Consider the following 72089-nt stretch of genomic DNA (forward strand, 5'->3'; position numbering starts at 1 on the left):
TATATCAGTCACAAAGACTGGAGAAAGAAATTGCAAGTGAACATGTGAGGAAATTGTATACTTAACTCACTAATATGTCAATTGTAGCATAAACCACTTGCCAGACAATAGGTAGACTAGTTCCTACATTTAAGAAATCAACTACAGCATATTAAGCTGGGCTACTACTGTCCACATAGACTGTAAAGATACTAAAAAAGTAACATTCAAATGTTACATTTCAATGTGGAAAATTTAGAAAGTCTGAGAACAAAAAAGCTAAGAAAAGTGGACAATTTTTTGCCAGTATGTAGCCCATAATGTGGAACATATGTGAAAGTCAGTTGAGAGACGATACTTACAGGCATTGCAAATGTTTATAAAAGGAAATCCTGAAGCAAATAAGCTTTAGGAAAATTCTAGGAAGTAGTCCAACCTAAAGGACAGCAAAGGAGGCCAAATGTTAGTCAAGACCTGTATAGGGTTCAATCTTTTAATTCTACGTTAAGTTACAAACCCAGACAGCAACCCAAGATGCCTAGAAACAGATTGTTCCCTAACAGCTTGTTTATAAATAAATAAATACATCAACAAATAAAGCCAAAACTAATAAGCAGTAACAGACAGAGGAAAATAAAGAACAATGCCTTAAAGACCATTTCACTGCTCTTTGTCACTGCATAAATTTCTAAAAAGTTTTTTATGGAGTGGGAGAAGAAAGAAATCTTTATTTTTGCCTCATTTCCTAAGGAGAGGAACACTATGTGGTCATGCTGTCTATCCAGGGGATTCAGTGCACCTTTAGCAAATTTGCTGATGACACCAGACTGTAGTGTGGTCAACATGCTGGAGGGAAGGAATGTCATCCAGAGGGACAGGCTTCAGGGGTGAGCCTGTGTGAACCTCATGAATTTCAACCAGGCCAGGTGAAAGTTTATACACATGGGTTGGGGCAATCTCAAGAACAAATACAGGCTGGGTGGGGAATGGATTGAGATCAGTCACAGGGAGAAGGATTTAGGAGCACTGGTGGACAAAAAGTTCAACATGTCCCAGCAATGTACCTTTGCAGCCCATAAAGCCAACCAAACCCTGGGCTGCATCAAAAGAAACATGGCCAGCAGGTCAAAGGAGGTCATTGTCCTCTGCTCTGCTCTTGTGAGACCCCACCTGGAGTCCTGATTTCAGCTCTGGGGGCCCCAACAGAAAGACATTGACCTATTGCAGTGAGTCCAAAAGAAGGGCACAAAGATGATCAGAGGGCTGGAGCTCCTCTCCTGTGAAGACAGGCTGAGTTGTGGTTGTTCAGCCTGGAGAAGCGAAGGCTCTGGAGAGACTTACAGAGGCCTTCCAGTACCTACAGGGGGCCTACCAAAAAGCTGGGGAGGGACTTTTTTCAAGAACATGTAGTGATAGGAGAAAAAGTAATGGCTTTAAATTGAAAGGGGGTAGATTTAAATTACCTATAAGGAAGAAATTCTTCACTGTGCGGATAGTGAGACACTGGAACATGTTGCCCAGAGAAGCTGTGGATGCCCCATCCCTGGCAATGTTCAAGGCCAAGTTGGATGGGGCTTTGAGCAACCTGGTCTAGTAGAAGGTGTCCCTGCCCATGTTAGCAAGGATTGGAGCTAGCTGATCTTTGCAGCTCCCTTCCTACTCAAACTGTTCTATGACTCTGTGATTCTATAGACCCTTCAGTAACTTGTCGGTTCATTTACCCATTTTGAACACACTTCATAAGGCCTTAGAAATAATTGAATTTCTGCACATTTTTTGATTATAGAAAGAGGAACCTAAATGGGTGGGTCACTGAAGGGAGGTCAGGTAGAACCCAGCCTTTATACCTTTCTGTTTAGTGAAGCTGGCCACTGAGCATATTTGCAACTGCGAACTTTCCAGTAGACTTTGGTCTCTTTTAGATAGTATTTCCTCAGGAACTAGTGAGGAAGAATAAGAAACTCTCTGATGGCATGATGTACTGAGAAATAGTCATAAGGCCATAGAAAACCAGACTTTATGAGATAGCCAGTTGTAACTTTTGGGTGTTTTTTTTTGTTTGTTTGTTTTTTGGTGTTTTGTTTAAGTTTTTTTTTAATGACAGAAATAACAATGTTATGCTGTTTTTTTAATCAAGACTTAGATAATGCATGTTCATGCTTCGAAAGTATGGGAAAAAATGGAAGAGGGAGAGCAGTGCCTGGGAACCTGTCACTGAGGCTGAGCAGTAGATAACTTTATGCATGAATATTATGACTTGAAGAGTATCTGATACTCAGTCCTAAAAAGAAACAGTCTGAATCAGCCAAAAGCTAGTGAATGTAGTCATACATTTTATCTTAAAGTGAGGTGAGCCAAACCATGGGTATGTTAACTATAAGCTCATAAAACCCATATCTGAGGTATTTATCTAAGACTCACAGATATGCTCAGAAAGTTTATTAGACATCACTTTCAAAGGACTGAACTGTACAGTAGATTTTGCTTCATCTTGCATATCATGAATTTGTATTAATAACACAGTTTGGTAGATTTGTCCAATTTTAAATTTTACTTGAAATTTTCCATTTAAATCAATGCATTTATCAGGATGTCTGTTTATATTAACAGAATGAACAATGTTTCAGATGAGTGAAAACCAGAAGAGAGGATTGATGGGATAAATAATAGCATTGTAGTCAGAATACACTACAACATTAACAGGATAAAACCTATGAAAGATACAATATGTTTCTACATAGGTTTTCTGAATATAGAGGAAGACAGGCATCTTGGAGGTTCACAAATAATAATTAATGTGGAAAGAATATAGGTATCCTCCCCATAAAACTAGTTACTATCATTGTGAATAACTAACAAATTCATCAAAAGCATAAGACTTGCAAGAGATTGTAACTAATCATTCCTGAGGGATCTCTGAATGTAGCAAACGCAGATACTTGACCCAGTAAATTCTTTGAATGACTGACTTAGTAATAAGATGTTTCTGATTTTTTTTTTAATATACAGAACATTAAAAGCAATTAGAAAAAAGAAATTCTATTTGTGAACACTTAAATGAAAAAAAGATACATCAACAGAATGAACATGAAATAAGATCTTCTATGATATTCAAAAAATTAAGAAATTTGAACATCAGAATGAAAAAATAATAATAACCTGAGTTGATGGTTTTACAGAGCACCAGAGAATTGCAGGGAAGCAAAATACTTTAATAGAAGAAAAAACACATATATTCCTCAGAAATAATTAATAAGATACCTGTTGATTAAATAATGAACTCTTTATTGGTCTGAAAAAGAACAAGGAAATATATACAAAGCAGAAACAAAAGGAACAGTGCAGATAACGAGGGAGAAAAACAACAAAAAATTCAAAACATAAAACAAAATGCAAGTAATATTAAAGAGATAAAAAGTAGCTTTTTGTAAATATAGCATTATTAACCGAAAGATGAATTGCTGTTATATTTTCTTTTCAATAGACAAAAGACACAAGTGTTTAATTTCCATTTTCCATCAGTCTTCATTAGAACAGCTTAATGTATTGCAGATGGCTAACACAATTCAAATCACTAGGAGGTTATGATCTTAGAAGCTAGAGTTTGCTGAAAAGAAAGGGAAGTTTTACAATTGGCTGTTACTCCTAAGTTTGATTGTTGCCATTCTTAAATATGTTTAAAACAATCTTTTCTTCATGAAAAATGGTCAAGACATCTTGGAAAAAGGCAAACACAATTACAATCTTCAAAATGTAAGACATTAAGAACAAATAATTATAAATCAGTAATCTTCAATATTACCAATAATCAAAAGCTAAGCTATTTGTGAACCTCAAAAACAATGGGCAGTGTAGCAAATGCAATTTCCTAAAAGAAAAAACAATGTTAAACTATCATATTTTTATTTGACAGCAGATAGCAGGCCTTTTCAGTGAAGAAAAAAGTAACAGGCCCATCATGTCTTTTATAACATCTTACACAATATTTCCATGGCAAGGCTGGGAGGGAACAGTAACATAATACTGATGGAACTCTTTTGACGTGGATAAAAACCTGTCTGGTCATTGTTTCTAACTACTGTCTTGGAATCCTTTCATAGAATTGTTTATGTTGGAAAAGACCCTTAAGATCATCAAGTCTAACTGTCTCAATACAGTTTGCTACCAAACTGGAAGAATGGCACAAAAAGGAGATCTACAAGTAGTTTCTCCTGAGTGATGGTACAGTAAATAACTTTATTGAACTTACAGATGGTATACAGCTAATACAGAGCTAAGAGGGACTAAGAATGTATTCCAGGGGTGGATTTAATCTCAGAATGATCTTGATAAAATAGAGGAATGACTTAGACTACAAAAAAAATAAAAAAGGTGATGGTCAGAATAAACAAGCACACTTTGTGAGTACACTACAATTTTGAATGCAATATGGGGAACAACTCATTAGGAAGTGGTTTTGTAGAAAAGAAACAAATGGCCAACAGTATGAGCAGGAACAAGGGAATAATGTTGTTAGAAAAGCAAATTATGTGGGAGGAAAACATGGGAAGCTGTTTACAAAAGATAAAAAAAAATTGCTTTAATATTTTGTAGATACATCAAAAAAGATAAATTTTGGACAGACTAGAGAAGAATGATTAGAGGGTTTGAAAACAATCAGAAAATCGAAAGTAAACATATGGTTTAACATAAAAAAAAGAAAATGAGAGAAGGCTATCAAGCACGGTTTAGGTATGTAAAACACTATTGAAAGAAGAAAGGAGATAATTAGTTCTTTATTGCGTATTGGACAGGGCAAGTAGTAGTTAACTTAAATTAATTAAGGGATTGAGTTTGACTCCAGAAAAGAAAAAAAACCAAAACTTTAGGGATAGTGAAACACTAAGGTAAATTGCCTGTGGAGGCTGTAGTATTTCCATAACTGAACTCTTCAAAAGTGATTTCGAAAAATTTGTCTTGGATGACACGATACAGTTGGTCCTGTCCTAGGTCAGTGAATGGACTAGACAACATACCAGGCCCTTCCAACCCTATATTCTTAAAAGTCTAAAAGACCAGCTTGTTCTTTTTAAGGTAATTTTAGTTATATACCTCTGCCCTACTTCACAGAACCAAAGGATAGCTTAACACATCAGTCTAACAGTGAAGTACACACCTGCACAATTAGAAACATTTGTATGTTAATATAATAAAATTCTTCATGAACAGCATTTGATATTGATTATTTGTGTACTGTATGTTGTCTTTCTAAAAACTGTTAAGCCTCGCCTCCTTGTTCAAAGCTCCTCTAAAAAACTTTTTTTGGGGTGTATTTTATCTAATTATATAATAAATTAATACAAGGGATCTCATTAAATTCAGAGCAAGGAAGAAGGAAAAGGTGTTGCTAGAACTTAATTAGCAAGATACAAAGATACCAATTAACACCTATGGCTCAAGAAAAGGGAAAACTTTTTCATGCACTATACTAAAAAAATACATTCACAGCTGGTTACACATACTTAGGTGGCATGCAACTAAATTTTATGCTAGTGTTGATACTAAGTAAAAAAGATCTTGTAAAGGAAAAAACAACTTCCCCAGGGTAGCAAGCAAGATTCCTTTTTGTTGGTATGAGCACCATTTCTTTAGTTATTGAGATTAATGACAGATTAATTAGGAAAAAATTGTGCTACAGAAATGGCTAAGAATGATATCATCTTTTTTCTACCAGATGTACCACACTAATGCATGCCAATAATAATTTAAATATACAGTTTCCAATTAACACCTCTGACAAGCTAGAAAACAATTATTTTCTTTTTAAGATAGTAAAATAACTGCTAAGAGTAAGATCCTTCTTAAATACAGATTCTTCTTTCACTCTTGCTTTGAATGATGTTATCATGAGATCTAAAGGTCACAATTTTAAGTAACACAGGGAACCATCTAGCTCTATATTCAAAATGAGCATGAAGAAGAGCAATAACCTGTAGAGGGAATGGTGCTTTTTTTCCACAGGCTTTCCAATCTGTTAGAGTTTATTCTTCCTAAAATGAATAAAGAGATTTAAGTGTCTCCAAATTATAGTTCACTAAACTAGGAAAACTTCAGGATGTACAAGTACCTGCAAATAGACAGTCATCAAGAAATAATGTCTTCAGGGTGCATATGAAATGCAGGATTTGTACTCAGCTGAGGCATGGAGGCCTGCAGGGCATTTTATTATATCCATGAAGGATTTAGAACAAGCCCATTTCTGAAGGAATAAGGAATCAACACTTTTTTTGAGGACTGCAAAAGGCTTGTTCCAGGTGGGGCAACACGCACACATTTCAACAATAGTGTTTGTCTATGGAAGAAGAAGGGCAATCTATATCCCTTCTGTTCAAATGGAATCCAAAATACTCTCAAACTTAAAATCCATAAAGTGTAGGAAAGAACACACAAGAAGAATCAACATTACCTGAACTAATAACTGTCTCACTTATTTAGGAACTAGAAGTTTAGTATGCTTTGCTATTCAAGGACTATCTGAATAAAGCGCAAGAGCAAAGACCATGTTTCAAAGTGTCTAAGCACTGGGATATACAAAGTACAGAGGTTAAGAGGACATATTTACTTGCTCATTTGTGGACTTGCACAGGGGATGCATTAGTTTTAGTGTGCTGCAGGGTTTGTTTGAAGGGTTTCTTTTCAGTGTAAAATTAGTTTGTACTTGAAATCTTAGAATACACACTGAGCAGGCTGTTTTCCTCCTGGTGGAATAAAATTTGAAGATGTCCAACAGGGAACCATCTGTAGATCTCTCCTTGCAAATTGAATGCAAGTTCCACCAACACTTAGCACTCTATACATGTGCAATTTATGCCTAGAACCCGCAGCTGTCATTAGCTTTGTTGCCTGTGAAAACACACTGTGGATGTGCTCTCCTAGAACCACAAAGAAGCATGCAAAATTAAGTTGTGGTCTCTGTGCAGTGTTAGCCCATGATGTAGATGCATCTGACACCACATTGGCTCTGATATATTAAGAAATAAGTAGCTCTGGGTATGTACTACCAGATAAGATTTTCATGAATATGACTCCAAAAATTATTTTTTAACTACAAATTTAACATATTTCATCTTTCTATTTAGCCAACTACCTCATCAACCATTTCTAATCATGCAGTCCTTCTCCAGTTTATTACACCTAGTGAAGCCCAGGTGTAGGATTCATACGTCTGATTGTAGGCATCTGATGATATTTCTGACTGTGCAGTATCATGCTGGCACTCTAATTGCTGCTACAGAAGAGCATGAGCATTGTGTCACATTAGCCAGCCCTGCCAGCCTAGAACACCTACGCTGATATCAGGTGCAGCAGTTCAAGCATCTTAATCTCTTCTAAGTGTTCTTCCTTTCTTAAAGAGGGATGAGAAGGGAGGCTTGACCAAATTAAAAGTTTTATAGCAGGTTTATTCACAAGGACTAGAATAGAACAGAAGAAAAGGAGGACTTTATCTTAAAGTAGCAGTCTGGTGTTTAAAATACTATAAAGACCAGAGAATTCAAAATTCACATCTGCCACCTCTCAGGAGAGTGTTGTTTGCATCGAGCATCTAAGCCATGTTCTTGTCTGCTTTTTCTGGTTCTCACCCCACCTTTTCCCAAGCAAACAGTTTTAGGGTTGTTATAAAGTTGCAAAGCAGAGGGGGTTGAAAGCATCTTTCTCCTTGTGTAGCTGAGAATTGGACGAAAAGGACAGCTAAACCTTCACAAAATATGATATTTTGCACAATCCTGAATTGTTATAATTTAGTAGTATTTTGAGGAATAATTTTCAGACTAATTAAGCAAACAGCAAATGATAATTCTGATGATATAAATAAAAGCTGGGTTTCCTTCTCTGCTTAAAGTGTCACTGTTTATTTGAATTTCCCTGAAAGTTAGTGTGTCCAAAGAGGTAACTAGGAAGGAGAGTATTCAAAATGTATATGACTTTGGAACCAATCAAGCAATTACAACTCTTTTGGATAGTCAGCATATGTAATTCTCTCACAGTGGATAATCTTTCAGCTTTAGGTCATGGTAGACAGTTCCATCACTGAACGACTCTTGATTTTTCAAAATCAGCTGAGTTAATTGCAAATCAGTTGCCTTTCCAAAACTACAAAAGACAGGATGCATCTTTTTTGGGAGGGTGGTGACGTCAACCTTCTGCCTTAGGTAATAGTTGAAAGACCAACAACTGGCAAATATCTTTTATTAATATGACCCAATCAACACCTTCTTTCCACACATGCATTTTTAATGGCAATTACTTCAGCAGTTCTCAACATTATTTCAATAGAAAGTCTGAAAAAAATAGAAGAACTAATATAAATTCCTAACTTGACCTAAAGGCTTTGAATGATATTCAAAGTATTCATTCTGAATACTCTATTTTTAGCAAATAAATGAATCTTTGAAAGACCTAAAGCAAATTTAAGACATTTTCATCACAACAGGATTCTCTACCCATTATCATCCCTTCTTTTTACTTTTTACAATTACACAAATATGATTATACAAAACCAAAATCCCCCTACAACCTACCTTCTTAGGCAGACTGTAGCACAGTGGCTTCCTTATCTTATTCCTCTGTCTTCTCCCCCAACTTTTTCAAGGGGTTTGGGATTTAATGTACAGCTGACTTCAAATTTATCTCAACAATGTCAATTTTTATGGCTACTGCATGCTTTCTTACATAAAGGAACATGAAGTTTAGTAACCTGTAGACATTTTGACCACTCCCTCTGCAGCACAAGCAATTCATGTAGTAAGTATTACATTCATGCCTATCCTCAGAGCCAAGTTTTGTTTGTTGAATGGTAGCTTTAAGTTTTCTTCTCTCAAGGCATCAAGGTGCTCTATCCACTAGCTAAAAAAATAAAGATCAACTGATAGCTTACTAAAAATTATTATCTTTTTGTATGATTTTTCTGGCAGTTGTGTTTATTGATTCATAAGTACAAATATAAATAACGTAAAAGGTTTTAGAAGCTTTATGCTATGGGCATGAATTTCATCTTTTTAGGTAGATTAGGAAATCTGCATAGTTTTCCAAATAGTGTAAAAATAATGAAGAGACATTTGTTCACCTTCATAAAGACTCCAACCCTAAATGAGTTTTCACAGTGTGTATTCCTTAAATTCCTCCAATCACTATATTTCATTTAGCATTAATTTCAATAAACTGCAGATATAAAATGTTTTTTGATCACATTCTTTATTAAGATCAGACAGGAATTTCAGTTCTCCATATCTCTCTATCTTTATTTTTGCTCTATAGTCATACATTTTAAAATTAAATTGATTGGGTTTTTACCTTGAATCATATCCTTAAATATGAAGAAAACTTTAAAAATAACTTTTAAAAAAAACCACTACAGATAAAGAATACTCTGTCACAGTAGGTGAAAGTATTGAAAACTTAACAAAAAGCAATTAAAAACACTAGTATGTTTCTTCAGGCAGGAATTTCTGATGTCTTGCTTGTCTTACTCATATAAGAACAGCCTTCCTCTGAATTGCTGTGAACCTTGGCATGATTTTGTCCAACTGATTGATTTTTTTCTGATTTTGACAGCCTCCGTAATCCTTTCTCTGGTTTTGAGGTGGGTTTTTTTGTGTGTGTATAAAGCTGTTTTCAGCCCCAAAACAACAGGCTTCACAATATACTGTTTGCTTATTCCTCAGACATTATATGACACATAGGCAAACAGGGAAATTCTGTACCCCAAAAGAATATTTTAAATAAATAAATTATTGGCAGACTTTATTTCACTAAGACACATGGAAGACTTTAATAAAATATAAATTACTTTGGCTACCAGTGCCAAGCACCTTAAGTAGTTGTCAGGGATTATTTCTTCTAGACTGGTTAACTGGAAAACTGAAGAATTTTCCAGCACTCATGGTCTAGACAATATTTTCTTTTACAAAGATGTGGCCATGACTTGAGAACAGACACCAGAGCCAGGAGACCCAAGGTCAAGTTCTGACATTAGTCAAAATTTCGATTCTATTATTGGAACAATTTTTTTTTGTCAATGTACTGTTAATGTCCATAAGCCGTTGTTGGTTGTTTTGTTTTTTCTATCACCATTATAGGATTGCTGCTAACCATAAGATGATGAAACTATTTTACTTGTTATAGTCATTCAAATTCAGTTAAAAGAAGAACAATTATACTCTCAAAGGACTTTCTAATAAATGGTTATTACAGGCTTTAATATTTATCACCAAAACAGGGGTATTAGCAATATATTCTGACACAAATTATGTAAACAATACACAAATGTTTAATATTAATAGCAATAATAGTAATATAGTAATAGTAATAATGATAATGTGGATCAATTTTATTGTCTTTTGAAACAACCTAAAACAAATGATAAAGCTAATTAGTAATTTTTTTAATGGATTCTTTTTGTTTCTTTTTTGTTGTTGTTTCTTCTCCCTCTCCAACCAGAAATTCAGGAATGCAGCATTATTACCACCAAACTTTGTGAAATTAAACACTGGACAGAGATTCAGCCCTGTAATATAGTTTGTCATAGTTATTTATTAATTTCTTTATTTCAGTGCACAAATCTAAAACCACACTTTTTCTTTTAATCTTTCAGGACTTATTTAACTGGTTACATGTCCTAAAATGTATCATGTCTCCTAAATTTATTTAAAACATGCAAAGGAAAATGCATATGTTTTAAGTAAAAAATGCAAATGCTTTTCTCTTATCAGCAAACAGAAACCCAGTGGCTTCTTCTAACTAGCTGCATTCACTCTTAGTTTCCAGATGCCTTGTTTCCTTAGCATTGCAGCAAGAACGCACACTGCACTATAGGTTCTCAAAATTTCTTATCCCTGTCATAATCAGCTGCTTCCATACAGCCAAAAATAAATCCAGCATATATTTATAATATTATCTGCCTTTGGGTTTCTGTTGGCTCAACTCACACTCTACAAGTATAGGGATGTTCATCCCTGCTGGACCACAGTAATGCCTTTTAGCTCCAAGAGAACTGCTGAACAGACTATTAGGACATGGTTGTCTTTGAAGTAGCATTGAGTTCTGTTTCTAATTCTCCCAGTCTTACTGTATATGAGGCACAAATTATTCAGATCACATTTCCTTCCTACTGCATCCTCATTTTGGAAGGGGGTTATAGTTAGTATATCTTTTATTAAATAAACAAAGTAAAAAGTACTACAAAAATGATAATTTTCTTCTCCCTAGCTTTCTTCTCCCTGAAGTAATATGGCAAAGGCTTGTTTTCCTCGAACCTTATAAGACAGATAGAAACAAAGCAAAAAATAAAAAATAATAATAAAATAAATTAAGAGATTGTAAGCTTCTCTTCATTGAATCTTGATTTTTTTAAAATTATAATTTGAGATGCTTGCAAAACACTGCTCCTAAAAACTAACTAGCTTGGCTGATCTGTTAAGAAAACTCATTTCAACTCTATTTATATATATCATTGCCATTGAAATGAAGCCAAAAAGTGATAGTGGTTACTTAACTGCTCAAAATAAATTGCTTAAAATCTAGCTAAAAATTTTCAACTTTATGTATCTTAGCTTAATGTGACAGGAAATACAGCAACTGGTATCTGTCAATATCTAAATGATTTTTGTAGACAAAGGGAGAATATTTGATTTTAATGCTACAATATATTTAATTTAATAATGTTGCCTGACATACTCTGCACTATGACCAAGTACTGAAGACTGACTTTTATCATATTGGACCATATCTATAAGAGATACAGAAAACTCTTGGGTGGTCTACTGCTATAAAAAGCTCAGTGGATATAATCTCTGTACTTACAAGACTGTAGTGAAGAATTTATGTGTTAACAAAAAAAATTCTCCTGATTTGCAGATTAGCAGAGGTCACGAAGTCTGGGGCTCATGTGAGTGGTAGCCTCACAAGGAGAACCTGAGGGAGTAGGGCTTGTCCAGCCTGGGGCAGATATGGCCTAGGGGGCGTATCACAGCCACCCTAGTTCCTATGGGGACATCACTAGGAGATGGAGTCAGACTCTTAAAAGAAACAAGGTGAGAGGATAAAAAATGAGCATAAATTGAAACAAGAAAAGTTTCTATTGGATATAAGCAGAAATGAGGACAGTAAAGAAGTGGAAACGGGTTGCCCAGAGAGGCTGGTCAGGCTTCATCATTGTAGCCAACTTTTCAACACCCAACTGGACAATATCTTGTGAAACCTGCTGTGATTCCATAGTTGACCCAGCTTTAAGTAGAAGGTTGGACTAGAGAGACCTTCTGAAGTCCCTTCCAGCCTGAATTACTCCATAATCATAATGGCTACTGCACACAGGATTTAATTCTGTCAAATGAAGGCCTATTTTCTGAGTTGTCAAATATTGATAAACTGGAACACAGAACATGCCAGAAAGCTGAAGGAGGAATAAGGGAAAGTAGAATTTTTGTGGAAGATAGCATGAAGCAGACATCTTGAAATGTGTGTGTTAAAGGAAAGAAAACCAAGCTTCAAATAAATATCTTGGTGCAATAAAGATACTATTGCAAGTAATTTACTAGTGAGAGACATCTTAAATCCACATTAATTTATACTAAGAAAAACTATTTTATAAAAAGAATATTTAAGGAAATATCTGGTGTAGATCACCTCCAGATCAGTAACCCAATTTGCACAGTTGTCACAGTCTTCTTTTTAGAGAGCAAAGTACATAATTCATAGAATCATAGAATCATTTATGTTGGAAAAGACCTTTGAGATCATCAAGCCCAGCTGTTAATCCAGCATTGTCAAGTCTACCACTAAACCGTGTCTCTAACTGCCTCATTAACTCCAGGGATAGGGACTCATCCACTCCCATAGGCAATCTGTTCCAATGCTTGACGATCCTTTTGGTAAAGACATTTTTCCTAATATCCAATCTAAACCTTCCCTGACACAACTAGAGGTCATTTGCTTTTATCCTATCAAATGCTACTTGGGAGAAGACTGACACCCACCTGATACAATGTCCTTTCAGGCAGTTGTAGAGAGTAGTAAGATACCCCCACCTCAGCCTCCTTTTCTCCAGGCTAAACAACCCCAGTTCCCTCAGCCGCTCCTCAGAAGACTTGTGTTCTAGATCCTTCACCACCTCTGTTGCCCTTCTTTGGACACACTGCAGCACTTCTATGTCCCTCTGGAAGAGAGGGGACAACCCTGAACACAATATTTGATGTGTGGCCTCACCAGTGCCAAGTACAGGGGGAGGATCACTTCTCTAGTCCTCACCATGCAATTTCAGACACAAGCCAGGATGCTGTTGGCGTTCTTGGCCACCTGGGCACACTGCTGGCTCACGTTCAGGAAACTGTCAACCAGCATCCCCCAGCCAGTCCCTTTCCACCAATATTCATGGGATATTTTCATAGAATTCCTTCTTTATTCACAGTCTTTCTCATGAGAAATACAAAGTCAGTCAATATTCCTTTTACAATTTTGAAATATATTCAGCAGAATGTCATAGTTCTAGGCAGTGACAGCTGCTACAATAGCTGTAGAGCAGAAAAAGAAAAAAAATCAGTCTTACTATATGGATTGGTTAGTGTTGCTTAACAGATATCATACCAGTAAAAAAATGTTTATCATCCACATTTGCACATCAACTAATTATTTTTAATGTTTGTGTTTATTCTCTGCAATATATTATTGCCTCTTTCTTTCTCCTCATCCATATAATCCATGCTAGTCTTGCTTTTTTCATTAGAGAAGATCATTAATTGCTGAAGGATTATCATTCTTAATAGAAAATTTAATTGAGACCAAATGAAACACATCAATTCCTCGTCTAGTAGCTGGTGGACTTTCTTGTCCAAAGGTTAAATCTGTTCAGGGACAAAATCAAAAAGGTGGTGACTTGAAGTCAGCAAACATTATTCAAAACAAGTTTTTCTGGTCTTGAATGATTAAATTATCATGTCCTAGATTTAGTAACAATGTTACTGTGCTCTAACACCACTTTGGTTTCTAAAGACTTCAGAATAATTTGTTTTCTCTAAACCAATTTGCCTCTTGTCAAACTGAGATTACAGTTTTACCGCCACCTGGGGAATAAGTGAACCCATTCCATAAATAACAGAGTGATCTGCATAATATGTACTAAGATGTCCCTGTAGACTTTAGAGATATTATATATGAATTGAAAGATATAGACTCAGTTAAGAGATTTATGCAAGAAAGACTTCAGTTGATATGTCTGATATTTTCTAACACAAATGTTTTTACATCACCATACAGACAAATCTGTGTAAGTAGTTTCAGTAGCTGGAGTATTGCAGATATAAAGATAGACAAATAAAAAAAAACCAAACAAACAAACAAATTGAAATGGATATTTAAGTAATGGAAAACTCTTCTTCTTGAAATCAAAATGTCCAAAGTTAGGAATATGAAAACATATTGTGATGGCAAGAGGCATCATAGCTATAGGAATAACGTGAATTTACTGAGAAAATACTCGCGGTACATATGTATGTTTATTTTCTGATCCTGGTTCCATTCAAAAATATATTACTTTTTCATACACACAAGATACATTAATACATTAGCCTCTTAACTAATTAAAAGAGTGGATGGGAAAGATTATTGAGCCTACTGTAGCATAAGGATAAGGTAGAAGATCGGAGGTACTTTTTAGCTTCATCAGTGTGGGGAAACATGCCTCCTATTTTCTGGATAAATGTAAAAAGAGAGTTCTGGTTTTCTCTCTGTGTCCTTGGAGTTTTTAGAGTTTAATATGTAGAATATGTTTTTCAGTTTCTCAAACCTCTCATGATGATGCTTCACTCCATCAAATCTGACAGAATGGTATCTGGGAAGAAATCAGCAGTAATGCTAGCTTCCTTCCCTAAACAGGACAAAGTGATCTCCAAAAGCCAATACACAGAGTAGCAGTGGAGCTAAGAAAATGAGCACCAGAAAAAAACCCAGTTTATCCCCTTCCTCTGTTATCCTTTCAGGAGCTCTGCAGGAGCAGAGAAAAGAGTGTGAATAGTTTACTTGAAGATTAAATGTGCTGATTTAAGTACAATATGATCTGTGTAAAGATTTGCCTATTGGCAGATATCACCTAATGGGCTAACTTAAGATTTTCCATCTGTTTATGGCTGAGAATTATCTGTGGATGGAGAGAAACACATAAAGTTGGAATAGACTTTAAAACCTCATCTTGTGAAAATTTTGGAGGAAAAAGACCTCAGCCCAAAAACTACTGAGTTTTGGATCAAGCGCAAAATCAATATGACCTCATCCTTTTTACAAATAACCCTACTACTTCTAAAAAATGAACTGAAAGTTCATACAACTGTAATGAAAAGCAGTAGACTGTCAGATGGACAGCAGGCTTCAGAAGCAGTAAGTTTATAACTTGAGCAAACAGATTGAGCAAACTATGAAGTGGCAAACTTAATGGTCAAGGTGAGAAATGGCATCATCTTTTAATTGTCAGGCAGTTGTTAGGAGTATCATAAGGTTATGATTGTCTGTATAACTGCCAAAAAGCATTAAATCCCAATATTCTTAGTTGTAACTCTTCCACGAAAAAAAAAATATCCAGATTTGGTCCTTTAATTCTCTTAAAGGAGTATGGAATCTGTGATTTTGTTGTTTTGATGTTAAACCATGCCAGACATAGCTGGGGACAGAGTAGAGGATAATAAGGAAGTATGACACATGGTGTATTTGCATCAGTTAGAAACCCCAAATTAAATCTGTTGAAGTTAATGAGAGATTCTTCAAATGTAGCAGTGAGTTCAGCCTATGACAAATCAACTGTTGCAATACCCTTGGAGTTAGGCTAGATTAACTAATCATTCTGATCTCATGTAAAGTCCTCCCTTACAGTTGCCTGAAAGAAAGAGAACAGGAAATGAGCAAAAATCTTTAAGCAAAGGACTGTAAAATAGAATTCTTTTAACTAGTCATTTAGGTAATAGGTAAATACAAACCATTTGAAATAATTTCAAAAAGACTATGACAAAGAGACTTAATAAAGATTCCAAAAAGTCATGGGATAAGAGAACAGTATGAGAGATGGAAGGGACAGAGAAGTGTAAGAGCATTCAGAATATTTTTGTCAGAAAAAAGGAAATAGTCTGGGGAAAAGAATTTACTGAAATGGTTTTTAAATACAGTAAGTTTTCTTTTTTCTCCCAAGGAAGGAAAAAGGAGCTTCACACTGACCCTGGTGGGTTTGGAGTATTTTAGTTTTCATTTCATTCTTAAGTAGAGCCAGAATACATCTGGATTTCCTCAGACATGTCCTCCTTTTTCTGCCGAGAAATTTTCTTCATCTGGGAAATGGAGAAATTTATGCCCCCAGCTGGATTGTCCAAAATTTCCAGACATGTTCACTATGCATGTACAGATTAACTTTGCAGCATAGGCATAGCAAGTCTGCTGTTTCTGGGAAACATCAGTGCACTGTGCATATGTGATACAGTTGGTCTGCACACACGCAGCAAGCCTGGTGTGCTCCAAACGCATTGTATTTATGGCACACCCTGTGACAAGCACATGAGTTTCTATCCAGGATTTCCAAGACAGAAATAGTTTTGAATAGCTTGTGGATTATTCTCCTGCTTCCTGGAAAAAGCCAATCATACTGTAAGTATGCGGCACTGAAAAAAGCTGAAGGAAGAAATCACAAAAGTTGAAGAGATGAGATCACAATAACCCTACTGAATGCAAACTGCAGGGACAAGCATCAAATACAGCTCACTGTGATCTATGGAAACAGTTCTAATCAAATGCTGAAGTGAGAGTAAAAGATCTTCAGTGTCTATGGTATCACTATACTGCTAATAAGGACAGTCAGCGTAAATAGATGAATGAGATTTTATTTTGCTGAGATTTGTGACCTCCAGAGAAGCAATATGAGTTTCTGAGGAGGAACTCTTGCATCTGCCTTAAGTCAATGAGTACATTCTGGTTCCTGAGTGAGTAGCATGTTACAGTAGACAGTTGTGCTGAAGATCTGAAGAGACAATGTTACTTTCCTTTAGTTGATGAAGATACTTCCCTCATAAAAATATATTTCAACTTCTTTTACCATCAGTACTTAAACAATACAGGAAAAAATTGTCACCTTATGTTTTCAGGTAAGAGTGCTTGACCTGAACTGGGTGCAGTTACATACATAGACTTAATGCATAGATCTGGCCCACAATTTTTTATGAACAAAATGTATTGGTCAAAGTCAGCTTTTATATGTATTGCAAAGGAAGTCAAAAACTGAATTGAAAAACAAAGATACCAGTACTTCAGAGAGAATTCTTCATCTGAAATTGCATAACTTCGTATTGGAAATATGCCAATTCCTACTGGTTTATATCCATTTAAAGTCTCTGGGTAAAGTGAACAAGTCATATTTCTCTGATAACATTGTGCCTGCAGGATGCTAGTGATAAGTGGCAGAATTTTCATTAACATAATATGACAATGCCAAATTAATTGCAATTAGTGTGATCAACAAGCATTTAAATGAAAATGAAGACATTAAAAGTAACTAATTACTGAAAAGGCTACTTCTGAGAATAAAATACAAAAGTTTTTTTTAAAAAGTTCAAAACAATGGGCCTGAACTGTCTAATGTCTTGCAAGTTTGTTTATTTAGATTAACTTGCTTGAAAAGCAGTATGATTTTGTTTTGCAAAAAGCTATGAAGTATCATTCTGCTAATTATTTATTTTAGCATATTGCATAAAACATGGACACTATTAACAAAAAACCTTCTTCATTATCTGTAACTTCTCAGGCATAAACAAAATTTACAGTTCATAATGCAGCTTATGTTCAAATTACATTTCATAATGAATTTGTAAGGAAAAGATGAAAATAAAACACAATAGAAACTCACTAATAGTGAACTATGAAACATACACTTCATGCAAAGCTTTAAGCCCTCATTGTTCAGTAAAATCTCACAAGGAAAATATATTACAATATATATGATGAAAAATATTTTAAAGCAATTTATTTTGTAATTATCAAAGAAATCAAAATACAAGTTACTTAAGTGCATTGTTATATTATTTTTATGTCAGTGTCTGATCATGTTAGCTTATGTATTAATCTCCAATGTCTATTTCTTCAAAAACTGGAAGCTATCAGTAAAAAACAAATGATCTTTCTCTAACAACAAAACCAAAAAGAAACAAAGAAAAAACCAAACCAAAACAACAAAAAAATAGTTCATCTCTGGGATTCCTTTTCCTTCTATACTAGTAAAAAATTTAAAATAAGTGCCTTATTTAGTGTTGGAGGGTGAAGTTCTAGCAAATGAGTACACTGCATACTCTCCCCACTGGCAGGCATTAACCGTGACTTTCAAAATAAAATTAACTTGGCTCACAGCAGCCAGCCTGTTTGGTGTGTTCATGCGCCTTGTTTTCAGCCCTGGGTTTTTCACATTGCAACCTGATTCAGAAACATACTGCCAAAAAAAGGCTAACAAGAATTAGTCTCACAATTGTTGCAGAGACAGTTAAAGGAGTTGCATTCAATTATTAGCAATGTTGATTGTCCGCTCACACTTTATACAGTTTGCTGAATCGGAAAGGAGATAGAAAATCCCAGGTTAGTTTTGTCATGTTTTAATTATGGTGGGTGGTTTATTTTGATTCCCCACTGCCACCCCCACCCAAAAAAAAAGAAAAAAATGTTTTGCTTAAACTGCTGGAACCTCTTTTCTGGCTAGGTCAGGTGCCTCGGCCAGAATCAGCTGCATCCCACACCTGCTGTTGAAAATACAGCTCTAGTGTCTGAGAATTCAGAAGGTACTCACAGAAAGAAATTGAAGGACACACTGTATTAGTGCAACTTTGTTGAAATGCTTCTGCACTCTTGTAAATACCAATATAGAGTTCATAGGAAAGCTGTGTGATGTTTTGCTCTGATTCTGTCAGCTTACCATGGAGGCTTGAGACTTACAATACCCTCTGAAGGAAACAGGACTAGATCCAGTCCAAGAGATTTAGATGGCCACTGTTGTATGGCATCATGTTATAGCTCCTGAGCCTCCAAAACCTCAATCTCAAAATGAGTGTCTGAACTTCTTCAGTAATCCAAAGGGAAAGCCATGCACCTTTGAAAAGCAATCAAAAAGCTCTTCTCCAAGAACATATCTTGGCAAGAGGAAATATCAAGCACAAGACCAAAGGGAAGCAGCATTCTGTCCAAGCTGAGGAACCTGAACAAGGACTACAGGCACGAATTTACTCCAAATCTAAGACCAGGGATCATCTCCTGAGAAAAGGCATCCACAGTTGCTCTGTTTTCCTGTAAAAAGTAAGTTAAAACATGAATGAGAACAACTTTTCCATTTGACTAACCACCTCAACACAGCTATCAGCTATAACTAGAGCTGTAAGCTCTGCCTCTCTCCTAGGACTTTAGCTACCCATGTATCAAGACCAGCTCTGGTCTGTATAAACTGTTCTCAGAGTGCTGAGAAAGGGCTATGAGAAATGCTGTACAGAGATGAGAAAGGCCAGAATTAGAAATTATATTGCTTAGGTGGGATCATCAGTAGCTCAAGTAGTCAGGAGGGAAAATATCAGCATGGAACAGTGTGAAACTTAGCAGGCAAAACCAAGGGAGTCAGGGTGATGAGGTCTCAGCCACTAGATGTTGATGCTGTCAATGAGGCTGTAGCTGGAGGCCTGAGGCAGTTCTCTGGCACCGTGGATCCTCTGGGGAAGCCACAAGGTTGACAGCTCTTTGGATGCCTCATCCATTTGAGTGGTGAGCACACAAGTGTTTAGCCTAATGTTTGGTAATTTCTAGCAATTTTCTGTAGGTGCTAGCCAGTGAGTAACTGTTTTATATCTTTTGGTTGTGTATATCATACTTGCTGAGTCACTTAGGGTCTGCCTAAAGACACACAAACATACTAACCTAAAAACAGGCATAACATAGATGGTTAGCAGGAATCATGGGTTCATTTTTCCACTGCTGCAAGCAATGATTCAGCCACTTTTCTTTCATATTGTAGTTATAACTTCAGTGCAAAAAACTCTATGGCCTAAGAGAAATCTGAACATGAGTCTCCCTAACTTCCCGTAACATGGCAATCAATATACCACTAAAAGCTGTGCTGAAACAACTAGCCGGCTGGAGAAGTATAATTCCACATAATAGGGTGAGATTTCCAATGCCTTTCTATTCTTCTCACATGTTGATTTTTTTTTTAGTTTGGGGTTGGGTGTGGGGTTTTTTTCTTATTTCAGTTTCTCTCCCATTGAGATTGAGCCTCCCATCAGGGTTTTGGTTGACTTCTGGTTAGTCTAGGTGGTATTAGGAAGCATTTATAGAGTTCTGTTTAAGAGTTCTTAGAAGTCTAAATGTCTAATAGGGAGTCCTAGATCTCATTTTAGAAACCCAGCATCTAAAAATTCAAATTACCAAATGCTTAAGTCCTTGACAGAAGCCATGCACCAGCCTTGAGACCTTCAGAAATTTCTTGAGAATAACTGTGAATTTATAAAGAGTATTCAAATTGCCTCTTAAATACAAAATAAAGTGTCATACACGGAACCACTTTATCCATATAAAATATGGCAATATCACCATACAACACATTACTATATACTCTGTAAGTTCATCGCTGCAGTATTAAACTTTTAGATCTTTTGCTACAAATGGAATTTTTAGCAAGGTAGAATTATGTAGCTAACAATGAGATTTGGTAAAGACAGCACTCATTGAGGGAGCTGCCTCAACTAACCAAAGAAAATATCAAGAGACAGCCACATTCAGTTTTTCTTTATACTGTCAAGATGCCTGAATTTGCCTTTATTACTGATCATGCACTTGTGAAAAAAACTATACACTGGTATGTGGAAAACTGCTACTAGCTTCAACCTTTCACTTCAATGTCAGAGTATTACACAACTAAAGGTACCTTTTATTCAAATACAAGTGAAATGAATTAAGAATTCATACCTGGGAAAAAAGAAAAATTAAATTTAGGAGATGTCTTGTCTTTCAGTAGAAATACCAATTGCAATATTGTTAAAATCTCCAACAAAAAAAGGTGGTAGTTCAGTATTTCAGCATTTCTCAGGAAATTGCATAGAAGGATTACAGAGAGACAGGCCAACTGGCATTCAAGTTTTGAAATCGTTACCTGCAAAAAGGTAATGCTGTCTTTGCAGACCAAAAGGTGGGGGAGAGATGGGACCCCAGCTAGAACTTCATCTGGCTACTGGCATAAAAGACAGTTAAAAAGTTTCTATACATTTATCAGCAACAAAAGGATGGCTAAGGAGAATCTCCATTCTTTGTTGAAGGGAGAAACATAGTGACAAAGGACAAGGAAAAGTCTGATATACTTAATGCTTTCTTTGCCTCAGTCTTTCATAGTATGACCCGTTTTCCTCTGGGCACCCAACACCATGAGCTGGAAGACAGGGATGGGGAGCAGAATGAAGCCCCTTTAATCCAAGGGGAAATGGTCACTAGCCTGCTACACTGAGACACACACAAGTCCATGGGGCAAAATGGCACCAACCCAAGGGTACTGAGGGAGCTGGTGGAAGTGCCTACTGAGCCACTTGAAACCATTTATTAGCAGTCCTGGCTAACTGGGGAGGTCCCAGAAGACCAGAAGTTAGCAAAAGCAATAATCAACTACAAGAAGGCCCAGAAGAAGGATCTGGGGAGCTACAGGCCTGTCAGTTTGAACCTGGTGCTGGAGAAGTTTATGGAGGTCATCTTGAGTGCCATCACACAGCACATACAGGACAACCAGGTGATCAGGCCCCAGTTAGCATGGGTTTATAAAAGGCAGATCCTTTTCCAACCTAAATGATTCTACGATTCTATGATTCCTCTCACTAACAGCTTTGAGATTAGTTTTAGTTAAGCCTTTACCACCTGACTGTTAGGGTTAAACTTGTACTTTTGAAAAGTAGTTGGATATACTAGAACAGGTAGGAAATGTGGGCATCTCTTAGAAAAATCAAATCTGCAAAGGTTCATTTGAACTGCATTTCAGCATGGCAGCATTTTTATCAGGTTAATAGAGAAGTCAGCTGTCAATAATGTGAAAAAATTGCTTTTACATTGTTGCAGAATCAAATCATCTTCCCAGCTTAGAACATCAGGAAGGAAAATACACAATCTGCATAAAACCCAAGATCATTAATGTTACACTTTTTTTACAAATAGTACACTTTACATTTCACTACAGATTTGATATCATAATCACTACAGAAAATGATATCAATCAGATAATGAACTTTCTGAGTACTAACCACATGATAGAAGTTATAAAGCATTAGTATAAAATAACACACAACTTATGATCAGATATTTTCATTGCACAGCTGTAATCACTGGAGAGTAGAAAGTCAAGCAAGGCTGCTTGTCACAGGTCACTGCATACATGAAAAGGAAGTCATTCTATCTATACCATTATGGAAATCAGTTGTAAGCAGAAGGTTTTTGCTTACTTGTTTTTGCATTTCACAGCTGAAAAATCATCTCAACTATCTCAGATTCCTCAGAAATTTATTTCCAATCTTCCTTACTTCACTAGAATCATTAATTTTCTTTGTCAAGCTCTAATGAACTGTCTCAGATCATGTAATCCTGTAGGACTATTGAGAGAAAGTTGATCAATTTAATATACTTGCATGGTTGATAAGGAAATCTGTCTTTCTGCCTCTGTCTCTGGATTCACCAACCATATCCACATACATACATCAGTTACAGAACTAGTGGCACACCTAGTTTATGTTACCTAAGAATTTACTTTTTGCAAGGCTGATTTTAACTCCACCTACCTTTTCAAAATTTACTCCTGGTCTTAAAAGTCCCTTGGTATGGTCCTTGGCAAGTGATAACTTTCTCTGGAAGCCCAAGAAACAGCAATTAAACAGCAAGACTCATTGCGTAAGAGGCATGTGGGCAGTGGCTGGAGAGCCAGATGACAATACATATTCTTGAATGGCCTGTACACAATCTGCCTTCTTTCCCCATTTGTACCCAGGTTTGCAGATAAAGAAATTTCCTTTTATGGTTTTGGTCATAGTATAACCTGGAAAAAACCTTTCACCAAATGTTTTTTTCCAAAATAATTCTATATGTCCAGAGAGAAGTAAATTAATAACTCCCACAGAAAACCATTTTGAGATTTAATAATATTTTAAAAAACACATCCAATACATTCTCAGCAAAGGCCTAGAAAGCCAAGCAGGTATTTGTCCTGTCACTTTGAGCCATCTAAGAGTTAGATGTCTTCCCTAAGTCACCTAGATTCTCTCTATGGAGCATAAAGAGAAACAGGTACCTTCAGAGAGCAATTCACTCTGTTGTTGTTGTTATTGGTAGTAGTAGTTTAAGCAACATGTTGCAATTGGTATTGGGAGACTAACAGTTTTTCAGTTCAAGGCCGCCTCTCCTCCTACACAACATTATTTTTGAAAGACAGAAATAATTGTTTCATTTTACTAAGCACATTTTGAATTATAAACTGAGAATTTCCTGCTTAGAGCAATTCTCTACATTCAGCAAAAGCTGACTAATATTTTGAGTGAATCAAACTCATATTTCTCATCAAATCAATAACCTGTTTGGGGGGAAAAAAATAATCCATTTTGAATCGCAGCAGTTAGATACAAAAGTAGATGACTTTCCTTTACTGAAAGACCTCTAGATATGGCAATGAAAAGGGAGAATCTCTTTTCCTGCCACACAAAACAAGTTTATATGTGTATTTGAAAACATAGATCAATACCATCAAAGCTTTTTCAAGTTTGGAGGGTTTTTTTCCAGGTTTTTCTCCCTAAAGGATGCATATCATTACAACCCTTCCCTAATCCCACCCGTGCAGCAATGGATTTCACAATTTGCATTCACATCTGAATCATATACCCAGAACAGGGACCAAAAGCTTTTTTTATCAAAATACCAAATACAGAGCCAGGTTGAGATAGCTTAAACTTTTATCAGAATCACTAAAAACTTAAGAGGAAAGTATTGATGTGATGGACTTTGATTTTGTTTCCTCTCTGTACTAGACATCAAAAGCTTTATTTAGATAATGAAAGCAACAAACACTGTGCAGGTATAAGTCTAAAACTCAGATTCTAACTTGCTTTTGGGTGGGTTTTTTTTGTTTGTTTTGTGGAGGTTTGTTTTTTGGGGGGGGAATCCTAGACCTAAGAGCATGGAAGGAATCACTCTTCTCCTGCTTTAATAAAGTCCGCAAAGAAGCTGTGAAAAAAAAAAAAAAAAAAAAAAATCAGAAATGCAGTATTCTTCTGTTCTGACATGTAAAGCATTATTTAGCAAAATTATTACAGTGACAGAGAAGGTTATATGGTAAATTTCCTAGACTGTACAACTGATCTTTGGTGCTCTTTTTCATCTCCATCAAATGATCCAACAAATGAAAAATAAGTTTTTCCAGAAGGCACAGATGAAATCACAAGTAAATAAATAAAAACAGCTGTTAAAAATAAATGTAGCATTTTCCCTTAGCTGAGACTTCTAGCAGATTATTACCATGACCCACATGCACTTTGTAGCAAAGAAATGATACTTCCTAATACTCACAAACACTGTTTAGCATCACAGGCTAAATGAGAGTGAAAATATTGTTACTGTAGCTCAATTTTTGTCTCTAACTGGTGTTAAAAACTGTGAAACTGTTTGTTCAAGTGCTTCAAATTCTGCTTACTGAAGTGCTAACATGCACTAACATGCGCTAAAAAGCCAGAATTTGCTCAAGAAAATATTTTTCCAGTTGTATCTCAAAGGGACTTAAATAACAAGAAAACTTTCTAGAGCTGAACTGAGCTGCAAATTTGTCCATTTTAATTTGCAGTGACACTCTTCCAAGGCTACTTTCAGCCTGAAGGAGCTGTTATGCTGTCTTGGGAAGGGGTTGCAACTCACAGGTCCATTTTGTGTTCATATTGCCATTTTCAGGTCTGTTACTGTAATCATCGTGATACTCATTATATAAATATCTTGGCTCATATGGGCTGTCTTTGCAAATGTTTTCTTACAACTACCAAGCCTAGAACACAGGAATGGGAAGAGTACATTCAAGTTGAGAATACCTGTAGAGCTCAACAACTCTTTTGTTAAACTCTTCCATAGGTGAGACTTATTTATAAATTTGTCACAAAAAAAAAAAAAATTGATTAAACACAGACTTACAAAAAGGTATTTTTTCTAGCTTTCACAAACATTTCAACAAACCTGGTCTGGGTTTAAATGGTGTGGATTAATAATGATTTTGGATAGAACAACTGTGGTTTCACAGGGTTGGTCTCTAATCAGGCAAAAGGGTGATTTGGCTTAGAGTTTCGTCATTTGTTTCATCTTAAGTCTTGAAGTAAAACTCTAAGGATGCCAGCTCATATGAACTGAAAGTTAAAGTATTCATCCAAACCCCACTGTAGTAAAACTGCTTTAGTTTTAGGCAACTCTGGGGAGAGGATGGGGGGAAGGTTATTTTCACAGGCTTTATGCCTGTGTTGAATTTTGAAGCTTAGTGCTTGTTGTTTATTAATTTTTAAGCACCCATGAAGGAAAGATTTGGCTCATGTGACCTGCAATAAAGCCAGTGTTAGTAGGATTTTGTGGTTTGCATTACTTAGAAGGTCACAACTACTTAGAACAGGTCTTGGAATTTTTACAATGGCAGATGAAAACACATAGGCCTGGGGGTTTCATTGACATAACAGTAATAGTTATGAGAAATATAATGTATATAAAATTGGATAGGATATCATATGTGGGAATGATAGTATTATTTTAATACCCACACCCTCAAGATAGTGTAAATATTGAGGTAGGAGATGCTATAGAAAAAATTTAGAATTAGATATACATTGTCTGATACATACCCACTGAGAGACTGTCAGAGATATGAAGATAGCATTGTGTTAAAAGTAGAAAGTGCATTTGCAACGCCTTTTAAAAGCAACATGTTGCTGCTACTTTCTCACTTAAGAAACAAGTCACACCAAAACACAAGACACTTGAAGAAAGGCTACCCAGTTTTCCAAACTGTTTATTTAAAACATCAGAGAACTTAACACTGGAACATCTATGTTTCTTTTATGTGAAAAAAAAAAAAAAAAAAATATGTATGTTTCAGAAATAGCATAGACTGGATTGCTGGTTTGTTTTTTGTTTTTGTTTTTTTTTGTTTGTTTGTTTGTTTTTTGGTTTTGTTTTTTTTTTTCTCTCATTTCCTTGTGTTGCTCCCTTTCCAGTGTAGCCAAAAGATGCTTAGCTAAATAGAACTCATGGGACTGGGTGCCTCATTATAATATTATCTTCTAGTCTTTCCCACCTGAAATCAGGAGTCTGGCTACTTATTTCTATCTTTGCAAGAAATAAAGAGAAAGGAATTGGAGAGGAGGAAACCTTCTGCATATTGGAAATTAAATTCCGAAGGCAGAAATTCTTTTGCCTTCTTTTTCACTGTCCCACTTAGCAGTGGAAATGAAAATTATGCTGTTCTTTCAGCTACAGTTTAGAACTGTCTTAGAAACACCAGAGTACCTTCAATTGATGTGAGTTAGAAAGGACTAGTTAGAAAGCAAGTTAGACCTAACTACCTGTGTATCTATGCACAAACATATACATGAAGAAATAAATAGCCTTGACTAACTAAAGTCAACTAAAAACATTGACTTCAGGAACACAGGAAGAGACATTTCATTCTAGTTAAGAGACAGGAAGCCACACTAAATGCAAGCATTTAAAAAAAAAAAAAAAAAAAAAAAAAAAAAAAACAACCAAAAAAACCAGACTGAGTTGAGATCTACTCCTATCAGACTTCTGTAAGCAAAGCTATAATGCAAGTGCAGGCATTAGAATGAGCATCAGTGATAAAATCTGAGTACACAGCATGAGGAAATGTTATATATCCATAGGAAAAATGAGAGGTGTAGGGAAGTACAAAGAGAAGGAAAGGGAAATGCAAAGGGAAGTGCAAAAGGGGAGAGGAGAGGGAGGAGAGGAGAGGGAGAGGAGAGGGAGAGGAGAGGGAGAGGAGAGGGAGAGGAGAGGAGAGGAGAGGAGAGGAGAGGAGAGGAGAGGAGAGGAGAGGAGAGGAGAGGAGAGGAGAGGAGAGGAGAGGAGAGGAGAGGAGAGGAGAGGAGAGGAGAGGAGAGGAGAGGAGAGGAGAGGAGAGGAGAGGAGAGGAGAGGAGAGGAGGACATTCCTGGTCATAACATCCTGTTCTGGTTTCAGTTGGGATAGAGTTAATTTTCCTCCCAGTAGCTGGTATAGTGCTGTGATTTAGATTTAAGATGAGAATAATACTGAAAACACACTGATATTTTAGTTGTTGCTGAGCAGTGCTTACACTAAGGCAAGGATTTTTCAGCTTTTCACACTATCCTGCCAGCGAGAAGGTTGGGGGTGCACAAGAAGCTGTGGTCAGTCAGCACAGCTGACCCCAACTGGCCAAAGGGATATTCCATACCATATGATGTCATGCTCAGCACATAAACTGGGAGGAAAGGTTACCGAGGGACTTCTACTTGGGAACGGGCTGGGGATCTGTTGGTTGGTGGTGAGCAATTGTTTTTCATTTGCATCACTTGTTTTTCTTGGGGTTTATTTTTCTTTCTTTTTGTTATTTTCCTTTTCATTGCAATTTTTAAAATAATGATAATAATGAAAATAATTATAATAATTGTAGTAATTATAATTATAATGATGATAATAACTACTCCAATTGTAAAACTGTTCTTATCTCAACCCATGAGTTTTCTTACTTCAATTCTCTCCCCAACCCCTCCGGGGGTAGGGGGGGCGGCGGGGGCGGGGGGGGGGGGAGCGGGGATGGGATGATAGTGAGTGAGTGGCTGTGTGGTGCTTTAGTTGCCGACTGGGGTAAAACCACAGCGTATCCCTAGCAAAGGTGTTAGTACCCTTAGTGCTGGCCATCACAGCCACAGTCTTTTCCACTAGGGTCAATTTGCAAACCAGGAGAGATTTGCAGGTCGGAAGCTGTTGAGTAAAACTTGAGATTATTATTATGTTGAACAGTTCTGAACACTTTTACCTCTGCACAACAAGCTGGTATCTGTTGATCACTTCCTGTCCCTGACAAAGAGGGGCATAGATGATGAGAATTCAAAATCCCTGCATCCAAATCCCACCTCCCATTAACACAACTTGTGAAAGGAAGTTTTACAGTTCCTTCTAATAGTGGTGAAGGGGAGAAAGGGCAGAGCGTTAATCCTTCCTTTCTCTGATAGGAGAGGTGGGTACTGGTAATGTGGTAAACCCAGATACATTTACAAAATGACTTCTTTCTATTATTTAAGTAACTCAGAATTATAAAGTATGCCTGAGCTCTGCAGATATATATAAAAATATTGCCAGAGGCAGGAATCACTTCTGCGGTATCACCATATCACTGCTTCACTGCTTCGCCGCACATAAACCTTATTTCCAATTAGTCTGAGCTCCCTGAGAATCAATTGGAGACTGTATAAACATTTTAAACACATACTGTGCATGCCACTTCAAATTTACCACTAACACTTTACTATATTTCTATCAATTATTCCCAGGAAATAGGCCATATCACACCAAAGTCATGGTTTAACAGTGTTTCTTTTTTTCGTCCAACCATCAAATATTTTAAAAAGGACACAAGCAAATTTTCAGATAAACTATCTGTTGTATTTTCTGGTTTTTTCTAACAAATTAAAGCACATAAAAATATTAGCAATCTGACTATTAAGGAAGAAGAAAGATTTAACACTTTTGTGCCTATTCATGAGCAATGACATGCAAATGGCATTCTCCACAAGTCATTCACACAGATTAAAATGGCAGGCCGGAAGCTTACTGAGTTTAACCAGCTGCTTTCACTCCCCCACAATACCACCAGCAACATCGGCTCCCCTAGCAGGTCTAAAGGCTTCTTTCCAGGTAACTAATAAATCCAGGTTGGGTCTTTTCCACATAATGTTTAGAACTCAGCATATATATGAAATTTTGCCTCAGAAAGATTTCCTGAGAGAAAATTCAAAAGGGCAAAACCAATCTGCTAAGGCTTACAGTTTTACTTCTCCCTAACAGCAGAGAACAGCACCTGTAATTTCCCAGGTGTTTTAGTCATATTCAGCTCTGGGAGCTGATACCTTGCAGTTCTTAAATTGTAGATATTCATACGTATTAGTTTCTCAGTGAAAATTCCTGTGTTCGTACAATTCTAATTAAAACTGGATCCCCTCATCCTGATTAACCTGGAGCATGCTAGATATCTCACTCAAAAGTTAAGGAGGGAGGAATACCATGTAAGCAAGCAATATGTAGTTAGACATAAAACAAATTAAAAAAAAATCAGACCATTGTAGAAAGGCATCTAAGGATGCTACAGATTTATGATATAAATATAAAAATTTTAAGCATGAAGTGACTTCTCATCCTCTTGGCTGGACAAGAGGAAACTCAAAGAGTTATTTACTTCGGTTTTGTTTGGTATTAAAGATATTTAGTGTTAACTCTTTATGTAAAGGGTATAATCCTGAGCTCTTTCCCTTTCCTCAGAACCAATGGAGCTGGCTTTTACATTGTTTATTGAATGAATTTCCAAGGAAATTTCTGTAAATCTAGCAACAACAAATATTTATTACCATAGCTGACAGAAAGAACAATAGATATCCTTCTAAAGGTACAGACAGGACCATGAATGGAAATTCTGCTGAAACTACTCTGGGATGCCACCTTTCTGAAATTTCAAGTTTCCTTTTTTCAGATTTTAATCACTGGAAAAATCATGTTGGAGAAGACATCTGTGTGATACAGTGATGTTGATTCTAGATAATATGAATAGTTCAAATCTTAAAAAAGATTTTTTTTAAAATCCATTCTAATGACTTTTAAAAGTATAATTTTAGAAATGTCAAGAATCAACTTACTATTCAGCTTTTTGTTTCACTTGCATTCATCATATCTCACCCTACTTCTGTATGATTTTGAATCACTTCCCTTTCTTCTGTTCCTAAATGAAATCTGCTAAAGTGCCATTCCAACTCCACAGCTCAATTAATTGTGCAGAAAGAGATGAATTTCACACTGTGTCAAAATTTGGCAATATTTTGACTCAGCTTTTAACTGCAGAAGGATAAAATACCCTAGGGAAAGCAGTGATGAAGAGCTGACAATAACATTCTGTTCAGTCTTCATCAGAAAATACTGTGCATCTAGTTGTTGGCTACTCTTCCATGCAAACCACTGGAAGCAGAACCTGTGGTTAGCCTTCACAGCAGCAATTGCTCAGCTTTCTTGGGGATATTTTGAGGGTCGGTTTGGGGTGGTTTTTTTTATCTTTTCTCTTTCCCCGCCATCCATATGCAGTTTCTAGAGGCACAAAATCAAGGTTTTGAACCCATGTGAGTCTAAATTTTCTTGATCCTTCCTTCTTATCAAAAGGGACAAACCAAAAGCTCATATTTAAATGATAAACTCTCAAAACCCTGACGTCAATATTATTCAATGTTAATTGATTTTTGTGTATCAGTACAAATAGCATGGAAAAGGAAAAATGAAGATTCAGTACTGTTTATTGTTTTACATTATTTTACATTAGACACCCCATAAACCACTGAAGATATCTGTGGATCAGCTTATAGTTATACAACCAAAACATTAATGCAAGGAATGAGCAGGTTTTATTTTTATGGAGGGCAAGGCAATTGAAGATGATTATCTATGTTAAAGTAAACATAAGCTCAAGGACAGAAGCATCGTAGTGAATTCCATTTTATTTTTGGCAATTAGAACAATAAGTCCTTTTAAGTGCCTTTAATCTTTCTGCCTATGATACTTTTAGCTCCTTTATATCTTTGATGCCAGCAAGCACAACTTTTTTTTTTTTTTACACAGATAGAAAGTATCATGTACCTCATCAGGAGATGTGAGTGAGACCTTCTTTTTGGGATGTGGGAGTTATTGCATTATGTTCCCTTGGGCTAGGGCAAAAACATTTCTCAGTTCCTTAGTAGATACCCTGTGCTAGTGCTCCTGAACTGGACATTGGCATCTCAGGACCCCAGTTCATTTATGCATGGATCTCCATATGTATTTCAGAAGACTGATGTTGGATGTATATAGCCCGGTTCAGTGCTTGACCTGTATGGAAGGTCAGAATTTTACCTTTTATCTAGAGTGCCCTATGGGGGATTCTAGACAGCTCTCTTGATAGCGTAGAGAATTTATAAACTGTTATTCAGCAGTTTCTATGTCATTAACTGTATAGGAAACCCATTGACTTAGTATACTGTATTTGTACTGCTAGTTACAGAACCTCAATACTTAAGCATTTTTTTTCCTAATTTAGGTGGACTGAATCTTGCTTTAGATATTCCAAGATGAAAAAGAAAACAAAAACAATTAAAATTCATTTGAAGCTTGATGGGATGTTTTTCCCTGCCTAAAGATGTTTTCTCATTGTATATGTTACCTTCTCAAGACAAACTTTAAAAAAAATAATATATATTTATATATTAAATGTAAATAATATTAAAATACAAAAACATTTGCTTAGCTTAAGAGTTTACTTCGTCAGATACTTTCAAATTCAAACCGTTGCTTTTTCTATCGTGCATGATATACAAATAAAAAATAAGAAAAGCAGTAACTTTTGTGTCTTGTGAATGAGGCCATCCACATAGAAATAGACAATTAAAGTGGATTCTTGCCTCAGAAGAAGAATGAAAGGAGAAAAAGGCAAAACAGCATTACAATTTGCTGAGACTCTGGGTTTTAAAGACAGGTGAAATGTTTCTGTGTTGTTTATTTTTAATTTTAGCTATGGTAGGCTCATTGCGGAAAATAAAACCAAAACCAAAAACAAACAACCAAAAACAAACAACCAAACACATGGCTTTTAGTTTTGTTTTTAAAATATATATAGTCTAAACCAAAAACCAAAAAGTAATCTATAACAACCAAAAAGACTTTAGGAGGAAAAATATTAATTTCCAAAGAGACTTCAAAAAATTTGTTTCAGCTACATTAGACCAGCTACTCTCCTTTTTTGTGATGGACCCTTCAACAAGTAGCTTCAAAAATATTTATAACTCCGTGTAATTTTATATTTTCAAAGATAAATTTTGTATAAACAGAAAAATATATTTTATAATATAAAATATAATAATAATGAAAACAAGTAAAAATCATGGGGAGGTGTCTATATTGACCCTGATCATTCAATGTAAATCACAAATCATTTAATTTAGAAAGCTTCAGATTAGAGTGATTTGAATGAAAGATAAGATATTTAATAAGGAATTCAGTTTATTTTCCTTCTACTACAAAGTTACTTCTGCTGTCAAAGCCTATCACTTCATATAGTAATAAAAAGAACAATCCAGCTACAGTGTAGTACAAATCTTTTGTATTGTGAACAGTATGTAGCTAATTATTTCCATAAATAAAGGCAATATACAGTATATGTGGTTACCCTTAAAATAGGAATGCTATTGAGAAGATTCTCTCCTATAGCAGTTTTGTGCCGGTGACAAGCATAGCAAATGCAGCGATACCTATCGCTTTATCTACTGTAGCTCATCAACGTCTCAAGTTGTGATGCTTCCTTTAATCCTGCTAGAAACTGTTGATTTTTTAATTACTTTGGTATTAAACTTTCAGATTTGTGGGAGTTACATGGCAATCTGATTCCAGTTAAACTACTGTACATCAAACATCTTTGAGATGTAAAGACAGCTGTATCATTAAATGAGACTTTAAGACATATCAGTACAAAGAACATAAAGTTTCTGTAGAATATATATCAATTCTCAGCAGAAAATCAGATCAAAGAGTCACATCATCAGAAAATTCTGTACTAAATGATTGTTTATAAGAAGCCTTTTAACAATATCTCTGCGACAAGAAATCATACAAGGCTGAATGGCTGTAGAGACATATCACAGACTAAGTGCAGACAATTTATTTGCCGCAATCCTGCATTCCCGTAATGTTTCTCTGTGTGCCCTTTAGAGTAAAGTGGAAACACAAACAGGAATGTGACTTGCTTTGTGATAAATGAATGTGTCTGAAAACATGAGACAGTGAGAACAGCCAAAATAAGTGATCCAGGCGTGTTGAGCACATGAAAGAAAATGGGAGAGAATTTCTTTATTATACCAACTTAATCAGAGCTTCAGTCCCAATAGCCACAGAAGTCAATGGTCAAAATGAAGATATCATGCTGTTATTCATGCTTGGAACGAGATAAGCTATGTGAAGGAAGGAGAGATGCTGCTATTCATAATGTAGCTTTAGGTTTAGCAAGCTTTAAATAAAAATCTAGTATCCATTACTGTGTATCTGATCCACTAACACTCTTGAATATCTCTTCCTAATATATTGATGCTAATCTCTACTATCATAAAGGTCTTCCTGCTCCTTCATGTTAGCTTTGCTGAAGAATCAGATTTAATAAAAGAGAGTTAGCAGAAGCGGTAGGGATTATCGCTGCAGTGGAAGATCTTGTAAAGCACAATGGGAAGTCTGGTCTGCCTTATTCTCTTTATTCTTTTGGCTTTATATTATATAATCTTTTCATCCTTTTCTTTCTACAAATATTTATCTATATAGGTAATTGTTTACTATTGGATATAGGAATCACCCAATGAATGCATGTCCACCAGTCAATAAATGACACCCGATTACTCTTAAAAGGAAAGTATTACTCAACATTTATTTTCCCTCTTTAAGTCAAAAATATTGATAGGTAGGCTGTGGCCTTACCTATGTGCTTTGATGAGCAGGAAAATATGGAAGCACTATGAAACAGATAGGTGACAAGACACTGAGCATTCAAAGTAGCTTACATCTCATCACCTTGTGCTGACATATCAAAGTGGCAGCAATGTCCATAATGACAGACCACAACTTCTGACACAAAACATAGCATAGACCCTTGTTCTGTGACCCACCTTTCCCAGTTATTGTATTGAAATATACCCAAATAAATCTCGATGCGTTAATGGCAGGTGTTGTTATATGTAGTAGGTTATTTATGTTAGCAAACAGGAAGCCTTCTGAAACTTCTGTGCTGACAATTTGTCTTTCTTAAAGGGCAGAACTCATTGTCACTCTCAGCATTTGCAGCCTTGAATGACAGAACGATTCAAAGATATAACTATTTGAACCAGCAACAAACAAACTAACTGGGGCCAGAACCTCCTCAGAACTGCAATCCAAATGATTATACCAGGAGACAGATACACAAAGAGACACTACAAGGCTTTGGGGGGAATTTCTAAATCCAAAAGGCTTGGGTAGCAGACCAGATCTGAAAGGGTATGTAACTGAGGCAGCCAATATTCTTTCTGTAAGGTACCAATGCCAGTCTGGTCTCCTGTGTCCAGTGGCACTCCTAGAGGAGAAATTATATACACTAGTGAAATTAGGTTATTCTGCAGCCATGGACCAAGCAATCACGGCTTCCAGAGTTCTGCAAAAGGATGAGAATTAGTGTCAGTAGCTTCCTGAAACATTTGATGCCTAACACAATGGAGGCTATTCATCGTATTTCCAGAACAAATTGTTTTGGAGGTAATAATAGTCTGCCAAATCTTTGGATACTACTGTTGCTAGATAATTTCTCCACTTGGGAATCACTGAGGTTACAGACACACTTGAAATCAGACCTGATTTTCCAATGAAGCTTTCAGGCTATGCTGGAGATGCTAAGGAAACTCTCTATCTATAGTTTATATTCTAGAAAAGGCACACAATAAATTACCTAAAAACAGTACTGGATTCTTATTTGGTCAAGGGAAGATGCAGGAAGATGAATCTGGGGGAAACTGGGAAAATGTGTGTCAGTGCTTTGGTGTTTAGCTAGGACAGGGTATCATCTCATTTTGATGTTGTGGCCAGGACATTGCTATCCCTCATAAGCTTTAATTTATCAAGCTAGATATAGATAAGAAGGGAGCATATGGAATATGCATTTCAGTATTAACAAGGACAGAATATTGTAGATAGAAACTTATCTGACTGGATGAAAAAGCTTTACTTCAGGATGCGCGTGCACATGTGCATACAGGCAAATTTCCAAGGAATTCCAGTACACTTGCATGTATGCATACATATATTATGTTAAGACATTATTCATGTTCAAATTATTTTTAGTTATTTGAAAAAATAATAAAAATCATCCACTGAAAGAACATAGTTGTCCCAGAGATGCTCAAAGTAAAATTGATTTGCCTAATAAACAATCACCTGACAACATACTGTTGTGCAAAACATCAGGGCTTAAATTTCTTGTTGAAATAATTTTCTGAACTGCCTGTATGAAGTACTCCTATGGCAATTTGCCTTTCTGAAATTTATGGATTGAGTATGTGAAGACAAAAGCCACTTATCTGTCTGTTGAAAACCCTATTGATTTAATTATTCCTTCCTGTATTTGCTGTTTGGGAATTATGTAGTGTCAATTTAGTGGTATGTATAAACTGTTTCATCTGTTATTGAAGTTCAATGAAATCTTTCTGGAAAGGTTTCTTCTTCTTCTTCTATAGTAATTAGGCCAGTAGGAATAACAGCTTCAACAGAGAGCTTTATTAAACTAAGATATCATAAGCCTAGTAGGAATAGTGCACCATAACCAAATAAATGAAAATTAATCTAACAGGAGTGGGGAAAAAAGTATGTACACTATGGAAGGCTTAAATTTCAGGGCAAAAAGGGAAGGAATACATGTGTTGTTTGTTATCTGCTTTTCTTCTTTCCTCTCTCATGTTTTTTCCATTCTCGGCTCTATATCTCTGCTTGGTACAGTACCAAGAGTGGAATGAGTTTGCTAATCCTTCCACTCAGCCACAGCTACCACTACAGAACAACACTGAAGTTTGGAGTGGTGAATTTGGAGATTGCACCTGAACTGGCACCTGAAACAAGTTAAGGCCCTGTTGAGGTGATTCCACAGGCATTTTTACTTCATCAGCAGTGTAAAATATGAGTTTATAAGGACCATCTTTCTCCAGCATGCCGCTATGTGCTCCTCCTACCACCAATGCATTGCCTGTTAAAGCATCTGTGCTTGAAAATCGGCTTCTTTTAGATGCAGCATTGTCAGCAGGTTGTCCCAGTTTCAGCATTTACAGATTCAGAGTAAGGGAAGAGGGCTAGATCATTTGGACTTGCCTTCCATAATCTTAACATATTTTGTCGCTAAAAATCCAGCCAAAAAAGGAAGTGATTTCTCTCCTGCCAAGTTAAATTACCAAGGGCTGCTCACACTTTCGATCAGTCAGGAGTTAAAACACCTCATTGGCCTTTAAAATTATCTTCACTTTAATTTGTCACTGATATACATGAACGCATATATAAAATAACTTTGGAACAATGCCTGCAGGACAATGCAAGGTACTACAGTCATTGAGATAGTCCTACTACATGTTGCTTAGCGTGGCGCTTTTTTTTTTAACCATATGGTTCTTGGTTTCCCTTATTTTTCCCTCTGCTTCAGTGCCATATTCAAGCAAAGATGAGGAGTAATCACTGAACATTATCACATTATCCCTACATCATTCCCACATTAAATTACCACTGATCAAATCCAAAGAAAGCAAAATCCTCCTTGCTTTGCTGCCTACTATGTGTTAGCTACTCTTTCCTTGCATAAAACACATTGCAAAGGTGTTATGCAACAGCTTCTGTACATAAGCAGAACCAGAAATTTTCTGCTGAAGGGATGCCCCAAGGCTGCTACCATTCCAGTCTGATCACTCGCTCAAGCTCTGCAGCTCTCATCTGGCTGTTCACATCAGCCTTTGCCACCCATCAGGCTGCCTGGTCTTCTACTGGATAATTCCTAGGCAGAGTCTGAGATTTATCTCAATTCAGGGGCTCATCCCTACAGGCAAGCTAGATACAGTTGTCCTGTTTTGGAAGCTAAATGGCTTGATACCATACACCTGACCAGGCAACATCACTTGGCATCAGTGCCAGAAACTCTTTAGTAAAGAGTCCTCCCAGGCTACACAATGAAAAAGGGGTGTCCTGGCTTAGTTTCCTGCAGGACCATAGTAGTATCCAGGTATTTTAACAATATTCATGTCTTGAGGTGATACAGAAGTATCTCATCTCTTTTTCCCTGTATGTAAACCCCTTGTCCTACAGAAGAGAGTTGTATGAAAGCAAGGCATTCAGACCACTGGCGTGTTTCACTTCACATTCTTTGTGAAAAAAAAAAAAGCATAGCACTGAAAAGAGAGGTTCCCCTGAGAAAGAAATTTTCTTGTACTAGCTGTCCTTCTGGGACTATAACATGATCAAAATCAAACTTCAGCGATGAGTTGACTGTATGATAAAATTATGGTTCTTCCTAGTATTTATCAAATTGAGACCATGCTCCTCTAAAGGTCTTGCATAAGCTGACTGCAGTTCAGGGCAGAAGTGATGCTGCAAGTACTTTGCAGGAGTCTGAAAAGCAGATGAAAAAGCACAAAGAAGAAATAGAATAGAGCAAAAGTAGAACAGGATAAAAGCCACTTCATGGAAAGGCAGTCTATAGGAGAGGACGACAAATTGGGCAGTTTCAGAGAGAATAAAAAAGCAGCAGAAGTCCAGAACTGGCCTTTGGCTGGCTTTTCCTCTGCTTTTAGAGCTGGATAAGCAATGTTTAAAAATATACAGCTAATGTAAGTTTAGATATGGGCATAAGCATATGTCTAATTGCCATTGTAGATAGCCTGTGAGAATTTAGACATAGTTATCTATTCCTTCCAAGCAGACATTGCTTTGACTGTGGAACTCACTTTACATATATTGCTACTAACTAATACTTTGCTTGAACTTGTCAAATTACTTTTTTTAAAAAAACAACAGATTTCTGAAATTGCTGTTGTTTCTGAAAAGCCAAAATCTTTAACAGTGCATTATGGAATGGAAATTAAAGTTGTACTTAGTTGGAAAAAATAATTTGTATTTGAAATGCCTAGAAGGGAAGAACCCTTTTGTTATTGTTGTTCTATGAAAAAAAAAAAAAAAAGCGCATCATCTTGACACATTTATGAGTTTTTTCCAGTATTTTCACATTCTAGCCAAACACAACTTAGTAGATACCAAGACAGTGAACAAATCTGTTGGAAAAAATTATATACCCTGTCAAAAAAATTTCCGTGTTTTGATAGCTATGTTCCTTAAAGGGAACAAATATCTGGTATGTTAAAAGTACATATAATACATGAAAATTAGTATTAATAAATTTATGAAAGGGTTTCTAAGATGTAAATTATGAAATAACAGCAAATATTGTACATATAATTTTGAGTTATATGGGTTGGTTTCTGAAAATTTGTGTGCAACTACTCTGTGATTTTGGATAGGATGGATTCCTGTATTTAGGATATAAAATCACAATTTTATAATTTCTGAATGAATAACTGAAAAATAAATGTATCTGAAAAAATAATCTAGCTTCCAAGGTGATTCTATAAGCCATATCAAAATAATTGATGACTGTTGAGAAAAAACTAATATTTTATAAAGTTTTAATAAAAAAATATTGTTCTTTTGCTAAACATTAAATGTGTGGCAAATGAAAAGTGCAGGTAAATTTTGAAAGCAACAGTGGTTTTCTTTTCTTTGCTTTGTATAAGTGCTATGGTAAAAATGTAAACCAGTAATAATTTCAGCATTTTTTGCATGTCATGATTATATCTAAAAATTATTTGAAATTTTGAAATTTGGCTATTTTTATAGGTAAAACAAAACCTCAAAGATATGTTTCATTCTGTATTTAAATGTTGGGGGTTTTTTTTGCATTATATTCTCAGATTTAATTTTTAGCTAGTAGCAAATATATTCTGTATCCATTTAAGGCTCAATAATTTTTTCCATGTTTTTTTCTGCTTCAAATCCTACCTAATTATTATGGCTTTTATGCTTAAATACAACCCTAGGAACTTCCATCTTCCATCTGGTAAAAAGCTCATTTCATTGAGTGGAATATTACAGTTTTCAAGCATTTCTTAAAAAATTAAACCTTCACATAAATCTATTCTTTGATTCTAAGAAAGTCTCACTATTTCTTTCTTCCTTGGGTCATGTTTTTATATGTCCTTCTACAACAACTAGTGTTAGAGACTCACCATCTTTTTTGCTCTTTCAAAAGAAACCAGAACTCAGTGAGAGATGAATCCTGCTTTTTCTGGGATGTACTGTTTCTCTCTACATTCTTCTCTCTTGAATAAAGCAGAAAAAAAAAATATCTTCTCCTCTCTTATGAACCATTTTTGCCCTTCCCGTTTTCCTAAACAAACTGTGAAAGAAATTATTCTATGCAGTTTCTCAACAGTGGCTGTTTAGAATTTGATACATTTCTGCATGATGCTTCTCTTTGGTGCACATCACACATGGAAAAAAAACATTTTTGAGACCATCTCTTTCTTCTTCCTTGGGTATTTTTCTAAACTACTGTATACATTATGTTTAAGTGAAAAGCATAGATGCAGCACAATAAAAATGAACACTACCAAACACAAGAAAGGAACAAAATGTTAAAATTTATCTACATTCTCAGTCACAGACACAGCATAAATGCTATTTGGCCAAACACTTTTTTTATAGAAATATGTCAGCTCTTCTGCAAAACATACATGGTTTGTAAAAAGTGCGTTTGATAGTATGTAAAATATTTTATTTTACTGGAAATGTTCTTAATAATATCCACTGTGGGGACTTCTCTTTAAAAAATGGTATTTATTTATAGTTGGTTCTCATGTGCTAAGTATCTTCCATACTCTTTTTTCAAAAGAAAAAATGAGACTCAAAAAATCACAGAAAAAAAAAAAAAAAGAAGAGAGAGAGAATTACTAAGTAGACCTCAACCTTTTACTTCTTTCATCCTTTTGAGGAATAAAACCAATACATGCTGAACAAATTAAGCGATCCCAGTTTATAAATCAAGACAATATTATATCAGAATAATAAAACCTGCCTCCTCCATAGTGCACCTGTCCTGGACTTGCAGGTGAGTTTTTTTGTTTGTTATGGTAATTGTAGCAGACAATAGTCAGGGATATTAGCCACATTTTGCCCATTCCCCCTTTCACCACCCTGCACCGCTCACGTGTTCAGGCTTTGCATAATCAAGCATAAAAAGACACAAAGACTAGTAGTCTGTGGCTCTAAAAAGATAAACCATCTAAAAAAACATTTACAGGTTGATTTTGAAGACTTATTTATTTTTAAAATCTCAATGTATTTAATGTATGGAAAAGGTAAGAATGCCTACAAAATTACCTTGCATAAAAACTTTGCCTAGTTGATAAAGTAGCTGTAATTTAAATTGCATCTGTGGCACACATGTTTGCTATGACTCTTTAATCTTAAGTTAAATGCATATATTTCAAAAATCTTTGTCATGTGGGCTCGAATTGTCACAGACTGGGAATGATGGTGTGGTCTTATAACATTTCCTTAACAACACAAGGGTTATTCAAGTGAAGTCTGATTATGTGCCATGAATTTTGTTTGTCAAAAAAATACATTAATACCATTAAAATTTTGTTGTTAGAGGGGAAGCTTTTATTCAATGAGGAATGATGGATAATTTCCCCTAAGTAACAGATACAATGGATGGAAGCCATTTTTCTAATGTGTATGAAGTCTACTGAACAAAAATAGTTGTAATAGTCTTTGAAAGCATTTAACTTTATGCATGCCTGTCTCTCTAAAAGTTTAGTTCTCTTTTTCAAAAAGGGAAGTATAGTACAACTGGGTTCATAGTGCTGCAAGCTACTGAAAATGGATTTTCTTAAATAGGCTTATATAGACATTTCTATTGATTTACAGAAATTGTTATATTGTTATCTATTTAGTGGTGTTATTTACAACTTTAATGGTAATCCTGGTTATAAACCAAACATTAAAAACTTTTTACTCACTTTCTGCTTTATGTTTTGATTTTATCCATTTGATTTACAAGAACTCCATAAGCACTTGAAACTACTTCAGAGATGTTATGACCTTTTAGTATGCCTTTGCTTACAGAACAAAGCCTCAGATATAATTACTTAGCAAATAAGCAATCATACCATTTAGGGACAAATAACTGTCTCAGATATGTAAAAAACATTCAGGTGACTTGCTTTTAATAAAGAAAGTTTCTGTAAGCAAATCAATTTGTCTTATCTGATGACTTTTTCTCCAAAAGATTTTGACGTATCTGATTTATTTCATTGTACAGCTGTGAAACAATACTATTGAGGTGTGTATGAGAAGTAAGTACTGCTTTGAAACTGCCTAGATATTCAAGATAAATGAGGCATATAAAGATGATCATGGAAAGCATCATATACATGTCTGGATTAAAAAAAAAAAAAAAAAAAGAATGAGAAGAAGAGATCTAAACACAATTTCCTTTCTACCATCTGCCCCATGTTATCAAAACATGTAATTGTTAGGAAAAGCCCAGGGCTGGGTTGGTGCTCAGTTCTATGAAGAAAAAACTGATATTGGCTTTGAAAGCTTTTGTTACTTTCAGAATAAATTACAACATTGTGAGGTCAAACATTAATTGCCATTTATTTTGGATACATGGGGTAAGTTTTTCTCTTCAGTGTTTGTATCATTCTGAACACCAGATGTTTTTGATTGCAGTGTAAATGTAGATAATGATGCTGACAATACCCATCTCCAGTGGATATTCTGTTCTCATTCCATTATCTACAGAAATACTTTTTTCTCAGTTTGTTTTTTGTGTTCAAGTACAGAACAAGCAACAATAAACCTTCTCCGTGCCCTTCCCCCTGCCCCAGATTTGTCATACTTTATTTGTACGCACAACACGTAAGTACAGAGAGAGCAGTGGCGTGGACTCATACTATCTCACTTGTGGCTCTAAACTGACACAATTAGTTAGGAAGTCTCACAGTCCAAGAAAAGTCTAAAAACAATTGAAAGCAGTCAAGATCTATGTCTCTCTCAAGGGAGATTTTGAGTAACCTCACTGAATGCTTTTAGTAGCTAGATCATCAGTTGGTAGTTTCAGCTAGATGACTAAACCGGAGCATGAACAGGAATAAGTCAGTTTGTCAGGTTTAGAATGCAAAACAATAAGACCATTCTGAAGTTTGTTGATAAAAAGTGTATTAATTAGCACCTCTTCTTTACAAGAACAACAACAACAAAAAAAAAATCCGGAAAAAATTTGAAGCATTATTACAAGTGATATGATATAGCAAAAAGAGTCTCAGGAGTCGCATTCCTTACTAATCTTAAAGTCTGTGGAATAACTGTGCATTACAGAATGACATTTGTCAAGTGGTAAATAGTATAAATGTACTTCTATGGGATGGGACAATGAAAAATGTAAAACCAAGCATGCAAAATATCTCAACCTAGCCAATAGAATATGTTTGTTATTGATTTGCTATTTTTTTCTGAGTTTACTGTCAATTTATTTTTATTATTTCAGAACTGTGATACATCAACTATTAATTTAAGAGACCATATAATCACATTTTTTGATCTAATGGGTGGGTACTGGGGACATTGCACTATATACATCTCCAGACTATGCTTCTGACACTCCACATACCCTGAAACTCAGCTTTATGTCAGCTTCTGTGCTTCAAACTTAAACTATACAGAGAAAAACATATCCCCATATTTCAGCAGATTGCACTAACAATTATACGTGATCAGATAAAGGAACAAATTGCAGACAGTATTTTACCTATAATGTTCAACAGGACAAAAATATTTTCTGTGATCACATTTATTAACAACACTGAAGCAAAGAAGTCACATCTACATGTGTAACTTCCTAACAAGAGGTATAGGGGACTACAACATGCTCCCAGCACCCTGCCTCTATAGATGCTGACCTGGAAACATTTGAATTAGACATTTTGAGGTGACATATGGAAACATGAGTCTGTATAGCCTGGGCTATTCTTTAACAAAGGCCTCTGAATTAGGAGCTCAGTCTCCCTAGCTTTCCTCTGCAGCCACTGGAAAGTGATAGATGACTTGTAAATTGAAGTACTCCATGACAGAAAGAGCTCTGATTTAAGAAAAGCAGATAAACACTTAAAAACAGATCTAAAAATGTGAGCCATAGTATGAGTAACATTGAAGGTAAGGGGGCTTTACCTGTGGCCAAAGTTTTCACAGTGTGTTCTGCCTTGTGACCACACACACAGAGGTAATAACATTTTAAATACATTGGTCACTACCATGTGATTCTTTTTCTATCCAATTCTAGGAAAACTAACTTGCCTCTGAAATGTTTTAAGTATACATTGATATTAATCAGTCACATCACTGAGCATTAGTAAAGCAGGGAGTAGGGTATGAAATATACACCTTAATTTGTTTTCATGACCACCTGTCTTTTTCTAAGCTTTTCAGAAAGGTTTTAGCTGTGGAGCATATGATTTGCAACAGGAGTTGTAGATTTCAGTCAGTAAGTGATCTGCATTAGGGACCATTTTTATTTTCAGTTGGTTTTTTTTTAATTAATCTCTCTAATTCTTTAATTTTTTTCTCAGTCAGTTTTGTTTGACAAAATATATATTCCACTTCAAAAAATGTTCAGTGTGGAATTTTAAACTCTTTAGATATCTTCTTTATGAGGGACTTGCAAATATGCAGCTGGTGCTTTAATCAACCTAGATACCAGTGTAACTTCTTGTTGTTTACTTTTATTTTGGGGGTCATCTACTGCAAATTATAATGAAGTGTCTGCAGATAGTTATTTTAAATATGGTTTAAGTATGATCCATCCCTGTTAACTGCTTCAAGAAGGAACGTAACTTTTAGTAACATTCATGTTTTGTGGTTTTGGTGTTGATGACCAAATATTTATGCTTCTGTCAATATGTTTTTAATGTATCCATAATACGAAGGGTTATGTTTATAACTTATATAAATTATATAACTGATATGTATATAGATAATGCTGATTGGTAAATTTAATTTTTAAAGAAGGGAGTGTGTGTCAGTATATTTTTCTTTTCCTTTACATTGGTTTTGGACAATAAGAAGGAAGAGGCAAGGGGAGAGAGAAGAAATAAGCATATTCAGCTCAGCAGAATAACTGCTCAGTTTCTTTTTTGGGGGGGAAAGGATGGAGAAAATCTACTCCTGCTTATTTGCCAGACCAATACCTTTAATAGCAGAAAAGTCTAAGGTTGGCCACCTGAAACCAAAAAGACTTCTGTCAATCTAGATGGAGTGTCAGTTGGCCTTTTCAGGGTAATGATCTCAACTAAGTGACCCTTTTGAGAAGATCAGTTTCATGCTTTTGTACTCTAGGGCTATAAAAATCCTTTGTAACTCTGTTATGCTCATTTATGTTTCCATGTAAGTGAAGCAATATTGTGCGAATCTTCATGAATAAAACAGGTTTTGAGGTTCCATGAGGAGGCCTTATAAAAGGGCATCATGGGTTTGTATCTGATGCTTACTTGCTTAATAAATGTCCTAGAAATAAGTAAGGCTGATTTAAAACCTCTTTTATTGCTAATTTGAATTGTTACTGAACATTTACGAAAAGGTCTGTCACTTCTTGTTACTACTGGGAACCTTACAACCACTTACTTCAGCTAAATAGTTACTCATAATCTGACATGCAAATGAATTTCATGAACTTTACAGGGAGAAGTAGGACACTGGAAATCCAGACTACATTAGCTGTTGTCCTAGCCAAATACCATTCTGATGTGCCAGTACTTCATACTTATTTTGCCGGTGTGAAAATGATGTCACAGAATGAACAATGATAAATCTGACCCTCAATTCCTGCCTAGTTTATCTAGTTCTTTTCTTGCAAGGTTTTGTACAAACAAGTAAACAAACAAAACAGGAAAGTGTACACAACTCTTAAATGGTTTAAAGCCTTTTATATCTAGAGGGCTACATAAACTTGTAGAAATGCTACTGTAAATTATTAAAACATTTATAACAGAAAACATACTTCAGGAGGAATTTAGTCCACCACAGCTATCTGATAAATTTTCATTATTAACAGTACATTGTTGTCTGCTTTAATACACTGTTTCTCCTCCTTTAAGCACAGATAGGGAGAGAAAGATTCCAAAAAATCACTACTGTATTGTAGATGAACACAGTTTTATGTATTTTCTTTCATAACATAAAATTATTGGGTGTCAAATGACCTGCTAAACAAAGAAGATAAGCAAGCCACTCAGGTACAGTTAACAGAGTGCCTGCTAAAGTTCCAGCAAAATGTTAACAGTCCACCTACCACCTTAGTAACATCATATAGGCAACAGTACTCCATGACCCTTAATTAACATTATAAAATAGCTTCACATGTTTTGGAGATTATAATTGCAAGATTTTACAGAGACTAAAGCAGTTAAAACATACTGTGCATTGTTGTTTATTGCATATACAGGTTAATAAGATCTAGCAGGAAAAACATTACGAGTTCCAATTATGGAACAAAAGCTACTTTTTCTGTTCAAGATGACTGTTCTCTATAGACTTTTAAATTTTATTTAAAGGCTAATTTCTGCTCCACAGCCTTTCTTAGGTTTTATAGCAGGATGATATACATGCATTACATAACATTTGACACTTACAGGCATTATTTTAAATACAGTTAGTTTTTCTCCTGATTATTTTTTTTCTGTTATGATAAGGGGAATATATTTAAATTATAATGAGGCTCAAATATGATTTTTTAAATAATTTGAAATTTTAATATATTATTTCCTTACTGTAAATGTATATGTGAGTGTGTGTGAAGAGGGGAAGAAAAAAATTTTTAGATTAATGGTTCTCACTTTCCTCAAAACTCTATGCTGCTCTTAGAGATCTAGTACTGTAAGAGATGATCTGTATATTGCATGCAATTAATTATTGCATTTTTTAGGAACATGAAAAGATGTTGTTGTTTGCATACAAACAAGTTAACAAAACAAGTTAACATAAGTTAACAAAATAAGTTTAATTATTTTCACAGGGATTCCCACCCACCACTGCTTTAATTTAGTCAGAAGCTCTGTTGTTTGTCGCGACGGAGGGAAGACACAGTCACTCAATATGAGTGATCAGCAGACTTCGTTTATTGTCTCTTACAGTCACCTTTTATGCCTTGTTATAATTAGCTCATACATATTACAAAAGTTAAGCTCATTATTGGTTAGTTGCCTAAATACCAAGCCCACCCCTTGTTTCTCTTCTGTAGTTATCTGTTCCCACCTGCAACATTCTTTTCCCACCAAAATCTTCCTGTTATTGTGTAACAAGGACAGCCAAAGACAGTGTATTTTGCTTTACTTCAGATAAGCTGAGAGCGATGTGCATTTTTGTCCAGCCAGCTAAACTATGTTTATGTAAACTTTTTCAGCTAGCCAGCTACCCACAGTTGTTCTATTTGATGATGGCTATTCCTCACTCTACTGTTGTTCAGTACAGTAAAAATCTTGGCTCTCTCTTCTTAGTAACTGCCTCACAGGTATGGGAAGGTAGCTGGGAGGTGCCCCTGAAGCTGTCTCTGGCCAAGGCTGAGAAAGCCTTGCTCCCGCAGCCTTTCCTCAAAGGGCAACTGCTCCAGCCCTGACCATCCTGGTGGCCCAGGACTCACTTCAACTTATCAACAACGGGCTTGGTCCATGGAGAATCACATCCAAATATATGTTGCCTAGCAGTTATACTAGATGTTCATCATGTCTGAAGTTTTGCAAGCAAAGAAATGTTAATGGACTGTATTGAGGAGAATATGACTGCAGCTGCAATTCCATGACAGCACAAGTCTAACACAGTGTTCTAACAGTCTCAGACCCCAGCTGCATGGTCCTTGTGCTAAGAAACTTCACAAGAAGTTATCTGGTCTCTTGGTGAGTCAGTTGGTTGTTTTGAACTGGTTCTTTAAAAAAAAAAAAAAAAAAAAGTTTCATAGTTTTATATTTTTCTCCAAGTGTCTGTGCCTGAAATGGCTAGGAAAACAGAAAGCACGTGTCTGAGCGCAGGAGTAGAAGACATCAGGGCCATGACAGTCCAAATTAAGATCTCCCAAGCAAAAGATAACTGACTGAAGGCAAAATACTGTTATATAAAAAAAATCAGGAAAAGGGCAAAAGCAAAATTATTTTCTCTTCCAAATACATCCCTAAATGACCACAGAAACAGTTGACAGTCTTCTTATACCTCCACTTTTATGAGTTACTCATGCAGTGGTCAAGAGACTTACAGGCAGAGTGAAGTAAGAAAACTCAGATTCATGTTCTGTCCAGAAAAGCAGCTCTAACTTTTCTCTCTAAGATACTTAGCATTTATGTTACTCCTTACAAAATGGATATACTGCTTCAGCACAAATCTGTTTCTCACATGAAAAAAAAATAATTAGAAAACAACTTAAAATCCCCCAATGTTATTTTAATGTTAAAATGTCCTCCTTTTTTCATAATTAAACTAGATTTGTAGTTGGTTGAATTAGCTTTTTATCTATTACAAATTCAACAGGATCAAGGTGAATGTTAAAGTTTAGACACAGACATATCAGATGCAAAGAACATGGCTCAGGCACAAATTTGAGGCACAGAGTTTTATTTTATATGTAGGGTGATGTCCTGGCTGAGGTTACACCTCTAACCTCATAGGTGATGCAGAAATGCATGTGCCTAACCACTACACACTATTATCAAAAATCAGTCTGCACAGAAACTTACTTGCTGTGTCTTAAGAGTTAGATTATCTAAGGTTTACTAAGAAATACTTCTAAAACACAATTCAACCTAAAGCAGATGTCTCAGGGCCTGATGAACCCCCTTTCCAGGCTCTTGTACTTCTGATGTAATAAAGAAAATCTAGAGTGAATAATTTAGATTTACAGACATAGCTCTTAGACATCACAGGCTAGCCCAAATGAAGACCAATTTCCACGCAAAAGGAATTTGATGTTTTCAGGTGCTGAGGCACATGCTAGCCTGCTAAGTGCAGGGGATCTGCCTCAACAAATTTCAGATCCATTGGACCTTCTGAGTATGCACTATTCAGGGGACTTTTCTGGGGGTTGTTGTTTTTTGGTTTTTTTTTTCTGGTTAGTACTAGTTAAAAGTGATGCCAGTCTATACTCTTCACGGGTTTATATACACAAGAACCAAGGCCCAAAAGTGGACTTTTGTAGATAAGACAATAAAAATAATAGCTTTACAAAGTAGTAATTATAGAAAAATGAATAATAATAATAGTATCTGATTCTATATCTGTTTTCTGTTGGATCCATTCCAATCTTTTATTTAGCAGCTGGAGAACAGTAAGCTGCAGTGCTGTTATCTCCTGCAGACATTTTATTTGGGTTACAAATAGGTATTTCACATGTTATGTTACTAGTTAATAGTGTTCCAATAATAGCAGGCCTTTTTCTAACAGGTATCACATGTAAACACAATTTTAGAAGTTATAAGTGTTGTAACAGTGCCCACAAAGTTATAGGTGTAAACAGCACGTTATATTTGCTCTGTGAAATGTACTAGTCTCACGTATTGTTCCTTTACCCCTTCAGCACTTTGCCTTACCATTTCAATATTTGAAATTGCATTAACTAGGGAATTATTTCTGGAGGTACAGAAGGACTAACAGTGCTGCAAGATGTAAACTGAAATACACAAAACTAAAGCTCATAAGCAAAAGCCTCTATGGTCTCTTATCTGCAGGGCTGTAACATAGCCATGGAGGAGTGCCGGACCTCTCAGCCAGGCACAGGAGTCTAGCATCACGAGAACAACCCCATGCCAAACCAGACACCTGACTGCTATATGAGAGGAGCTCAGATGTGTCTACACCTGTCTGCAAAAACATTTTAGAGCTTGTGCAGATAACTGATTTCTTTTCCTGCTAACTTAAAAGGCATTGAATGAGGTCCCGTATTTGCTAAATCAGTGCCATCTGTGTTGTATTTCCTCCCATCCTCCTCAGTGTAGGCGTATTTTGATAGTACTCTAGTCTGGCATACACGTTTTTCTTATTAGTTTTAATTTCTTTATTCTGTTTGCCATATGAGAAAAAAAATCAACACATTTTACAGAGATGATGCTTAGCACATATTAAAGTTTAAGTAGATCGATTTTTTATAAATTTTCAGTCTGGAGACTTTATATCAGTACAAAGGTGCTGCTAATAAACTTTAACATTTATGTTAATAATCCTTTAATCAGCTGCCTGGAAAATCCTAAGTCATAAATGAATTGTAAATGTTAGAACATTATCTAGATTAAATCATTCCTTTATTAATCTAACCAGTCTTATATTATGGATGTAAAAGTGTTATATTTTAGAGGTAAAATATGGCTATGGACTAGTATGCTGTAAGAGAGATATGACATTTTTGTCTGGATTGGTAGATATTATATTGTTAATCACAGATTTTTTCAACTCACCCTACAGCCACTATCCCAGCCCCACAGCTACCCTCATCCAAAAGACATGTCCATTAGTGTTGTTCAGAATCAATAGGAGACTGAGCTTAGTGACAGTTTGCCTACATAAGCTTTTTACAGCACACATTTATAACATGCTTATAGATAATTAATTTTCTGTTTGCCATGCTTGGGACAAAGATAAGTGATGGCATATGATTGTGCAGCAGTAGTATACCAGAGGGAGAAATTTTTGACTGCTCACTAAAGGAAAGTAATTACTTCAATGATTATTGAAGGAATGTGAAAAGTTAGGAGCACTTTTAACCAAGGTCCTCCTGCAGTCACAGAGAATGAGCTGAACTGAAAGAATTTGTCTCAATCTATGGAAGAAGGGATTTAACCTTATGCCTTGCAGATTTCCAGAAGGGTAGGAAGATAAAGTACCTCTGCACAGCCCCAGAACATCATTCTATTGGGCTGACACTCTTCTGGATTTTTCTCTAAAAGGATGAATCTGGATAAGTTAGTGATAACTGTAATAAATGAAATCTCTGCTAGAATGGTTCAGGTGTTCCTAAAAGGAAGCAGTTGCAATTCTTCTGTCCTGCTCTTTCCCTCCACTCTTCAAATCTAACTTCCACAAGGATAAATAAACATGACAGAAAGAAATTTGAAAGGATTGAGTAAGGTGATTCAAAATATTCAGCTGTGACATAGTTCTTAAACAGCCAGGTTAGAAAACACCCTTCCATATGTCTGGAATTCACTTTACGTCTGACACTGATTTTTTACCATATTAGAAGACTTTACACACTAAAATAAGTCAATAGATTATCTGGATAAACCTTTGTTTTAAACCATTATTAGACTGTATCATTTTTCTGTTATTTCTAGCCGATCATTTATTTTTAGAGAATAATTTTAGCCACTAGTAAGAATTTTAATTTTATTTAATGAACATTTTTAATCAAGAGCAATATGGTATTATGGCAGCAGGATCTTTATTTTTAGCCAAGAAGGCCATATTGCTTAGGGGAAGAGATTTAGCTGGAAAGTCTTCATGTTTTTAATATCTAAACATCATGTGCTTCAATATATGCAACAACTGGCCCCTTTCCTTCCTCCTTTCTTTCTTTCCCTCCTTCTCCCTTTCCTTCCTTCTGCCTTATCACTTTCCTGCCTTCCTTTCACATAATGTAGCCCAGTAATTCCCTTTTCCCATCTTACAGAATCACAAAGACATACAACATTTTAAAATACAATAATTGGCAAGTGCAACACTTGTAAAATCTTTGTAGGATGATTTTATTTCAAACTTTGAGTCCAATGCATTAATCTACATCCTGGCTTTAAAGCCATGCAAAAATATGAGGAGGATTTTTTCCTCCTGTTTCATTCTCTTCTCTCTAGAGCATGAAATTATTGTGAAATGTTGCATAAACTGGAGGGAAAATTTCCATCAAGTGCAGTATGGCTAAATATAGAGGCAACTCAAGTTTGTGCTGCACTGGAAACACACAATTAAGTTCATCAAACTCTAGTCAAAACTTTAAAAAATTGAAAAACACTTATGATGTGTTGTCCCTTTCTTGTAGTTCCACACTCATTATCTAAACATATGTAGGCATTGACTTTTCCAGACAGAAAACAGTTCCTCTCTCCCTCTTGAGAGTTCATTCCTAAGTGTCTCATAAGCGTAACAGCTTAATAAACAGAAAGGAAAAGTTCAAGGACATGTTCACTTTCCTTTCATACTGAGTTAACTGTCTAGGGGAAAAAAAAAAAAAAAAAAAAAAAAAAAAAGCCATATGGTGGTGGTGGGCAAAAACTTCTCTATTTCCAGAGCTTCCCAATAGCCAACAAGGAAGATGAAGTATGTGTTGTTAATGTGCCCCTTAGTAGACTGGATGGATGCCTCCTGTGTAAGGGAAACCAATAAACCATAGTTACTTCCTGAAAACTTGGTTCATCTGACCTCATGGAAATTTGTAATTGTCTATAAAACTTGTATATACCAGGGCCTAATGCACACTGAAAATTTTAGTCTTGATTTTGATCTCTTCTTATTTTCTATCCTTTACTGTTATTGCTTCCACAGCTTGGCTACATTTCCTACTAGGCCTAGGAATGGGACAGATGTGATTCTGAGATTTGTTGATGAATCCATTTATGTCTTGATCTTTGTGAAGCAATCAACCAATATAATTAGAAATCTTTCTTCATTCAGTTATCTGAATGCACCGTCCTTCTCCTAGCAATTATTTCTCATGCCTAAATAAACTCATGCCAGTAGGATTTTGTATAATTTATTTTTCAGCCTGTGATGTATAATGTTTTTCAGACATGATTTTTCCGATTTTTATACAGCATCTTCAACAAAATTCAACAGTACAAGCAAATTCATTAATAACACTGCCATTAACAATTCCAACTTTTTTTTTTTTTTTCTTACACTATCTTGATGATTGTATTGGCTTGCAGTGTGAAATTACTCATATTCATTATTTGGATTTCTAAATTCTTGTGTGTAGGCATATAAGGGAAAAAAATTACTACAGATAAATACAATGCATATCTACATTGTTTTTATATGGGAATTTCTATCAGTGTAAAATATGAGAACTTTAAATGCATATTTTCACTTCCACATTAAAGAAACACAACTGAAGCATACTAGGGTCTGTTAAAAATTCACATATTATTAACAATAAATTTCAGCTTTGAACACTACATAATATCAAGCAGTATTTTTTATCCATTTATGTAAAGTATATTTCATAATGACATCTCATTGAGAAACAAAGTGGTGAGAGAAAAAGTAATTGAATTAACAGCATTGAAAGGAAAAAATATAATCACTCTGTTACACGATCTTTTAGCTAGCAAAGGCACCCTCAGAAAATGCATAGGAACAACTGCCTGAAAGTGCCAGGAATCTTTTCTTTGTGAGGTTTGCACACCAAAAATGCCTAACTACTGGTGATAGTTAGACCAGAGAAACAACATCATAGCAAGTTAAGGAATCGGACTATATAGTGTCTTTTTTTTTTAATGGATTATGTTATATGGTACAATATGAAAATACCAGATGAACTTCTATCACATTTATTGAGTCTCAAGAAAACAGTGCTGTTATCTTTTCTATTCTTATTTTGCTTTATAGATGACCTCTTTATGAGCAACAACAGCAACAAAAGCTGTTTATATGTTATTTTCATGTTATTTACTACTCAAATAACACAGACTGTCTATTTATCATGCAACTGGTACTCTTAAACATTGGTAATTTTCATCTTGCCATATACCATCTAAATGTGTGCTTTCCCTAACATAACCTTAGGAAAATACTTATACACCATGCATAAAAGGAGTAAATTTAGATTTTCTATCATCACTCTCTGATAAGTTACGCAACTACTGATAAAATACTGCAACTAAAATAAAGAAAATTTCATATAGCACCTATTTCCAAAAATAGGATTAATTGTCAAAAGTAAAGATATAAATGAAAATCCAAACCATAAAATATTTACCAGGATGTAGTCCCTCTGACTTTGTTCCGCAAGGTAGTTTAGTATGTGTTTATGATTGTTTTCCTATCAAGGCATCAAACATAAGCAAACATTTTCACAGGGATTTGACAGACAAAAAAAAAGCAACATGAGTATCAGCAAGTTATCATCCAACAGAGGATATGGAGGTGCATGATGGGTAGTGAACTATATTCTGTCAATTAGTTTGAAATTTCTACCATGTTCTGTTTTCTCTACTCTGCTTTCATGAGTCCTCACCTGAGGTACTGCATCCAAGTCTGGGGACCTCAGTACAGGAAAGACATGGACCTGTTGGAGTGGGTTCAGAGGAGGGCCATGAAAATGATCAGAGGGCTGGAGCACCTCTCCTATGAAGACAGGCTGAGAGAGTTGGGGTTGTTCAGCATGGAGAAGAGAAGGCTCCAAGGACACCATATTGCAGATTTTCAATACTTAAAGAGGGCTTATAAACAAGATGGAAAGAGACTTTTTACCAAAGCCTGCAGTGACAGGGCAAGGGGCAAGAGTTTTAAACTGGAAAAGGGTAGATTTAGATTGAACATAAGACATTATTTACAACAAGGGTAGTGAGACACTGGAACAGGTTGCCCCAGAGAAGCTGTAGATGCCCTATACTTGGACCTGTTCAAGCTCAGGTTGGGTGGGGCTATGAACAACCTGGTCTAGTGAAAGATGTTCCTGCCTATGATGGAGGGGTCGGACTAGATGTTTTTTAAAGGTCTCTTCCACCCCAGACCAGTCTGTGATTCTATGATTCTGAAATAAATATTAGTAAAAGAACTTTTTATATCCCCCTCCTCTTAGACAAATGTATAAAATTAGGTAAATCTGACTAGTTTCTTCTTTATAGCTGTGTGAAACTAGTATAATAAATCTCAATACATTTAGATATCAAGGTTTTTTTCCAAATTTATTTTTAATCTGAACTCTGCTGTTTAATTCTATGTTTAAATGATTCAGAATAGATACTCCATGAAAAATTCTGATGGTTTAACGTGAGCTGTCTCATTCATTTCAGTCAGATTGTTCATATAAGTTCAGATTTATGCATATATGCACACAGCAAAAAAAATACCATACAAAAAAGAGCCTAACTCATTTGTTATCAACATTATTCTGGTAGGAGAAAACTAGGAAGAAACAGCTGCTTGTTTTGATACTTTTATCCATGTAGAAGCTCAAATGTTTTAATTACACTTTTCAGATTTCCTTGTCTCAATGAAAATCAATTTTACAATATTTTGATGACCATTTATGATAATTTAAATGCCCAGAATTAATCTGCATTATTTTATAGTGACATACTATGCCTTGAACTGTAATGGTTAGTAAAACATAAAGAACTTCTTTCACTATTTTTCCAGTAATCAGTGAGAAGACAGTTGATATTGATTTCCACAGGAAAAAAATATGTTTCTCTTAAATATATCTCATCCTGGCCAAAATTTGAGGGAACATGAAGCAATCTAAGAGCAGGAAAGTTGAGTAACCGTCTTTGTGACTTTTTAACAGAGTAAGATTTCCACTTTTTTCTTTCTTTTTTTTTTTTTTCTTTTAATACTTCTTTTTATCCCTATTTTCATAAGTAAGAATGATGATTAGCAGGAAGTTAGATTTTTCCTTTTTAATTTGGAAATGTGTCCACATACTTGAATGATAACAATATTCATGCTACATTTCATGACTGTGTTTTTTTACCAAATGAGAAACATGTCAGTGTTCGTATCTGTCTGTGTACAAGCTCGTGTGTAGGCACACCGACATCTGTATGGAAAGTAGTGAATGCATACATGCAGTGAAATTTTTTAGAAAGGTTTGTGCTTTGCCCTATTCCATTCTAGCAATTTTGTGGAAATCTTGTTCTCTGTGGGAGTCAGCAATTCTCTCACTAACCTGTCAGTACTGAAAGAAACTGTTGCTTTCCTTCACCTTGCACTTGACTTGTCTGAGATTCAAGAACAAATTAAAAAACAAATGCTTTTCCCTATTACACGGTTACTGATTAAACTCATAGTTCTCAGGATGTCTTCCAAAAATTTCTTCCATGAAGTTTAAGAAAGATCTGAAGAAAACCTTCCAAAATTCACTTGGGTTCAATCAGTGATGAACAGTGGAAGGACACAACCAATTTTATATTCTCATTTTTTCCTGACCATTTTTATGGACAAATGGGAGTCAAAAGTCATAAATAAGGAAAAAATTATATTGGCACCCTACAAGTTCCTTTACATGCTAATAAGGCTTTCAGAAACTGCAATTCTGAAATAAATATTATTTAATGTTAGATCTCTCCAGTGAATGACAGAGACTTCCTTGTTTCTTAGTTTGTTGGTGGCGGTAGTTTTGGGTTTGTGTTTAGGTTTTCTTCCACATATGTGCAAATACCAAGCACTTTCAATGCTTTCTGAAACATTGAACTCAAGGGCACTGAGAAGCCTACAAATACTAAGATACTTGTATGAAAAGTGAGGGAGAGACATTGAAATTTCAGTTTTTAATCTGTTAGTTTGGGATATGTAAGTATCTCTATGGATACTTTTCCCTGTTACACTTCCTTTTTGCCTCCAAGTTGAAGTTAATTTTTGCTAAATTGACATTTTTCTGAATGGAGTATGGAAAATGGATAATTTTGTCAGTATTTCAAGAAATGAAGAAGGGTTGGAATAAATGTCTGTTTTAAATAAACCGTGGGTATCCATCTATTACACTATATTTAAATTACTTGTATTTCTCCTGTTCCTTTTTCTAGTAGAGCATACATTAGGTTTGATTCACACTTATTTCAGCCTAAGTTATTCGTTAGTTGTAAACCATCGCAACATTAAAAAGCAGCTTCAAGAGACAGCCCTCCTTCATGTCTTTTGTTAAATTTCATCTCCACTTAAATAGCATAAACACTCAGCCAGCCACTTAATCATGACTATCTCCAGGGAGACACTTGTGTTTCTTCTAAGGAAATACTGAACTGTTAATCTACACATATAGCTGATCCAGGTAGCTACTCTTTTCTTATTATTTTTGGGTATATCTTTTTTTTCTCTTTCCAACTATCAATTATATTTGCTTTGTTTATAGTCTTTTTTATTAAACTGTAGTGTAAATTTTAAAAGACATGGTTGGTAGTTAGGCATCTAATTAACATCAAAAAACAGAAGTGGGTAGATACTTGGTTGCTACCTTTCAATGGTACCTTTAAATTTTGATTCTCCTCCCATATGTGTTTTCTACAATAATCTTCCCACATCCTTACAGAGCATTTAGAACACCAAGCAAATAGAGCCTGGAACAGAGCTAGTAAACAAAAATCCATTTTCACAATGTTTATCCTCCTTCTTTTTTTTTTTTTTTTTTTTTTTTTTTTTTTTTTAACTGGGTCATTTCAGATAGTTTTACCTCTTTATTTATTAAAGTAAATTTATTTAAAACAACACCAAAAATGGTTAACATAACTTCTCCATTAAACCAGCCCTCTCCTTTTTCTCCATTCCCTGAGAAAAAACCAAGATTTCATTCTAGGGGCATTGATAATGAACTTTTTTTTAATAAATTTACTTCTTTAGATCTTTGATACAGTTTTACTGGGTTTTTTTAAGATTTTTGTTTCTCCTTTACTTCCAATACTTACTCTTTGCACCTTCATCTTTATTAAATGGTGGGCTTTCTTTGTTTTCTTTGAACATTTTTAGTGCACAAAGTTTCACTAAAAAGAGAAAGAGTTCTGTTTTTTCCTTGAAACAGGCTAGTTCAGTTAAACTACTGTAGAGCTATACCAGATTTGCATGATGTTCACTGAGAAAGAACCAATAATGATTATCCTGATCCCCTTACACAGCTTGGCCTACAGTGACTGTCAAGCATCAATCAAGAAATGGTAAAACAAATAAGGTACTCACAAGGACAGAGCAGGAAGCTGCATAATTAAGCAAAACCTGCATTCATCTCACGCTTCTGTATACTCTAAAGCTGACATATTGAACAACTTCTATTGTAAAGCAAAAGAGGGCAAAGATGTACCTTTTCAATATTTTTGTACTGTAGTGAATCTACACATTTGAAGACAAATCAGGTTTAAAATTCTTGTAAGCTTCCATTGCCTGACACAAGATCAGCATCTCAACTGCCCTGTTAAGTTCTTCAGCCCTTGGTACCAATGCAATACATCTATAATACGTATTTGTAAAAGCAACATACTTGTGGAATATGTATTCTTGAACCTTAGTTATTATCATCCTTGCTATAGTTCCAGTCTATTTATTTTTTTTTCTTACAGAGTGGCATTCATTGACTAAATTAATTCTTTGATAGATCTTTCTTATTGATACTTCATGCAAAATCCTATCGGTTACTTTTAGTCATACTGCACTGTGAATCAAAACGATTTTCACTTTTGACATCTGTTCTTAGAAAATGTAAATGACAGTCACAAGAACGCAAACTTGGCCCACTCCTTTTTCCCACAACAACCCTAGAATTTCTCTTTTCTTTCATTGCTCCAGGCCATAAATACTGAAAATCCTAATTAAAACACAAAGTTTGACTCTGTTCTCTTCAGGGATTACAGGAACTAAGTGAAAGGAATGTGAATTAAAAAATTACACTGATCCTAACAAAGACACCCTCAGAGTTTTAAATTGTTAACTTTTCTTTGCTCTGGGATCATGTACCTTGTAAGGGAAATAGTTACTGTGGAAAAACTAATGAATGTAGACATCATTCAAACTAGTTTCACACATACATGAAGTGTCAATGTGAATAGAATTTCAAACAAAAACATCTAAGCAATTATGCAAGGAGGAAAGAATTATATTTGCTAGATACAAAGACAGCTTTGTTGCCTCTGACTTCATAGAAATAAGCGCACTTGTGTTTGTGTGTGGATGTAAAGTATGCCTTTACAGTAGTAGTAAGGCTTCACTACTTGAACAAACCAGGCAAGAAAACTGACACATTTTCCAGAGCTAATGTCAGGAGTTGTAGGTCAAGGTCAAGCTGAACGTAATACCTTCTCCCTGTACAAGGCAACTTTGTTTGATTGTTGCTTCTCTTCTTTTTTTTTCTCTCTCTTTTTTTTTTTTTTCCCTAGAGGTAACACACTCAAGTTTAAAAGCGGAAAAAGTAGCTCTATTTGCCAGAATCTTGCCTGGCTGCTGCCTCCCTATTGATAAGAAAACCAATCTAACAGTGTGGCTGGATTATTCTTAAACAGATGAAGGGAGAAAGGATAGCCAGCTTGTTTTGTGGGGTATTTTTGCTTTGTCAGTTGTACTGCATTAAAAATCAATGCTAAAAAGAACGCTGGGTACAGATAATGAACCAGATTCTGTCTCTGACATTGTTTCAATGTAAATTAGGAATCAAATGACTGAAACTTTCCAAGTGAACAGTGATTTTCCATGGTACATTATTTGACTGGTCTTAGACTATTTGATAAGTGATCTTACACTGTTTTAACAGAATTTGGGCTTTTTAAGGCTATCAAAATATTTCTAGAAAGATTAGAATAGATAGAGTAGAACAGAATAGAATAGAATAACTAAGAGTCCAACTGCCTGACCACTTCAGGGCTGACTAAAAATTAAAGCGTGTTCTTAAGAGCATTGTCCAAAGTCCTCTTAAACGTTGGCAGGCATGGGACATCAACCACCTCTCTAGGAAGCCTGTTCCAGTGTTTGACTATCCTCTTGGTAAAGAAATGCTTCCTAATGTGAAGTCTGCATCTCCTCTGACACAGCTTTGAACCATTTTCTCCAAGGTGCCTTGGATGATATCCTATCAATCAAAGGAAATGGATAAGCAGACAATTCAACCATCTCAAAATTTAAATAACCAGCTAAAGGTACATATCTTTATAATGATCATCAAGACAGTCTAAGCTAATTAGGCTTCTTAATCAGACATCTGAATTTTGCATATAATATGGGATACGAGAAAGGACCAGACACCTAGAACATAGATATTGGAGTGGCTTGTGTTGTCAGAGTCTTTCATTAAAAGTAACCTTGACACCTCAGATATGACAGGCCTTAAATTGGGAAACAAATACAGAGTATATAAGCAAAAAATAGATAATGCAGTGCTGCTTATTTGTTTGTTTTGCCTTTGTATTCTTTATATGTGTGTTTTCTGAAGATTATTCTCCTAATGTACAAGAATACTTTAAATACAAAAATATTATATAATATGTATATACACTTTTTTTATTAGGTTAGTAGCTAAAGAGTGCAATGAAGACTGATTTCTTCAGCTAGCTAAACAAACTTTTATGGAGATATGGAACATTCCTTAAAGTACCTGCAAGTATCTCAAATATAACACATATGAGCTCACTGGAACTATTTGTTCCCAAATTCTCCTCTTGTAATTGAAAGCACCATCCTAAATTCTGGTCAGTTAAAAATAAAAGTAAGACAGTACTAATTCCTCTTCTCTCCTACTTATATGCTCAGTATTGGAGTCAGTTCTGTTTAATATCTTTATCTACGATATGGATGAGGGGATTGAGTGCCCCTCAGTGAGTTTGCAGACAACACCAAGCTGGGAGAGAGTGGTGATCTATTTCAAGGTAGGAAGGCTCTCCAGAGGCAGCTGGACATCCTGTATTGATAGGTTGAGGCCAATAATTGTATGAGGTTGAACAAGGAGAAGTGCTGGGTCCTGCACTTGAGTCACAACCCCACGCAATGCCACAGGCTTGGGGAAGAGTGGCTGGAAAGCTGCCTGGAGGAAAAGGACCTGGAGGCATTGGTCCACAGCTGGCTGAAGATGAGCCAGCAGTGTGTCAACGTGTCCAAGAAGGCCAACAGCATCTTGGCTTGTATCTAAAAGAGTGTGGCCAGCAGGACTAGGAAAGTGATTTCCGCCCCCCCCCCCCCCCCCCCCCCCCCAGCACTGGTTAGGCTGCACCTCAAATCCTGTGTCCAGTTTTGGCCCCCTCACTTCAAGAGGGATGTAGAGGTGCTGGAGCGTGTCCAGAGAAAGGCAACAAAGCTGGTGAAAGGTCTGGAAAGTCTTCTGAGGAGCACCTGAGGGAAGTGGGGTTGTTTAGTTTGGAGAAGAGGAGGCTCCAGGGGGACCTTGTTGCTTTCTATCTACAACTACCTGACAGGAGACTGTAGGCAGCTGGGGATAGGTTTCTTCTCCCAGATAACTAGCGCCAACACAAGAGGAAATGGCCATAAGCTATGCCAGGGGAGGTTTAGATTGGATATTTGGAACAATGTCTTCACTGAAAGGGTGGTCAAGCATTGGAACAGACTGCAGTGAGGTGGTGGAATCACCATCCCTGGAGGTGTTTAAAAAATGTGTAGGTGTGGTGCTTAGGGACATGGTTTAGTGGTGAACTTGGAAGTTCTGGATTATCAGTTGGACTTGATGAGATGATTGCAAAGGTCTTTTCCAACCTAAATAATTTTATGCTTTTATGACACTTCCATAATAACGTAGTAAGGACAATTGCATTCTGCAGCCTGGATGTTTGCTTCTCAATTTGACATAGATTTGCTTAGTCAACACAGATCATCACAGGCACATCAAGGCATGCCTACACAGATTTCTTCACCTTTCCATAACGTTGACGGTTAGGGAAAAGACTAAACTAAACTAAACTAAATTCCTAAGCTGAGAGAAATGAGGGAAATCATAACAGAAATGCCTGTGAACCACAGGGTAAAGAGGAATCATGTATTAAAAAAAAAAAAAAAAAAAAAAAAAAAAAGAGGAGAGGAGAGGGTAATATGAATATGTCTTCTTTTCATATTCCTGTCCTTATTTCCTTAGCTATAAGAGAAAAGGAAGGCTTTTTGCAAATAGCAAGTTCAGAATTTTCAAGGATCTGGATTGTGGAATTGGTCTGAACTTCCTCCTCCCATGAGCAAGGAAAATTAAGCATAACTCAGAATCTGAATATTGAAAAATACACAGTGATGTGCATGCCAGTATTCTTGCAGGATTACTTTTGAGAGTTATTTATTGAAACTGTTCTTAAAAAAATTCCACTACTGGAAATTCTACTGCTACACCAAGCATTACACCTCCTAAAAGGTACTACAATTCTCGCATTTACTAAACAATTTTTACCTGCTGAAATTTAAATTCATAGCATTCACACACATTGATAATTAGTTATTTCCCTCCTCTGTACTGCTAATTCTTATGTATTGAATAGAATTCTTTTTTTCCCCCTCAGGCTATATAAACATTCTTCATTCTTTCTTCATTTAATGTTTTTGCTACATCCCTGATTACCCTACTTGCGATCCTCTGGTCTGCTTCTGCAGGACCACATTAACACAGAACTGGGCACTTCACAGGCTATAATGTTCACATATTCACAACTTCCTTTTTTACAGATGAGGAATGTACAGACAGAAAATTCAGGGTTCAAATCTACAAATGGGGTTATGATTCAGAATCAATATGTTTCTTTTCCTCCGTTTTAGGCATCTTACTCCCAGAACAGAATTCACAGCCACTAAAATCCCTAGTGTGAATTGAATCTTTGTTAAGGGATAACTCGACTTTTAACTATTATATTAGCCTATTCATGTTAGACTTTCACAAGAGTCATTATCCAATCAAGAATCTAATTTACACAAATAGATGGGACTGTGACTCACAACCCATCACTTCTGAATTAATGTATGTAAGGCATATAATGCACTTTAAAGTGCTAAAAGCAGAAGTGATCAACAAAATTGCAGAATATCTGATGTGTATTTGCAATAAAATCCTTTAAGTTACTGAGCTATGGATGATAAGAGGAAAAAGCAGAACTGGTGAACGATAAATCCTGTCACTGAGTTGAAATAATTCAAATGAAATAAAAAGCAGTGAAAAAGAAAAAACAAGTTAACAATTAATGTAGATTTAGGTTAAAAGTAGACCTACAAAAGTTCTCTTATTTTTGGTGCTATGGTTGCTATTTATATAATACATATTTTTAAAGCAGAAATCCAGACCATACGTTAAGTTAAATATTTCAATCACAAAACTGGTTTTAGACTTCAGAAGGCTATGAGGAGCTTCAGGAGTTGAGATAACACATGGCAAGCTGGGCAATGAAAGCAAATTACAAACACTGTAGAGAAACACAAGCTAATGTACAACAGAAGAAACAACTTGAACTTGCACAAACTGGTGGATTCTAAATTATGTGCAGCCATCTGAGAAAAAGTAAGATAACAAATAAGTATAATTTTAAAAAACTCAGGGGAAACATCTGTTCGATGCTCACTGGCTGTCAATAAAAGAAAGTAAGTGGTAGGATATTATGAAAATAATAAATTAAAATACTGAAGATATTATATCAGAAGGATAACTTCTCTTTGATATAAGAAAAACAAGTACAAATTTCAGAGGAAAACAAGAAAAAAACTTCAGATATTTTATTGTAAGAAGATATTAAATATAACAGAACTCTGAAAGCAGAATAACGGCTGATTAAAATTGATGTAGTGTATTTGATTTTATTAGTATTGTTCAATTTACAGCAGCTGAAAACTTGGCCACTAAGTTTAAAGAAGAGATGAATACCAGATGACATGACTAAGAATTATAAAATTACAAATAGTTTAAAAACAATTATATGTTCTTTCTTGTTTTCCCCTTTAGTTACAAGAATAAAAGACAAAAAGCTTCAATAAAAAAATAAAAAGGAAGAAAAAAAAAGTAGTAGCAACAGTGAAAATAAAAGCATACAGGTTGAAGGTAAGGTCAAAAGCATATTATTAGAAATTGATACTGCAAAGCAATGAGACATACATTTTACTCTGTGATACCTACCCCACACATACAAGTTTTGAGTTCAGCTTCTGTGATGATTTTTTCCTTCCTTTTGATTTGGAGTCTCTTTTCATTCTCATGTCTTTTCCTCATACCTTTCTTAGCGTTGCCTACCTTAAAATACATCTTTTGCAATCAATGTTAAAATAGACTACTACTGAAATAAGCATGCTGGAAGAAGAAAAAGCCCCTGTCAGTTCTGAAATAAGCAAACAGGCAGAAGACCAAAATAAATTTTAAAGTGCAGTAATGCATGTAGAACAACCTAATTAATCTCATAGAAATTGTTGTCTGGGGCTGCAGATCTGAGAACAATTCATGAATGTCTGATTTCTTGTGAAGTTAAGTGTATATGAATTGCTTTCTCTATTCTTCATTTTAAAATAAAATTAGTAGGACTTTTAAATCTCAAAAAAGAATTGTTAGCTACATTTATAATGTGAGGGTATCTTAACTTTTATTTGCTGTAAAGAGACAAAATAGTCTCCAGGTGAGATTATTCAAAATGAGTCTAGTGTTTCATTATAAACAGTGTAAATGAGTCCTAACAATGTAAGTGACAAGTCAGTCAGAGACAGGTGAATGAGGAATTCAGGTCAATGCAAGATATCTAAATTCTGTTAGATAGCATCTTCCTCTGGAAGTCTGCAACATTACCTGCTTCTCTCTGTTCACTAAATAAGAGAGGCAAGCATTTATAGAATGTAAAGTTCAGTAAACATCCAAACAGTACATGAGAACACATTACTCAAGTGTACAAGTTATAAATCTACAGAAAATAAATTATCACTTGTTTCTAAACCATCTTTCTTTCATACATTATTTGTATATTTTGTACCTACGATTCTTTCAGATTTACTAGCCTTTTAAGAGATCTTCTTCATTTGTCTATGGATACTTTACTGTAAGACTGTTATTGCTATTGCTATTGTATTTATAATAAAAGTATTAATAAAGAAAACATGAAGTTATACAAGGTCAAAATCCTCTCCTCCAATCCACATTAGTAAAAGAAAAAATGCGCTACATTATATTTGTTCATTATGAATTCTAGATCTATTGTGATGATTATACAGCAGAAATTTTTCCGGTGTTACTGGATTTGGAAATGAAAGGGGATCCAGGTAAGCTCACATGAAAATTAATATCAGTGTCCCAGGTCCATTTTTGTCTCTGAAATGTTGGAAGTTATTTAATTGAAACAATACTGTGCTACTTTGGAAATGTACAGTACAAATATAATTCAGACTTTTTGTTTGTTTGTTTGTTTGTGTTTGTTGGTTGTTTTTTTTTTAATTATATCAGGGAACATAGTTCAGTGGAAAACAGTAGAACACCCTAAGTTTTGCTCACAGTATGAATTTCTTTTACTCTGGAAAGAATAGAAATCTCCACTCTATATAACAATCTTGAAATCCTGATTAAGAACATTTATCTTTATTGGAACATGCAATTTGATCAATATAAGTTGCTGCAGTTAAAATTTTGTATTATGCCATTTCACTAAATAACAGAATGGGGCTGAAGTCAGACGCTGATAAATCCTCCCTGCAGGAAATATTTTCGCAACAGATGGTCTCTAAATAAGTAACTTACATGAAATATATCTCCTGGTAGTAATTTTTATTGTAAAAAAGTTAAGTAAGAAAAAAAAGACACATTAGAATTATGGATCTTAATTGCCTGAGTAGTTAGAATAGAAAATCCTTTGAATATAAGCAGAACAAAGCAGAGAAATGCTAATGATCTATGCCTAAGTAAATGATGCATGACATAGAGTAATAGTATATTTTCCAAGATCCCTTTCAAGTGCCACCTTTTTTTTTTTCCTGTAGTATGGTTGAAATGACTAAATAACTGAAGAACTCTAAAATGTCTTCTATTTAAGACCTCATTTTTCCTTTTTTTAAAAAAAAAAAAATCATTTTTTTCACAGGGGCTTGGCCCTGCATCACGTAACACTATAGTTTTGTTAACATAGTGAAAAGCAACAATAGCACACACAGACTTAGTTTTTTCAGCTGTATGTATTAAATATTTAATAAGTGTTTTGTTTCCATTTTGAAGAAAAGAGGTGAGTCCCAAAGCTTTGAAGAAGAGATCACATAACCTGTAATGAGGTTTCTGTGTTCCAGAAAAAGGGAGGGTAAAGATGCCTTCAACGTTTCTGTGGTTTGGAATAGTTTCACTGTTGGCATCACACTGTGGATATTTGCAAATATTTATTTACTCTCTGCTGAGTGAAACTGTTTATGTACCATCCACTCCCACAGTGGTAGAAATGGCTGTATTTCTTTAGTAGCTCAACTAAAATCAACAGTTTAAACTTTAGGCTTCAGGTCTAAGTTAGCTGTATGGGCTCTGTCTCCAGTCAATGAAGGCAAAAGGAGTTGTCTCTCAAGGTAGGTATATAAGACACTGGTAGACACAGAAATCCTGAACCCATCTCTCCCTCTAAGTCTCTCTTCCCCTCTCCTCCTCCCCACACCATGACCTCAGAGATATCTTAATAGGAGTCCAGACAAATTCCTGCTTTAAACAGACTTTGTCTCCTATCCAAGATGTCTTTCTTCAACACCCTGCATACTCACAATATATAAGTTTTCTTCTTAGGGCAGAGTAAGTTTTGTATTATGCATTATTGCTGTGCTCAATAAAACACTTACTGAGGGGTGTGGTGGATCTCCTAGACCTAAAAGCATGTGCCATTTTGTTATTGTAACCATCTCATTGCTCATTGCATTTCATCTGTTGATTTAATGCATCATATTTGTCTCCGTGAAAAGTTGTGGTAAGCTGTCAAGTATGAGATATTAAGATGTTTCTATTGTTAATGTTTCCTTTTATATATGATTGCTAAACAATTTTTATAAACTAGAAAGATAATACATTAGCATGAAAGACTAACAAAAAATCAGAACAATGGTATGAATTTCAGGCCAAAATCCTGTGTTAATTAGTGAGAAAAAAAACTGCCTTACAGTATTTGCACTCTACACTAACTTGGTCCAGATATCAGAAGTATTATAAAGCAGTAATAAGGAACATATAATACAAGGAATCCTCCACATATCTCCTTCATTGTGTCTGAATTAAGGTACAATAGTATCTCCCACTTTAACTTAAAGGGAAAATTCACTTATTTAGAAGAAACTATTTAAAGGTTGCACTTGCATGTTATTTAATGATCTCAAGGTGAAAGTGGGAGACGGTGGCCAAGGAATTCAGTTCTGAGGAAGAGAATGAAGAGTGGCACAGGATGAAATGGAGTCATTTCTCCTACATAAACATAAAAGAACTACAACACAAAGGAGTCTCTATTAGCAGCAACAAACACCTTGAAAGGGAGGCATTGTCTTGATAACATGTTTTGTTACATTTCCTCATTTTTGTAACTGTTATCACATTTTGTTAAAAATTAAACTGTGCTTATTTTTATACATACAAAAAACCCAAACCAAACCAAAACCCAACCAACGCCCCCCCCCCAAAAAAAAACCAAAAAACCCACAGACAAAAAAATCCAAAACCCACCAAACAAACACCTTTATTAGAGCAAAAGTGGAAAACTGTTCAGACAAACCATGTGCAAAAGATTCAAACCAAAGTCTGAAAATGTATCACTCTTGGAATTTTTTACAGCTTTCAGAGTTGTAACAAACTGTGTAATTTTATATCTATCCTTAGGAAAGTTTCTTTCTTTCATGGAAGAGGCTTGCTGTCTGCTTGCTTCTTGCTGTTTTTAAGATTCGGTTCTCCTGTCTACCTACAGGTTGTCTGCTTGCTGTGTGTCCCAAGGCTTGCTACCGCATCACATGCCCTGATGCTTCCCCAAAGGATCATATCCATGTGCTCTGATAGAGAACATGCCATTCATAGCTCTGTTCAGAAAGTTCCAGCAAACATGAATGTAACAGCCAGGGAAAGACAAACGTTCAAGCGTCCTCTTGCCCGCTAAGCCATTCCGGCTAAGAAAGAGTAACATTTGGTAATATGTTTTCAATATTAAATAAACCCAAAGAAACAGTTCATATGTTAGCTAATGCTGAGGGCTTATAATTTCATTTTGTAGAGCATACTTGTCTTATTCTTACCCTTAATCTTTCTGTTGGCCAACCTACTCATTAGAGATCACTATACCTCAACACGATGATGAATAGACACCGCTGAGGTCTTTGCAGAGTAATCTTTTGCCTACTGCTACTTTAGCAGCCAAAAACAAGCACACTTATGCAAACACCAGACTATAGAGACATGATATTTGGTACTGGGGAAGGCGCTGTAAGCATCACAGACTATTAGTTATTACCATAACTGAAAGCATGGATGGAATGTATGTCAACTCTTTTGGAACAGCAGCAAACAGTAAGAGTCGTAACTTTAGAACTAGTCGTTGTGTATTTCCTTTTATATAGGTACATTAGATTAATTTGTGCAAACTATATGAATCTGCTCCTTTAAAACAAATAGGCAATAAATCATAGTCTGAATAACATGATCTAATAGCTGGCACATTTGGCAAGATATATTCAAATCTCCCAATAGACAACAAACACAATGAAACTTGATTTTAACAGATTTCAAAGCATAAATTTAAAAGCATTTTCTGTATTTTTAAGGGTTTTTTTTTTATTGTGATGCTCTTCTCACTGTACTAAGATTTAATCTGCACTCCTGTTATTTCACTGTTTAAAATGACATTGATGGGAGAATTTTGTATGTATATATGCAATATAGAACTGCTGTCTTCTGAAAAACAACTTACAAATGAAAAAAGAGCCCGCCCCCCCCTTAAGTATTTATAAGTAAATGTACATATTCAGCCATGAATCAAGGACTGCTTGATTAAGACAGAGTAAGAGTCTAGTCTACCTCATCTAGACATCTAACTTTTTGTCTAATTGCATGTGCCTAGTGCACTGGTCGCCCCAAGTAGATCAAGTTCTACAGTCAGTGAAAAGCAGATTTTAAGGGCTTCCAGAAGAAAATAACTTTAATCTAACATGGAGGCCTTTTCAATTGCCTATGAAGTTTTTATCAACAGCAGGACTGTCTGCAGATGATGGATCCCTTTGTCGAAAGCAGAATATGCCACAGTTCCCACCCAGTCTGTTCATTAGGATGAATAATGCTCCATTGATGTTCTATATTCTTCATTCACAGGTTATCCCAGTAGACATAGACACCATAACCATGGTCTTGGGGGAAAATATGGGTGAATGTCCCCTATGACCATTGGCCTGGGACTATTATTATGACTAAATAATAATAGTTTGACACAGAATGATTGGACAAATCACGGAATCCAGTATTTTGGTGGGATTTTATGGTGCCAGATAAAAGCTGTGATATCATGTCTTCTGTGGCCTGCTTCCTAAACAAGCAATATTAGAAGAAAAAATACATATTGTTCTACTTCTACAAAGTTCTGTGCAAATACACCAGATGTATGTCTCAAGTACTGAACTCTAGCTTAGAGGGAAAAGAGCCAATAATATATCTAATAGAGGAATGGGAGGATTACCATCCATGTGTCAGTTTCAAATATGGGCTTGTCACACATGTAGATAAGTTTAAAATAAGTAATGAATATTAAGCTCAGAAGCACATATTCTACTATACGATTTGCTTAACATTATTCTTTTAATTGAAGTTCAGGGATCTTCTCTTCTAATTTGTGACAAATAGGAGCTGTAGATGCTGGAAAGTAATGTATCCTTTAATGTTTTTCCTGTATCTCTACAATAAGAGTTATTATCACGTTACTATTATTACTTCAGAAAAGACTGGTAATTTTGGTAACAGTAAGTAGATTATAACAGCCTTTCAGGGTTTGCTGCACAGAAAGGGGTCCAAAAGAAACTGAATCCAGCAGTAAGGTTTTATCCTATCCTGCCATACTGGGACACTAATTTTCCATGTTTTATGTTAACCATTACAACCGTCTTTTTTAAAACCTGTCATTTATTTGTTTCTTAATGGAAAATGTTTTAAGCATAATATTCACTGTTCATGACTTTCAGATATCTGGCTTTGTATGCATTTCTAGATAATTATAACTTTCAGGACAGACAGCATGAAGGGGTCCATGACCACAGTGCCTAGGAATAACCTCTCTTTAACCTTTCTTGGAGACACTTGCTGCATCCATGCTACAAACCATGTGGTCCTGCAGTTCCTCTGACACCATATAGTATCCCTGAAATATAACTATTATTTGGGGGGGGGAGGGGGGGGGGGGAGGAGGGGAAGGAAGGGGATTTGATTCAACGAATGCAACATAATGTGAAGGGTATATTATAATTAACTGTTTTTTAAGAGATGAAACAAGGGTTTGTTGTGAGGATATAAGGAGGCTTCTGAAGTTGCACAGACTGCTGCAATATGTTTTTGAGGACTTGGAAGAGGGAACAAAACCACAGTTGCTACAATCCTTTTGTGAACAGATCTGAATTAGCCCTAGACCATGCCAAGATACTGTCTTGGCACGTGTATTCTGAGCAACCCAAATCGGTCAGGTAGTAAAGCAGCAGCTAAGCGGTGTGAGGCAAGGATTTCAGTCTTGTGCTTGTTCTCTGGCTTTTTTATTTATCAAAGTAGTACTCAGACTCCCCCACTGTGTTAAGGTAATCCACAACAAAAAAGGTTGAAAACATAAATTTGTATTTTAAAAAATGCAGATACTGAAGAATCACAGTTTTTCACGCTGCTAATACGTGAGTACACACAAATAAAATGACTGAGATTGCTGGCAGTTATGTATGTCATACTTTATTTAAACTTTCTGATTATTTGTAATTATAACAATTGCTTGAGGAGTAAGGCAAAAAGATACTGAATGTACATGATGTTGTGACACAGAAAGCATTTTTTTGTCCTTCATGAATTAACACAACATTAAAATGTTCACCACATTTGTATGAGAAACTAAACTGATTGAAATCCAAGACAGGATCTAAAAAATACCAAAGGAAACGAATGGAGTAGTATTTTAGATTCATGTTCGTTGCTTTGTCAAATCAGTTTTTCAAGTCTTTGTCTACAGAGAGTAAAGTACATTCATTTGTAATAATTTATTGCATCAATTAAGCCATCAATTACCTTTATGTGATTACTCATCTTTGTTCTTTCTTGCAAATGCCACTATAAGCATTAACACTAAGTTCAACCATGCTGTTGTTCCTAAGAATGGCACTTCTCAGAAAGTGGTCCCATTTACCAGTTTCTGAATAATACAGAATACCAAAGTTTATAAATGACTGTATTTTATTAAGCAAGCTTCTAACTTCACACATGCCTTGAAACTTGGTATTAAATTGTAGTTTTCTTACTGTCCTTTAAAACCTATGCCTGCATATTATGAATCTCACAATGAAAAATGTTAATCATACCTGAAGCAGTCTACAGTTAAATCTTAATTGTTTACTATTGGTACATCCATGTTAACCACAGACACAACTGGAAAGATGGGAGAAAAGCCTGTGGTTTTGTGTTGGTGTTTTTTCCTCATCGTGAGATCCTGACATGGTCTGTCAGTGATATTGAATGGATTATCGCTGTTTAATAAGCTCTTTAGGTTTTGATGTAGCAAGGAGTTTATCTGAATGGGTATAAATCTTTTGTGCATTAAGCAATTAAGGCTGATATAATAAAACAAAGCTACATCACAGTTAGAACCTGCAGGATGCTTTTTAACTGTTAGTATTTTCCTATGAACATAGAATAGGCCTGACTTGAATGCCTATGTCATATCCATTGAAGAAATGTGTAGGTGCTTTGATGGTGCAGGGCTCATATCAGAATAGTAAATTTTCCAAGAACTACCAGAGGCAATTCAAAAAGTAAAGTTTCTATTCTTTCTTTATTTTAAAAAGCAAACTTCCTGAGAAATGGGTGGTGAAGATGATATGTCTTAAATACACACAGCACTGGAAAAAGCTTGTTGAATCCCTAGGATAATGGAAATTTTATAACTATAATCTTAATACGAGTTATTGAAAGAGAACATATACTGCCTTCAGACCACAGGATTCTGAGATGATAATTGTAAAGACACACAGATATTCTAGGAGCTGAAGGCAATAAGAGATTAATATTCTTATCTGCCATGTTCATTTGTAGCATCAGACTAGGCTGGGACTATGAAACAGTGATGCTGTGGAGAGTCTTTGTTTTTTTAACAACAATAACAGAAAAATAACCTGGGGCTCTGTTTTCCTGAGCATTCTGCTGTTTTTCTGGAGGGGGTATGTTACTACAGGTGTTCCTCAGAATACTTGGGGCAAAAATTTTGATTAGTAAACAAAATTCCCCCTTCTGCTGCTTGTGCCCAGCTGGCAGTCCTGCTACAGAATTTGCCAGGGTTGTGCCTGTCTCTGGTGAAAGAGAGAGAAAGGAGACTGGCAAAGAATGTATCATTTTCTTTTGATTTTCTTGTCCCTTTAGTAATACACAGGGAAAAGAGGTTAATATTTAATCATTATCACTAGCACACAGGCACACACATTCAGTTGCTTGGTGCACTTAATGACTTCCATTTAAGAATGCGGCTTAAGGAACGACTCCAAAACTTACAAAAGAAGATGTGACAATTTAAGCTGGTAATATCGTGCTGACTGAACATAACAGTATGCTTTTAGGCAGTTGTGTTAAACACACTCCTACAGAATGCTTGATCAAAAGTAGTTCATAGTTCTAAGAGAAGGTAAAGAATACTTGCTGATTAATCTCAGGCAGCTGTGCCTGTCATACCATTTTAGCTTCATTTTAGAGATTATTAATGAAATAGCAGTTCATTTTAATCTGCAGTATAGACATAGTTACAGTGTGATAAAACGAATGCTCCAGGCCATCCACAAAGGAAGATGATTTAAGATTCTAATGTAATCAATAGTATAAACTGATGTGCAGGTATTGTTCACTGATTGCACGCTAGAATAACTATATTCAAAATCACTTTTAACCTATCTTTATAGCACAAACAGAAAAGTCGGCTACTTTTTTCTTTTTAATTCCTCATAGCCCTGGACGAAAGCAACGCAAGTGGCAATTTACCATAATTTTAGGTGGAGGTTTCTTACTCTTCCTTTCCCAAAAGAGTTTTCCTATTATTCACCTGTTTTTAAACATGCCTAACAAGCAAATGTTTCCATGTGTTTAAAAATACTGACAACTGTTATCAATGCTAACAGTTGTTCTGGGTTGCAGAGCTGGGGATTTGACAGCTTAGTGTGTGCTATCAGATTGTAGGATATGTTTTTTCCTGCTGGTCCTAGAATCACTTTCTACTTGGTCATTCCTCCTTTCATGACCTACAAAGCTAGTTTGAGCAAGTCTTTGAGGAAAATTAATTGCATGGATCCCTAAAAACCCC

This window comes from Falco punctatus (genome assembly GCF_963210335.1).
Source record: "Falco punctatus genome assembly, chromosome: 2".
In the NCBI taxonomy this organism is placed as follows: Eukaryota; Metazoa; Chordata; class Aves; order Falconiformes; family Falconidae; genus Falco; species Falco punctatus.